General features: G+C 35.7%; 1 protein-coding gene across 2 annotated transcripts; it reads right to left on the bottom strand.

Moving 5' to 3' along the window:
• Positions 1 to 42110: 42110 nt before the first annotated feature.
• On the bottom strand, positions 42111 to 45183 carry LOC136230495 (dihydrolipoyllysine-residue succinyltransferase component of 2-oxoglutarate dehydrogenase complex 2, mitochondrial-like). Of its 2 annotated transcripts, XM_066019574.1 has the most exons (8): positions 44850 to 45183; positions 44616 to 44681; positions 44470 to 44544; positions 43495 to 43555; positions 43225 to 43299; positions 43046 to 43101; positions 42794 to 42976; positions 42111 to 42702 (listed from the first exon to the last, which is right to left on the bottom strand). In XM_066019574.1, exons 2-8 carry the CDS (start codon positions 44649 to 44651, stop codon positions 42337 to 42339), a joined length of 852 nt encoding a protein of 283 aa, XP_065875646.1. In that variant the 5' UTR covers positions 44652 to 44681; positions 44850 to 45183; the 3' UTR covers positions 42111 to 42336. The 2 variants fall into 2 exon arrangements, with proteins under 2 accessions (XP_065875646.1, XP_065875647.1); XM_066019575.1 differs by lacking the exon at positions 43495 to 43555.
• Positions 45184 to 72089: the final 26906 nt, after the last annotated feature.

The following is a 72089-nucleotide window of genomic DNA, read 5'->3' as shown; positions in this document are numbered from 1 at the left end:
ATTTTATTTATATAAGAAAATATATTTTTTAAAACATACGTTAGAACATATATTTTAATTTTTAAAACACGAACTATAAAGTTTAGAACATACGACATATTTTTTAGAACATACGTTATGTTTTTTAGAACATGCGTTATGTTTTTTCGAACATGAGTTATAAATTATATTATAGAACAAATGCAAAAATGATCCAGATATCTACTGATTTTTTTAGAACATTATACTTAATTTTTAGAACACAAACTATAAACTTTAAAACATACGCTATGTTATTTAGAATATGAGTTATAAATTATATTATAGAACAAATGAAAAAATGGTCCATATAATATTTTTTAAGTAAAAATATATTATATATTTTAATAAAATTTCATGTTAATATTTTATTTATATAAAAAAATATATTTTTTTAAACATACGTTAGAACATATATTTTAACTTTTAAAACACGAACTATGAAGTTTAGAACATACGACATATTTTTTAGAACATACGTTATATTTTTTTAGAACATGCGTCATATTTTTTCGAACATTAGTTATAAATTATATTATAGAACAAATGCAAAAATGATCCAGATATCTACTGATTTTTTTAGAACATTATACTTAATTTTTAGAACACAAACTATAAACTTTAGAACATACATTATGTTATTTAGAATATGAGTTATAAATTATATTATAGAACAAATGTAAAAATGGTCCATATATTTACTGATTTTTTTAAAACATTATACTTAATTTTTAGAACACAAATTATAAAGGTTAGAACGTATGTAACAATATTTAGAACATCGTCCTTAACATTTAAAAACATAAATTACAAAAAATATAGACGAATTAAATAAATAAAAAATTGGAGCATGTTTTTGGATTTTTTGTTCTATTAATAATTCATTATTATGCACATTTAATCGATATTAATAAGTGCATGTGTCAAATATTAAACAATAAAAGCTACATGGATAATGATATATTAATCAACGCGCTCCATAATAAACAAGGGAAACAATTAGCTCAGTGGTAATTAGCATGGTGTATATGTGAAGTGGTTAGGGTTTGAACCCCACCAGTAGCATTCTATTTTTTTTTAATTTTTATACTCAAAACGACGTAGTTTTAAGTAGTTCTCACCTAAGGAAGTGTCCTCACCTAAAAAAGGGTTCTCACAAGAGCCCTGCTGTTGGTGGGGTTCGAACCCTGGCCACTTCATATATACTCCATGCTACTTACCGTGAGACAATTGTTTTTCTTATTCATTAAGGAGCGCGCTGATTAATATACAATTATCCATGTAGCTTCTATTGTTTAATATTTGACACATGCACTTATTAAATATCGATTAAATATGCATAATAATAAATTATTAATAGAAAAAAAGAAATGTCAATAATAATGAATTATTAATAGAACAAAAAATCCAAAAACATGCTCTAATTTTTTATTTATTTAATTTCTCTATATTTTTTGTAAATTATGTTTTTAAATGTTAAGGACGATGTTCTAAATAATGTTACATAATTCTAAACTTTATAATTTACGTTCTCCAAATTAAGTATAATGTTTTAAAAAATCAGTAAATATCTCGATCATTTTTGCATTTGTTCTATAATATAATTTATAACTCATGTTCGAAAAAACGTAACGCATGTTCTAAAAAACATAACACATGTTCTAAAGTTTATAGTTTATGTTCCAAAAATTAAGTATAATGTTTTAAAAAAAAGCAGTAGATATCTGGATCGTTTTTTCATTTGTTCTATAATATAATTTATAACTCATGTTCGAAAAAACATAACACATGTTCTAAAAAAACATAACGTATGTTCTAAAAAATATGTCGTACGTTCTAAACTTCATAGTTCGTGTTTGTTCTATAATATAATTTATAACTCATATTCGAAAAAACATAACGCATGTTCTAAAAAACATAACGTATGTTCTAAAGTTTATAGTTTGTGTTCCAAAAATTAAGTATAATGTTCTAAAAAAATTAGTAGATATTTGGATCGTTTTTTCATTTATTCTATAATAATTTATAACTCATGTTCGAAAAAACATAACACATGTTCTAAAAAAACATAATGTATGTTCTAAAAAGTATGTAATATGTTCTAAACTTCATAGTTCGTGTTTGTTCTATAATATAATTTATAACTCATGTTCGAAAAAACGTAACGCATGTTCTAAAAAACATAATGTATGTTCTAAAGTTTATAGTTTGTGTTCCAAAAATTAAGTATAATGTTCTAAAAAAATCAGTAGATATCAGGATCGTTTTTTCATTTGTTCTATAATATAATTTATAACTCATTTCGAAAAAACATAACACATGTTCTAAAAAAACCTAACGTATATTTTCTTATATAACATAAATTACAAAAATATAAAGGAATTAAATAAGAAATTAGAGCATGTTCTTGTATTTTTTCTATTAATAATTCATTATTATGCATATTTTTTTTCTATTAATAATTCATTATTATGCATATTTAATTGATATTAATAAGTGCACGTGGCAAATATTAAACAATAGAAGCTACTAGTACAATAGTATATTAATCAGCGCGCATGATATGATACACAAGAGAAGCAATTGTCTTAGTGGTAAGTAGAGAGTAGTACAATTTAGTTGCCAGGGTTCGAATCTCATTCACAGTATTTAGTGTTTTTAATTGATTTTTACACTCAAAACGACGTAGTTTTGAATGTTCTCACCACAAGGAAGTGTCCTCATCTAGGGGAGGGATCAAGTGGGAACCCTCCCTTAGATGAGGACACTTTGATAGGTGAGAACTAGATGAAACGACGTAGTTTTGGTGCTTTTAATTAAAGATTAAATAAGAAAATGAGGATGGAGGGATTCAAACCTGGGACTAGGGCATAGAAAGAAAGACATGCGCACACCATCTACCACAGGGCCACTTATTTAGTTTGTTCATTGTATAATTCATTTATTTATATTATTAAGTGGCTCTGATACTAAAAAAAATCCAATACTATATTTTTTAAATAAAAATACACTTGCTTTACTTTGTTCATTATACAATTCTTTTATTTATATATTATTAAGTGCTTTTGATGCTAAAAAAAATCTAATACTATAATTTTTAAATAAAAATACGTTTGCTTTAGTTTGTTCGTTATACAATTCTTATTTATATATTATTAAGTGCATCTGATGCTAAAAAAATCCAATACTATATTTTTTAAATAAAAATATATTATATATTTTAATAAAATTTAATATTAATATTTTATTTATATAAGAAAATATATTTTTTTAAACATACGTTAGAACATATATTTTAACTTTTAAAACACGAACTATGAAGTTTAGAACATACGACATATTTTTTAGAACATACGTTATGTTTTTTAGAACATGCGTTATGTTTTTTCGAACATGAGTTATAAATTATATTATAGAACAAATGCAAAAATGATCCAGATATCTACTAATTTTTTTTAGAACATTATACTTAATTTTTAGAACACAAACTATAAACTTTAGAACATACGCTATGTTATTTAGAATATGAGTTATAAATTATATTATAGAACAAATGCAAAAATGGTCCATATAATATTTTTTAAGTAAAAATATATTATATATTTTAATAAAATTTCATGTTAATATTTTATTTATATAAGAAAATATATTTTTTTAAACATACGTTAGAACATATATTTCAACTTTTAAAACATGAACTATGAAGTTTAGAACATACGACATATTTTTTAGAACATACGTTATATTTTTTAGAACATGCGTCATGTTTTTTCGAACATTAGTTATAAATTGTATTATAGAACAAATGCAAAAATGATCCAGATATCTACTGATTTTTTTAGAACATTATACTTAATTTTTAGAACACAAACTATAAACTTTAGAACATACATTATGTTATTTAGAATATGAGTTATAAATTATATTATAGAACAAATATAAAAATGGTCCATATATTTACTGATTTTTTTAAAACATTATACTTAATTTTTAGAACACAAATTATAAAGGTTAGAACGTATGTAACAATATTTAGAACATCGTCCTTAACATTTAAAAACATAAATTACAAAAAATATAGAGGAATTAAATAAATAAAAAATTGGAGCATGTTTTTGGATTTTTTGTTCTATTAATAATTCATTATTATGCACATTTTTTTTTCTATTCATAATTTATTATTATGCATATTTAATCGATATTAATAAGTGCATGTGTCAAATATTAAACAATAGAAGCTACATGGATAATGGTATATTAATCAGCGCGCTCCATAATAAACAAGGGAAACAATTAGCTCAGTGGTAAGTAGCATGGAGTATGTGTGAAGTGGCCAGGATTCAAACCCTTCCAGCAACATTCCGTTTTTTTTAATTTTTCTACTCAAAACGACGCAGTTTTGAGTGGTTCTCACCTAAGGAAGTGTCCTCACCTAAAAAAGGGTTCTCACAAAAGCCCTATCATATATATATATATATATCATATATATATCATATATATATATGGGGTTGTTCTTAATGGTATCAGCAACCATCCAGACCCCTAAATGGATGCAAAATCTCAGCCATTGATTTTGATCTAATGATGTGATCATTTAATGTACTAATATCATAATAAATGACTTACCTTGTAAATTGCATTTTCTCTCTCTTTGTAATTACTCCTTCTTCTTCATTAGCCTTCTTCTTCATTATCATTCATCTTCAATACGAACAGTAAGAGAACACATCGGATTATTCATCGGAGAAATCATCACGGCGACCGGAAAAAAAATCGCGGTGACCGGAAATTCATCATCGTTAATCGACTTTTCTTTCTGATTTCGACTAACAGCTTGGTTTCGATTTTATTAATATTACTCGGTTAAATTCTGAATTGATGTTTGTGTTCCTCTTTACTTCATAATGGATCTATTTGTTAAGTTTTAATTAACTGTGGTTCTGTTGGAGTTTCAACATCCATTATCAGCAAGTGTTAAAGCTTCCATTGAGTTAGTTGTGATTTGTATATATTGATAGATTGTAAAGTGTTATTGATTTTTAATAAGAAATTTAAGAGGATTGAAATCAACCTCCTGAAGATTCATTCAACACGTTGGAATGTTGTTCTGAAATCGAAAAAGATTGTTTCACATTATTATTTTACATAAATCAGAAGACAACGTTTTCTTCTTTGTATTGTTTTACCGATCTATAATGTCTAGAAAGTTTATCAGAAGTCTTTTTTATTTAAGTAGAAGTGCAAAATGGTGAGAAAAAACGCAGTGTTTTGGGACTGGGCTTAAGACAAGCGATGCGTTAAATGTGGATTGGTTTTGCATTTTAGGCTTATAATAGGTTTTTTCAGAGTATGTTGTGATTATAAGAATTTTTAATGCACGATTGAAATGATAAGAAACATCAGAAATAACAATAGTAGTTTATGAAAAAGAACAATATAAAAACAGTACGAACCAATACTAATTGTTAATAGTTTACATTTTGTGCAACATTATTCTTCTCTCGAGGACAATTCCTAGAAGCATGACCAGTCCGACCACAAATGCTACAGTGGTTCGGATCCTTCCACACATTTTTTTCGTTTTACCAGTCAAATGAGACGGATGTGTGCATCCTCATGAATCAGATGTTCTGAGATCACTTAGCCTTGGGCAAGACCAACTTCCAATCTGCTTCATATTATTATGGCCTAATACACAAACAACCCCCTCAACTTGTTCAAATATTGCAACTGCCCCCTCCAACTTTCAAATGTAATAACTTACCCCTTAAACTTGTCCAATTGTAAAACATAACCTATAAATTGTGTATTACCCCAAAAGTTAACAAATGTAAATTCATTAATTTGTCTCTACATTAATTGTATTTCTTAATTTGTGTGAAAAATCTCTACAATTAGAGCATCTCCAAGAGACTTCTAGACTACTAGTATAAATAATGAGAGACACTCTTTAATAGAAAATTAATAATAAACAATTAATTAAAAAAACATAGTAATGAAATCGGGATCAATGCGGCTTTATTGCACTAAGTAGTTCTGAACTTTTGTTGCTATGTTTAGATTTGACAATCCACAAGGCTATGGTGCACCTTTCATTGTCAGAATTAAACTACAATAACAAAGAAAAATACAAATAAATAAATAAAATGTTTTGTTGTACAACTAAAGCAAAAATGTTATACATAACTATTTACCATAACATCAATCCATTTGTTCTCATCACAAGCACTCATCATAAACAATATTACGAAGATTCCGCAGTCGAACGTGTTTGGCTGTCTTGGAACATTTTCCGCACGCATAATTTTGAATGAACCAAAGCTGAAACCAGTCTTTGTCGATTTTATTTGGTCATCCAATACAAAGTCTAGAGCGTGCAACTACATTTAAGTCATGTTTTGGGGCATTAAAATTTTAAAAATCAAATAAAAATAATTTGAAACAACTAACGTAATAAAATATATAACAAAACTTACTATATCGATAATCTTATTTTTATACATGATTGGATCGTCATTTTTAGCATTTGAATCCCAAACTTATGTAGTGTTTGTTTTCCAGAACAGGAATAAAAATCTAAAGTTGTAATGGACGTTAGATTAAATATAATACATATTTGAAAAAATTTCAACTTAACTAAAATTAAATACACACCTCATTGTATTTGTCGAGTTCGCCCATATATTCATCATAGTAGTTGCTTTTTTTCCACATTTGTCCTAAATTTCCAGGATGTGAAGGCATTCGATCTTTCTGCGTTTTTTTCAATTTTTTTAAATGACATGTACTGACTATGACATACGTAAAAAGTGTTACAAAAAAAATATATGTATAAAAACTCACCAATAGTCTAGCAGGAAAATACCAATTAATTTTACCATTGTTTCCTTCATCTGACCTCTCATTGGCAGTCAATAATGTGGAAACCACTGTAACAAACTGTATGGATGGAAAAAAAGGATGAACATGGTATTTTTGTATGGAATTTTCTAGGTATTTTTAGGAGATTTAACTAATTACCTGGGTTTCCAACCCCTCTCTAGGTCCAAGATAACGGAAGTCGGACCGTGTTAGATAAGTTAAACCATTATCAAATAAAACTTCACTAGAGGGAAAAAAAGAAGGCAGTTCAAATCGCATATAAAAAATAGGCCTAATACACAAATAACCCCCTGAACTTGTCCAAATGTTGCAACTGCCCCCCTCAACTTTCAATTGTAACAACCTACCCCTTAAACTTGTCCAATTGTAAAACATAACCCCAAATTGGAATTTTTTTACCTCGTATTTGAAGCAACCGTAAAAAAGTTTTTCCAGATTCCTATCACGCCAAAGATCTGATTATCATACTCTACGAGCGTTGCATATTTTGTATTTCGCGTGATTCTTCAATTGCAGTCCATGTCAGCAATTTGGGGTTGTGTTTTACAATTGGACAAGTTTAAGGAGTAAGTTGTTACAATTGGATAAGTTTGAGGGGTAAATTATTACAATTGAAAGTTGGAGGGGGCAGTTGCAACATTTGAACAAGTTCAGGGGGTTATTTGTGTATTAGGCCTAAAAAATAACTATTTGGAAAAAAATGTAAGCTTAGAAAACAAAAGATACCTTTGATTAGCACCCGAGAAAATGTACTTTAGAACTGCTTTATCAAGAGGTGTAATATGTTTTACCAGTTTAAAATCTTCAAAAAACGAGACTTTAACATTACTTTTTGTAGAAAGCAGTCCTTTTTCATCTTCGAAGACTTGTTTTGTAAAAGTAACTGATGTATGTGATGCTGTTCCACGAAATGCCAGAAATTTAAAAGTAATTTTCCCCTTCTTCTCATGGGACAATTCTTGTTTCTGTTTCTTCAAGCCTTTCACTTCTACTCCAATGCCTCTTCTGTTATGAAGCTCAATCTCCAAGATGTTTAATTGTTTCTTCAACTCGTTCACCTCTTTAATGCTTACTTTGTTTTGAAGCTCGGTCTTCAAGTCCTTTAATTGTTGCTTCAACTCTTCCATATGCTCTTCAACTTTTCTTTTGCTAAGAAGTTCGATCCGTAAGTTTTGTAATTGTACTTGTAATCTCAACTGTTTAACTTCTTCTTCAATATTTGTGTTGCTATTACGAACTTCGTACGCCAATATCAATGCTTTTGTATTCAACTCATTCATAGCTGCTTCATTGTTTCTTATGTTACGAAGGTCGTTTTGCAAGTCATGTACCTATTTCCTCAACAAATTCATTTCTCTTTCAATCATCATACGAAGATGTGAAAACCCATCCATATTGGATTTGACAATATTATATGAATAAAGATGAAACAAAATGGAATGAAGTAGAAGTGGAGTGGTTGTGGTTGTGGTAAATGACTGGTATTTATTTAAGTTGCAAATAGTTAACCGTTTTCATATGCACAATTTCCTAAGTAGAATCTTTTAGAGTGACTGTTGGTTTTCTTTTTTCCCATAGACGCGAAATAAATGTTTTCATATTCGCTGTTTTTATTATAATTTTTTTATGATGGTATCTTGGTTCAACTGTTAAATTGTTTATCCCTTTTACAACTGGATAATATGGTATTCTTTTATAAGTTATAGTTTACAGGACAACATTGAATCAATTGGCATAATTTCTACTAATTAATAATGAAAAAAAGGCTACACTGTGTTAAAACTAACAAAAAAGAAAAAAAGGACTACATCTCCAAAAGATAGGATGAGCTAAACTTATGAGCTTGTTTGAATGAATTATAATGGTTGTTTATGTTGAAACACCTTTCCACAAGATTTTGATTTGACAAAATCATCCATGATTAAGAGACAATTAAATTTAAGTGCTTTATTTTAATTGTACTAATCCGTTTGTTCAATGTTGAGTATAAATATAAATAAAAATATATATATATATATATATAAATAAGACATGAAGAGGTCAGCATAGAAGCCTAAAGTATCAAGCTGAGTGGAATCAAACTTAGCATCGAAAGACAAAGACATAAACGCCCACAACACTGTCTCACGAAGCTAAGCTGACTAAACTTATACTCAGCTTGGAAATTGCAAATGATAAGGTTCTACGAAGTAGAAGCTGAGTGATTCTTCAGGACATCATGAAAAAGACGTTTGCTAAAAGACAATGATTACCGCCCCTCTACACCAATAATTGAATCCTTGGAAATACACAAAAGACACATTCCGAGAAGTATGGGTCAATGGATTATTGGTAAAGGACAACTGACACAAAAAGACAAGCCAGACGCAAGAAGACAAGCCTGACGTCTGAAGAAATGCAGAGGAAGGGAATGGCCGGAACAGTCTGAAGCTGACCAGAATCTGTCCCCTAAAAGAGCCGTTTTAACATTAATGGCTACATCATTTCAAAATGATCCGATTCCAGATTTTCTCCTATAAAAGGACAATCAAAATCCTTGGATCATTGCCGAATTACAAAAAGAAAAATACAAGAGAGAAAAGATACAAAAGCACTTAGTTGCAAAAATAGATCTTACACCCATCTTTCATTCTTTGTGTAAATGCTAGAGTGATTACTTGTAATCTTCTAAAGTGTTCTTTATTTGAAAATGAACAAGTGTTTATCAATTGTAAAATTGAGAGTGCCGTGCTGAGTGTTTGGTTGTAAACATTCAGTGGTAGAGAAATCTAGGTGCTGGGTTGTAGCACTTAGTAGGAGTTGAGTAGACGAATAGAGGAAGATACTCTTGCATATTCAACTGCCTTGTAATTGGTTTGTGCTCTACCTTTAAAGAGCTCAGTATTGGATCCTAAAATCCCGGAGGACTCTGGGGACTGGACGTAGGCGGAGAGGCCGAACCAGGATAAGTGATACTGAGTAATCTCTAAACTCTCTCTCAATATATATATGTGCATGTGTTGTGTGTGAAATTTACTCAGCATATAAAATTGTTTAAAGTTGACTCTGAGTAATTTCAAGTGCTGAGTTAGAAGCTGACCTCTAAGAGTGTCAATATCTAACTTATAAATAAAACAGCTTTAGTCAATATCCGTCCAAAGCTGTCTTATAGCATATCTGGCCAAACTGACCAAAAGCTGAGTTGACAAACTCGCAAAATAACTAAGTCAGCATACAATCAAACGGAAAAAGTTATATTAGTTCCTAACCCCCCCTTTGGAACTAATCACACGGGACGAACAAGTGGTATCAGAGCCTAAGCTCACTACTCAAAGATATAACTATCTTGAGCGGATCCCCATAAATGGCTGAGAACAGCACTCGTTTCCTTCCAGGGAACCAAACAACACAGATACTCCCTGATGGATTATCAATCACTAGACCTCCCCTATTCTTTGGATCTAATTATACATTCTGGAAGAATAGGATGAAAAACTTTATCCAAGCCACAAACATGAGTGCATGGCTTGCAATTGTTCAAGGTCCACATGTGCCATATAAAACCATTAACAATGAGAAAATTGTTAAGAGCGAAGCTGAGTGGACAGAGGATGACCTCAGAAAATTACAAAATAATGCTTCGGCTATAAATATGCTTCACTGTGCTTTAGATGCTGCAGAATACAATAAGATTTCAGGTTGTGAGTCAGCACAAGAGATTTGGAAAAAGCTTGAAGTAACCTATGAAGGCACTAGTAAAGTTAAGGAGTCAAAAGTCAATTAGCATATGAGACTCTACGAGCTGTTCGAGATGAACAAGAACGAAGAAATCTCTGAAATGAACTCAAGATTCACCAACATCATAAATGAGCTCAAAAGACTTGGAAAGAACTTCACTGAAGAGGAACAGGTGAAGAAAATCCTAAGAAGTCTACCTAAGAGCTGGCAAGCAAAGAAAACAGCTGTAGAAGAAGCTCAGGACTTGACTACCTACAAATATGATGAGCTGATCGGATCCATGCTGACCCATGAAATCTCTATGAAAAACTTTGAAGCTAAAGAAAAGTCCGAAGATAAGAAACAGAAATCACTAGTGATGAAAGCTGACTCCACAGAAGCTGAGTCAACTGATGATGAGGAAATGGCTATGTTCACTAGAAAGATGAAGAAACTGTTCAGAAGAAATGACAGAAACAGCAAAAGGCCATACAAGAAAGGTGATAGGTACAAAGCTGAGTCCAGTGACAAATATAAGAAGGACAGCTCCAAGTCCGTCACATGTTTTGAGTGCCACCAAACTGGGCACATCAAGTCAAGCTGCCCAAACCTAAAAAGAGATAAAAAAAAGGGAAACAAGAAGGCAATGGTAGCAACATGGAGTGACAGTGATGAGTCAACATCATCCGAAGTTGATGCAAATGAAATGGCAAACATATGCTTCATGGCCGATGATGCTGATCACTCTCAATCTGAGCAAGCTGGCCTCTCTGATGAAACTGACCAGGAGGAACACAACAATGAGGTAACATCCCTACTTTTGCTTAGAAACGAAATGGTAAATGCCTTGAGTGATTTATACAAACTAACTAAAAGGTGTAACAAAAAAATCAAATCACTCAGCATGCGGTGTGACGAGATTGAAGAGGTCAAGCTGAGTGACCTCAGATATCTCCTCCAAGACAATGCAGATTTACATAACAACATTCAAATAATGCATAAGTTTGTCACGGAGGTCCAATCTGAGTCAAAGAAACTTAGAAAGGATGTTACAACCTTACAGAGCCAAATAAAAGGCTCAAATGGAAATAAACCCCATGCTGAGTACACAAGTACTAGCCAGCACAAGCAGTTCACTCAATGTGAATGTTGTGGAAAAAGGGGGCACACAAAAGAAGTGTGTTGGCATAACAAGCGAGTTGTCCAATGTGACTTCTGCGGAAGAAAAGGACATTCCACAAAGATATGCTGGCATGCTTAGCACAACAATGCTGACCGCACTCAGTATAACCCTCAAAGGGTAAAATTTTGTGACTTTTGTGGTAAGCCAGGCCACACTATAAAAGTATGTCGTCACAAATTAAAGTATAATTTTGCACCTGTTTACACTAACAAGAAAGGACCCAAAAAGAATTGGGTACCTAAAAATGAATAGTTTAAAATGCAGGTTAGCTTGACATGCGTAGAGAAGTCAAAGCTGTGGTATATAGACAACGCATGCTCAAGGCACATGACAGGTGATGAAACACAATTCATCACACTAGAGCTTAAACAAGGTGGAAGTGTAAGCTTTGGAGACAATAAGAAGGGTAAGATAGTCGGCACAGGTACTATCGGAGGTAACCCAACTATTGAGTCAGTCTCCCTAGTTAAAGGTCTCAAATACAATCTGCTAAATGTAGCTCAGCTTTGCAAGAGCGGCAGAATGGTTGTATTCGATGATACTAAGTGTCAAATACTCGAGGGGAACACAAATGAATTGATTTTAACTGCCCCTCGCGTAGATAATGTATACATGCTAAACTTAGAAAAACAGTTTTCCAAAAACATATGCTTAGTGTCTAAAGAGGATAACTCCTGGCTATGGCATAGAAGACTTGGGCATGTCAGCATGGACCTTCTTGCCAAAATAGCTAGAAAGCAATTAGTTGAGGGATTACCCAAATTGAAATTTGAGAAAGATCAATTATGTAAAGCTTGTCAGCAAGGGAAACAAACCAAAAAGTCATTTCAAAGTAAAAATATTGTCTCAACCAAGAGACCATTGGAATTACTACACTTGGATCTTTTCGGACCTATCCAGCCACTCAGCTTGGGAGGTAAGAAATTTTCCTTGGTCATTGTAGATGATTTCTCTCGGTACACTTGGATCATCTTGCTGAGTAGCAAGGATGAAACTTTTGAGATGTTCACTACACTTATTAGAAAGCTTGAAATTGACAAAGACCTAAAAGTAGCTCATATTAGAAGCGACAATGGTGGAGAATTCAAAAACCAACAGTTTGATGAATTCTGTGAAACCAGTGGTATTGACCATAATTTCTCTGCTCCTAGAACACCTCAACAGAATGGGGTTGTTGAAAGGAAGAACAGAACAATTGTCGAAATTGCTAGAACCATGCTGAGTGAAAATAGGCTTCCAAAGTACTTCTGGGGTGAAGCTGTCCACATAGCATGCTATATACTGAATAGGGCTCTAGTAAGACCTATACTTAAGAAAACCCCATATGAACTTTGGAAAGGACGAAAGCCCAACATTGGTTACTTTCGTGCCTTTGGGTGTAAATGTTTCATACTCAATACAAAGGACAATCTTGCAAAATTTGATGCTAAAGCTGACGAAGCGATCTTCTTAGGGTACTCAACAAACATTAAAGCATATAGAGTCTATAATAAACGAACTCAGGTTGTAGAAGAGTCTGTTCATGTTGAGTTCGATGAAGCTGACCATGCAGGAAAGTCAACTCAGCTCACTGAAGATGAACCAAGCTCAGCTTCCGCTGATCAAAATGGAGCCTCTGAATCATCAATACAAGGGCTGACCAAAGGTAAGCAAGAAGTTGAAATAACATTTACTGACCAATCTATTCCTGTAGAGATTGCAGAAACATCTGTTCCAAATGACTCAACATTGCCCAAAGAAATAAAAATCCCTAGAGGACATTCAGAAAAGTCCATTCTTGATGCTGCTGACAACAAGCTAATGACCAGAGATCAGCTTAGGAAATACCTCAACAATGTTGCATTCGTCTCAATACATGAACCAAAGAACTTTGCTGATGCTGAGCACGATGAATATTGGATCAATGCCATGCAAGAAGAGCTTGACCAATTCACCAGAAATGAGGTATGGGATTTAGTGCCTAAACCTAGGAATCAAAAGCCTATATGAACTAAGTGGGTGTTTAGAAACAAACTAGATGAGCATGGAAATGTAATAAGAAACAAAGCTCGACTTGTAGCCCAAGGGTATAGTCAGCAAGAGGGTATTGACTATGGGGAAACATTTGCACCTGTTGCTAGGTTAGAAGCAATACGTATATTGTGTGCCTATGCCAGTTTCATGAACTTCAAGTTATACCAAATGGATGTCAAAAGTGCATTTCTTAATGGTTTCATAAACGAAGAGGTATATGTTAATCAACCTCCTGGGTTTGAAGATCCAAAATTTCCAAACCACGTTTATAAACTTAAAAAGGCCATGTACGGCCTAAAACAAGCTCCAAGAGCTTGGTATGAGAGGTTGACTAACTTCTTGCTAACCAGGAACTATGTCAGGGGAAAAGCTGACACAACCTTGTTCATTAAGAAAAAGGAAAAACATACCCTACTTGCACAAATATATGTAGATGATATAATATTTGGTGCTATTGACGAATCTTTGTGCAAAGAATTTAGCAAACAGATGCAAACTGAGTTCGAGATGTCCATGATGGGGGAACTCAACTTCTTCCTTGGACTCCAAATCAAGCAAGGTAAGAATGGCATCTTCATAAGTCAGTCCAAGTACACCAAGGAAATGTTAAAGAAATTCAGCATGGTAGATTGCAAACCCATATCAACCCCTATGGGTACTGATACTGTCCTATGCAAAGATGAGAAAAGTAAGTCAATAGATAGTAAACTCTATCGAGGTATGATAGGTTCCCTACTTTATCTCACAGCTAGTAGACCTGATATACAGTACTCAGTATGTTATTGTGCGGGATATCAAGCTGACCCCAGAGAATCTCATCTAACGGCTGTAAAAAGAATCTTTAGATATTTGCAGAGCTCAATTGATGCAGGTCTATGGTATCAAACTTCAAATGACTTCACACTCATTGGATATACTGATGCTGACTATGGACGAGCTAAGCTAGAACGTAAAAGCAGTTCGGGAGGATGTCACTTCCTTGGAAGCTGTCTAGTATCTTGGTTCAGCAAGAAGCAATCATCCGTAGCCCTGTCTACAACTGAAGCTGAGTACGTGGCTGCTGGAAGCTGTGTTGCTCAAGTTCTATGGATAAAGCAACAGCTTGAGGATTATGGAGTAAAGACTGAAACAATAGAGATCAAATGTGACAACAAGAGTGCCATTGATCTGTCCAAAAATCCAATCCAACATAGCAGGATGAAGCATGTCAGCATAAGGCATCACTTCATCAGAGATCACGTACTAAATGATGAGATCAAGCTGACCTATGTGCCAACAAATGAACAGCTTGCAGATATCTTCACCAAGCCCTTGGCACGTGAACAATTCAACATACTAAGGGAAGCTATCGGTATGTCTAATCCCCTTCAATAATTCTCTAAGTAAATGTTGTATGATTGGCATGCTGAGTGAAAATTTGAACGATTGTGCAAATGCCATGCTGAGTAAAATAACTCCTACTTACTGAGCTTGAAATATAGAAAAATCAACTCATACTGAGTTGACATACATGTTGAGTGATTATCCTGAGTAGGTACAAATACTGAGCAACTATCATATATTAAGATAGGAAATTCATCTTGATAGAACTAAGTTCTCAGTATCACAAACGGTTCATTTTCTAGGAAAACTGCGCTAAAACCCACTTGCACCATTAAATGCCAACACGTGTAATAAAAAGCACCTAGAAGAGGCAAACAATTATGAGACAACCCATGCGCCGGAAATGTCATAAATGACAGAATCTCTGTCGGTTGAACGCCCTAAGGAAAAATGGCTAGTTCAATTAATAGGACCATTTTAGGTATATATAAATAATGGATGAATTACTCTTCAAATCTCTTCACGCGTAAATCCTTTGGTATTCAGAATCTCTCTCTCTCAAATCTTCCACAAAAATCTCTGAAAACCAACACTCAGAAAATCTCCGGTGAAAATTCTGGAAAATTGATCACCGATGAAAGCCCTAAATCTCCTCCTAAGTCTAACCTAACTCCGAGCAAACGCCGTCAAACGGATCCGGCATGTTCCTCAAAACAGAAGAAACCCAAGGTTAGAACCATGGTCAAGGTTCACTCAAAAGTCCACAACCTGGAAGTCCTAAAATGCCGCTGGTTCTCTCCCAGCTTCGTTACTGCCGAAAAGCCATTCTGTGAATGGATTGAGAAGAACGAGTGGACAGGCCTTTTCTCTCTCCCCGGAACCACCTATCCTCGATTGGTTAGGGAATTCTACTCCGGTCTCCATGTTGATAAAGACGATGCTGACTATTTGGAAACGCACGTTAAAGGTCACAAGATTGTAATCACTCCGTCCTACTTGGTAACCTTACTCAACTTGCCTAACAAAGGAACCGAGTTCAGAACAACAAAAGAAAAGGTATCAACGGAAAAGCTTGACCAGATGAAAGGATTTTGCAAACCCAAAAATTACAAAGGAGAAATACCCAGCACTAGTATGGGGCAAAACCAAAAGATGGCGCACTACATCTTAACAAACTTCATCTTCCCTAAACTCAACTCAGCCTCGTCTGCCTCTAACTTTGAGCAGTGCTTCATATGGCACATGCTAACCTATTGCCCACTAAATATGCCTGTGTTTTTGGTGGGAGCACTTCAACGGGGAGGAAAGAAACTTCGACTAGGTTCTCTCATCACCAAGATCCTTGAAGATCACAAGATTGAGACCATCACTGAGACTAAAAGCTTGGGAATAGAAATATCCGCGGCTCTGCTATTTGGTTTATTGTTCAACCAACCACTAAAGGGAGGTGAAGATGTTGAGGAAGATGAGGAAGAAAACGATGCTGAGCAAGAAATTGAAACTGAGCTAGCAGCAGATGATGCTGAGCCAGAAGTTGGACCAGAGGAAGTTACTGCCGAGTCCCCTAAGGCAAAGAAGAAGAGAAAAACTCTTGCCACTTGTGCAAAAGATATTGAAACTGTGCCCAGGAAGAAGAGGGCTATGACCAGAGGAAAGAATATTGATGCTGGCCTACCTCAGGTTACACCTAAGTCAGCAGAGAAAAGGAAAGGGCAAGCTGAGCCCGAAGAAGAAAATGAAGAGTCCCCAGAACAACCTCTAAAGAAGAAGAGTAGAAATTCCGGGTTAAAAATTGTTGAAGCTGATCCAATTGATTGGGTTGTGACACCCAAATCTCACTGCACTCAGAACATTGGGATTGATCTTGAGAAAACTCCAGTTGAGCAAGCTGATGAAGGAGAAGAACAAAGACAGGTTGATACTCAGCTTAATCATGCTGAGCAGGATAATATTGAGCAAAATTAGGAGGCACATGATGTTGAACAAGAAGAAGAGGAACATCAAAGAGAGGATCTGAATGTTGAAGCTGAGGTTGAGGATGTAGATGTTCAAACTGACCCGTCACCTCCAAAAACTAAGTCCCTCAGAAGACTGAAAAAGAAAGCTGTCAAAACTCCTCTCATTGATCTCTTGGCAGATTCTCCCTCTTTGGAGCAAACTACGGATCCCTCCAATATCCAGTTTGAGTATTTTTCCCACCATGTTGAGTCTCCTCCTAAGGAATCGGAGCAAAATCAAGCCTCTGTTACTCGCACTGAGGAACATGCCAAGACTCCACAAAATCCAAATCCTACCGAGCAAGAGCTCGAAGATCCAGCCACTCAACATGGGGAGAAAGCTATGGATCCACTTGTTCAACCTCCACATCCTGGTACTGCACCTCATCAAGCCCCAATTACTCCAGCTAGTAAGCAGCCAACTCCACCACCATCCAGCTCCACCTCCATTCCTGCGTCTGAGCCAACTTCCACTGAGCAACATGCCTATCTTAGTGCAACTCAGTCTGGCCGTCGCATCATTGAATCGGCTCAATCTCTTCTCCAGGAGTTCACTACTTCTGATGCTGCTAGGTCTGCTCATCCCGAGTCAACAAATATCTCTGCCATCACTCAACTTCTCACAGAAATTAAGGGCCTCAAGGATCTTATCAGTATTGTGACCACCGTCCAATCACAGCAACCTAAGCAAGATCACATTGCCAAGCTGACTGAGCTATTCCTTCTGATGATAAACCACATGAACTCCCTTGAAGGTAAAATCAATAATCTCTCTATCCCTAATCCAGGATATGCAACTTCGGCTGAGTTAGATCAACAATTTGCCAAACTGAGAGCAGAACTACCCAACCTTGGGCCCACGGCCAATCCTGAGTATGCCACATCTGCTGAGTTGCAGGGATGCTTTGCCAAGCTGACTGCCGATCTTACATGTACACGGGAGCTCGTTTCCTCCACTTCTCAATGTACAATTGATCAACTCAGTGAAGCCGTGAGTCTTCTCAGTGTCACCAAAGCTCAGATGGATGTTGACCCCATCAATGATAAACTTTCACAAGGAATTTTGCAGGCCATTCGCTATGACAATGCTCAACGCATCTTCTATGATTCTGCCCTATTGAAGATGTATCATCAATCCTTTGCTCAGATAACCAGCTCCCTTACTTGGCTTAGCAAGTCCCATGAGTGTATTATCAACCTGATCACTGGGTCCATCCCCGTTCCTCGAAATGTTCAAGATGATTGCGTTCCGGTGATAGATGGCTTGAGTGAGAGCACGAAGCGTTTACAACGCTATTCCAATGTTCTATCCTCAGCTACAAGAAATGACACCTTTGTCTATAAACCCGATGCTGGCAAAACGGGGGAGAGAACTCAAGCTGGAACTCAACAAAAGACGGGTGCATCAGGAAGCAAAGTGAAAGGAAAGGGTAAGGCAGTAGAATGAGAAAAGAAAAGGAAAGGCTTAAGAAGAGAGATTAAAAAGAGAGACTTTGTTGTTTTTAGGACTTTATTTTGTGGGCACAGGTATTATGTATATGTTTCGTTCTATCCAATGAACTGTGTTTTTTATTCTGTTCAAATGCCATGCTTGTCAATACACATTAACATAAACAAATTGAACAAACAAATACTCAGTATACACAATAAATCAGACTGAGTATTCAAGCATTTCTGAAAGCTGACCTAGACTCAAAATAAATTAGAACTAAATCTAGTTAGTACACACATCCTTAGTTTATCTCAAATAAATTTTGGTAGGTTTAAGAGGTAAATTAACAGATGCAACCCTTACGGGGGAGAAATTTCAGAAATATGAAAAATAAATCAATCATGGGGAATTTCAAAACTGAGTTCCATAATTATGCATTTTGCCAACATCAAAATGGGGGAGTTTGTTGAAACACCTTTCCACAAGATTTTGATTTGACAAAATCATCCATGATTAAGAGACAATTAAATTTAAGTGCTTTATTTTAATTGTACTAATCCGTTTGTTCAATATTGAGTATAAATATAAATAAAAATATATATATAAAAAATAAGACAGGAAGAGGTCAGCATAGAAGCCTAAAGTATCAAGCTGAGTGGAATCAAACTTAGCATCGAAAGACAAAGACATAAACGCCCACAACACTGTCTCACGAAGCTAAGCTGACTAAACTTATACTCAGCTTGGAAATTGCAAATGACAAGGTTCTACGAAGTAGAAGCTGAGTGATTCTTCAGGACATCATGAAAAAGACGTTTGCTAAAAGACAATGATTACCGCCCCTCTGCACCAATAATTGAATCCTTGGAAATACACAAAAGACACATTCCAAGAAGTATGGGTCAATGGATTATTGGTAAAGGACAACTGACACAAAAAGACAAGCCAGACGCAAGAAGACAAGCCTGATGTCTGAAGAAATGCAGAGGAAGGGAATGGCCGGAACAGTCTGAAGCTGACCAGAATCTGTCCCCTAAAAGAGCCGTTTTAACATTAACGGCTACATCATTTCAAAATGATCCGATTCCAGATTTTCTCCTATAAAAGGACAATCAAAATCCTTGGATCATTGCCGAATTACAAAAAGAAAAATACAAGAGAGAAAAGATACAAAAGCACTTAGTTGCAAAAATAGATCTTACACCCATCTTTCATTCTTTGTGTAAATGCTAGAGTGATTACTTGTAATCTTCTAAAGTGTTCTTTATTTGAAAAGGAACAAGTGTTTATCAATTGTAAAATTGAGAGTGCTGTGCTGAGTGTTTGGTTGTAAACATTCAGTGGTAGAGAAATCTAGGTGCTGGGTTGTAGCACTTAGTAGGAGTTGAGTAGACGAATAGAGGAAGGTACTCTTGCATATTCAACTGCCTTGTAATTGGTTTGTGCTCTACCTTTAAAGAGCTCAGTATTGGATTCTAAAAGCCCGGAGGACTCTGGGGACTGGACGTAGGCGGAGAGGCCGAACCAGGATAAGTGATACTGAGTAATCTCTAAACTCTCTCTTAATATATATATGTGCATGTGTTGTGTGTGAAATTTACTCAGCATATAAAATTGTTTAAAGTTGATTCTGAGTAATTTCAAGTGCTGAGTTAGAAGCTGACCTCTAAGAGTGTCAATATCTAACTTATAAATAAAACAGCTTTAGTCAATATCCGTCCAAAGCTGTCTTATAGCATATCTGGCCAAACTAACCAAAAGCTGAGTTGACAAACTCGCAAAATAACTAAGTCAGCATACAATCAAACGGAAAAAGTTATATTAGTTCCTAACCTCCCCTTTGGAACTAATCACACGGGACCAACAGTTTATAGCCAAAAGATAGGATGAGCTAAACTTACGAGCTTGTACTTCCAATCCTGGTTTAGAAGCTCTTTCTCGAATGTTGGTTGACAAGGACGAGGTTGGAACCAGGACAGTTGCACCCATTCAGTTTTTTGAAAAACTTCAACGAAGAAGAAAATATGTCAGCAATTGAATGATAACATTTTAATTAGTTATAAAGAATTAAACTAGAAAAAACCTCTTCCATCAGCCAATGCTCTAAGTCGAACATGTTTCTGGTGTTCATCTTCAGAATCTACCATTAGGTTGCCGACCATGATTATTGTGAGAGAATGATCTTTTTTTTATCTTAATGCAGGGGAATTGTGAGAGAATGAATGGATCGTCTTAAGGACTACTAGTATTTATAGTTGTAGTCTTCTTCAATTTAATCACACCCTTTCATCTACTCATTGCATTTGGAGTGTTTTAGTCAACTACAATTTAATTATTGCTCGACTGTATTTAATGAACCATACACATCATGAAGTATATTCCACCAACTAACACAAATTTATTTCATTCCAATTTAGCCACTACAAATAAATGACAATACAACTATAAACAATCCTACATCAGCAAAATCCAACAAATTAACCCAAACAAGAAAATAATAGTGTATTTCTTCCATGAGTAGCTTTCCTTCTTCATTGCAACATTAGCTTTGTCATCCACATAACAGACATCACATCTCTTATTCTTCTTGTTCAGTAGCCCCCAAATAACATTTCGATAATGATCACTCAACTCGCCATCAAACCAGTCAAAATATCCACACTCTATCTCATTCCCCTGAAAATAAAATACAAATCTTGTGAGAAGAATTTTTGTATTGCATACCACATAACATGAACTTCAATTTGCATTACCCTCAACAATACTTACCCCATACTTAACACAACCATAAAATCTTCTCCCTGGGTTGGGTCTGCTCCATGAAGCTCTTATTATTGCCTCTCACCGCAGTAACATTTTCTTACGTCCATGTGTCAATCAACAATTTGATTTTGTGCAGAGATAACAACAAAATCCTCGATAACGCAGAATAAGAGGTTTGGGGGAGACTGATGATAATTTAGGGTTCATACAAGATCATAGATACATGGTGTGAGTGATATATATATATATATATATATATATATATATATATATATATATATTGTACATAATATTACCGTTACTGTAATTTGAAAAAAATATAAACAATAAAGGCTGTAAAATAATAAATTTATTGCTCAAGTGTAACAGTTGGGATTAGTAAGAAGTAAAAAAAAAATAGGGAATACAAAACGTTTACTGCACAGTAATGAATTCAAAGGCACCACAATTAATGCCTTGAATCCCAAAAAATACACAAAAAAAAGGTTTACAATTTCCTAAGTACTAATGGTATTGGAAGTGACTCTTGAGTTTCTATTTATCTTTTCAATGAATAAATCGTTTTCTACTTGCATTTTTTAAATTTTTATTCCATTTAAATTAGGGTAAATAATTATAAAGTCCCTATATTTTTACGTAATACACTAGTTAGTCCCTGTCTTTTTAGAAATGATTATATAGTCCATCGGTTTTTGTTTTTATCAACTCGTTAGTCCTTATATTTGAGTGAATGGTCAAATTATACTAAAAAAAATTAAAATACCAAAATTACCCTTTACTATATGTTTTAATAATAAAATATCAATTTTTCCTATTTTATGTTTCTTTTCCTTTATAATAATAATCTCTCCAATATTAGTTAATTGCTTTATTAAATTTCATATGATTATAAATTTTAATTTAGTAGTATAGAATTTAGGGATAAGTACACAAAAAATGCCTGTGGTTTACACGTTTTACAAACTCGAACCTGTGGGTTTTTTTTTTGCAAAAAGAGGTATGTGCTAAACGCCGTTAGCAAACAGAGGCAAAATTGACTAACGGTGTTAAAATTCAAAGAGAAAAGAGTTAATTTGGTCCTTATATTTATTTATTTTATAAATTAACCCCTCTAATTATCTAATTATCACAAATAAACCCCAAAATAAAAAATAAAAATAAAAAATACCATCCTCTCCATCCATTTTTTATTTTTTATTTTCATTCTTCTTTCTCTCTCTTCTTCTTCTTCTTCTTCTTCTTCTTCTTCTTCTTCTTCTTCTTCTTCTTCTTCTTCTTCTTCTTCTTCTTCTTCTTCTTCTTCTCCTGTCTTCTTCCTCCTCTCTTCTCCTTTCTTCTTCTTTTTTTTTTTAAAAAAAATTTAAAATTCCCATTCTTCAACGTCTAGAATTTCCAAACGTTGAAGAACGTCTGGAATGTCTGGAATTTCCAGATTCCAGACGTTCTTCAATGGAAATTTCAAAAAAAAAAGAAGAAGAAAGGAGAAGAGAGGAGGAGGAGGAAGAAGAAGAAGAAGAAGAAGAGAGGAGAGAGAGAAGAGAGAGAGAAAATGAAAATTAAAAATTAAAAAAAGGATGGAGAAGATGGTATTTTTTATTTTTATTTTTGATTTTGGGGTTTATTTATGATAATTAGATAATTAGGGGCGTTAATTTATAAAATAAATAAATATAAGGACCAAATTAACTATTTTCTCTTTGAATTTTAACACCGTTAGTCAAATTTGCCTCTGTTTGCTAACGGCGTTTAGCACAGACCTCTTTTTGCAAAAAAAAACCACAAGTTCGAGTTTGTAAAACGTGTAAACCACAAGCATTTTTTGTGTACTTATCCCTAAAATTTATTCACTAAAAAAATAATGATAAATATATATACTAAACAAACTTCATTAATCTATTTTGATTAAATTTGAAAACTAAAAAATAAGTTATTTTATTTGTATAATTAGGAAGAATTTTGTACTTTCATGTATAAAAATAAACAAAGGGATTAAAGCATTTATTAAGGTAAAACCTAAGGACCTTATAATCGTAGCTCGTAAAAATCCGGACATCGTTTTATTCCAGCTAAGAATCGTAGCTCGCAAAAATCCGGACAGTAAGGATTCATTCTGAATCAATGGGACCTATTTCCATAAAAGTCCTACGTATCTTTGAGGTAATAAATTACAACACAAGACATTGCTTGTGTACGAAGCAACTCAACTTTGATACATGAAGCATTCAGCCGGACATCGTTTTATTCCAGGTAAGAAGCGTAGCTCGCAAAAATCCGGACAGTAAGAATTCTTTCCGAATCAATGTGACCTGTTTCCATAAAAGTCCTACGTATCATTGAGGTAATAAATTAGAACACAAGACCTTAAAAAAAGAAAAAAAAATAATTTGAATTTCCAAATATAAAAACGTTTAATGCATTGTTTTGAATTCAAAATCGAATAATAAAATATAGGGTAAAGTTCAAATAAAACCCCTGTGGTTTCACTAATCTTCAGATAAAGGACTGTGGTTTACTTTTTATTAAAACGAGGATTGAGGTTTTTAACTTTAACAAAATAAGGACTTTTTCGATTGATACTATTAAAATCGCCTTTGACGACTTCAAAAATGACATATTTTAAGAACTACTAATATTCTAAGCAACTTTAATTCTTCAACTTTTTTATTTTGAGATTGTTTAGAGGGATCATTACTAATCTAACCCAATCAAAGACCGCACTTTACATATCTAACCCACCTTGCTTCCATTTTACCAAATTAGACATTTAAACCCATTTTGGACAAAACTACCCTTATTTTAGTTTGAAGGTTCATCTCCTACCTCCCGCTGCTTCCACTTCAACTTCCTCACCTGCATTCAACTTCATTGTGGTTCATCTTCTTCAGTTTTAGTGTGTTTCAACTGCATTTTACGTTTTGAATTCATCACTATATATAATCCGGGCCGTTCTTCTCTGCATTTTCATTTTGATTTTCATCTCCTACCTCGTGGCCCGTTTTCATCTGCTGCGCACGGCGAGGATGGCGAGAAAATGGAAGGCGACGGCGGTGGCAAGCAAAGAGGAAGGACGGGCGAAGCATAAGGTAAGCATGCATCATCTTCTTCCATGTTGTTACCGCCATTAATGAAGATTAAATGCGCTCGAATGCGATCACATGTTAACTGTATGTAAATATGGTCGCATTTGTTACCTAAATGCGTTCAAATGCGACAAGGAATTATACGTGAACTTGGTGTCGCATTTGTTACCTAAATGCGTTCAAATGCGACAAGGAATTATACGTGAACTTGGTGTCGCATTTGTTACCTAAATGCGCTCAAATGCGACGAGCCATTACCTAAATGCAGTAAATAGTCGGCAGCACCGGAATGTAGTGAACGAAGTGTCGCAAAATTTTCCTCAAAATCAGATACCCGATAGGATTTTCCACATTTCCAAAACGCATCATCTATCTTACGAATTCCACGAAATTTGGCCTTCACATTTTGTTGCAGATGACGAGCGCATGCCCCATGTACAACATTAGGAAAAACCAAATTAACTGCATGTATAATGCTCTGATTTCGATCTGATATAATGGCTAGATCTTCAACATCGTGCAGACACTCTTTCAATTTATTCATAAACCAAAGCCATGATTCATTACTTTCTTTCGGGCCAAATCCAAATGCGACAGGAAAGATCATTTTGTTCGCATCAATGGCAACTGCAATGTATAATATGCAGGGATATTTACCTTTTAGAAAAGTTCCATCAACGGCTAAGACAAGTCGAATATGTTGTTTAAAACCTCTCAATGAAGCACCCATACCCATAAAGAAAAATCTAAATTGATCATCATCATCTATCTCGATATGTGTCACGGTTCCCGGATTTGTACTCTTCAACATCTCACAGTAGTCCGGTAACAACATGAACGATTCCTCCGACGAACCACTCTGCGCTTCCAATGCCCAATATCTTGCTCTCCAAGCTTGCATATAAGAGAGATTAACGGAAAAATCTCATTCAAAATCGAACACAATATCCTTTGGTCGATGCACCTAATTTTCCAAATCAAACCTACTTCGGAGTAGTATCCCTGCAACACGTTTCCCCGCTTGCCTATGGTGCAGACATATCTGATCTCTCCCACAAGTGTGCATGTCCATACCATCCATTCTTGAAAGCCTGAACAAATTGGAACCTGGAATGACAATCCCTCTAGCCCTCCATTTACATTTGTCCACATCCTTACATTTCACCTCAAATAAAGACTTGTTTGATTTGTAAACCTTCCATTCAAACGAATTTTCAATTGCATATTTTCCAAGTGAATCTTGCAATTCAACTTTGTTTGAAAATATATCATTGACCCTCAAAGTAGTCCCTCCGTTTGATTGCTTAGGTGCAATCATATTCACGGGCGCATCACATGGCTTGGGACACCATCGAAATGGATCAGTCATCCTTTTCATTCTATCTTCATCACCATCCTCATATGGGATACGTTGGACGCATGCAGATTGCTTAGCTGTTTCATGAACACTTTTAACAGGAATTTCATTCAGAGTGATATCTTCATTCTCCACATTGTCACCATTATCGTAACAATAATCATTATCATAATGCTCATCATAATGATCATGATTATCATTATTCAGATAATCATCATTATTGTAGTTCTGATAATCGATACCATTTCCACCATCGTTGTCATCCTTACCATGTATAGAGCATCCAGTTCGATGGTGGGATCATTACTTACTACTTCCGTTGGTTTGCTTTGACCAACATGTCCATCCTTGTTAACATGTCCATCCTTGTTAGGTCGCAATGTTGAAGCTTCTGTTGTTCGCATGTTTAGAGTAACATACAATGGAATCAAATCGGTCGGATTCATTCGGCAATACTCTATGAATCCCATGACATCTTCATCGTCATCAATATGTGCTATCCCACCACGCAGTTTATTTGGACCATATGTCGCCTGCATGGACATTTGGAGATCATACGAAGTTGAATCAACGCAAAGTGCACCATAAACTTTCTCTTTCAACTTTTGCAAGTCAATCTCTGTTGGCAAAACCAACAACTTCGCTTTACCACCCACGTATGTCATCACAGTTCCTTCTGTGGTCCACAATCCGTTCCAAGATAAAAAAAACGCGTACACCTCTCTTTGGTTGACATACTTCTACATTTAGTAAAATGGACACGTGATCAAAACATAATAAAGCCAATTCATATGTAAATGATGCTCAAATACGACATGATACACCAAAATGCGACTCAAATGTGACAAGCTATACCAAAATACGACCGCCAAATGCGACATGCTACATCAAATGCGACCGCAAATGCGACATGGCTATGAATACGACAAGCTATATGTTAGTCCTTGTCGCATTTGATTCTCTGTGTCGCATTTGAGCACCAGAATGCGACACATCGGGTGACAATGGCGGAATCGAAAAATTTCAAGATTCAAACAGATGCATTCGAATACCAACTGTGTATTTCTAGTAATGTGTATGAAAAATGAAGAAATGATACTTACATGAACTTGAATGGGGTATGGATGTGATTAGATCTTGGGTTGAGTTGATGAATTTTGCTGTGAGAATGTGAAAGTAAATGAAAGGGAAGGAGGAGATGGTTGTTATATAAGAATAAGGGTAGTTTTGTCCAAAATGGGTTTAAATATCTAATTTGGTAAAATGGAAGCAAGGTGGGTTAGATATGTAAATTGGGGTCTTTGATTGGGTTAGATTAGTAATTATCCCTTGTTTAGATGATGTTTGGTAAAGAGAGAGAAAGTTAGTGTTTAGAGAGAGAAAGTTCCAAAAATGATGATTTTCGAAAATCAAAAAATGTAGTTCGATAGAAAATATGACATTGCACAACTTTAATTCTCGAAAATTTTCATTTTCAGGTCGTTAAAGATGGTTTTAAATTCAAGTTTGAAACCTCAAACCTTTTTTTTGACAAAAAGTAAACCAGAGTCCTTTATCTGAAAATTAGTGAAACCACAGGGGTTTTATTTGAACTTTACCCTAAAATATAAAAGTAGATCGTTTCAATAAACGGGAAAAAGTATATATCTAAAAATAAATAGCAATCGCGGATCGAACCTGGTCCAGGTTATAAAGAGCACTTCATACCTTACCAGTGAACTACAAGCATCTTCTGTTGTTCCTCTCAATCGAAAGTGTTAAGTAAGAAACGAAATACTTATAGAGTGCGGATTGCCCCTCCTCAATCCGATTTTTATCTTCCTCATTCCCCCTTTTTCTTGCTTTTTTTCACAACATATGCATTTATTGCACCTAATAAATTACATCCTTTATTCCATTTTCATAAAATTTGATGCATGTTGGGATCTACAATTGTCCTAAAGCTTTTCAAAAGGAATGAAAATAATTTTTCCATCCAAATTACTATTTGTGTGATTTTTTTTTGTTTTTTAAAAAAATGTAAAAAATCTATTTTGTTTTTTTCGAGGATTAAAATAAAAATCTATTTTGTTGATAATTATATCCTTACATCACTACTAAATCATGTTTTAACAAAAGCATACTAGTATTCTATTTTGAGCTGGAAATAAATAGTCAAAATATAAAAACATAGTGAGGTTTTATTTCAAATAATGCTAAGCGTATGAAGCATTCTAATATTTTTCATTTTCTAAGATGTATGTGGCTCATTTGTTATTTGGAAAATTAAGACCTTGAAAGGATATAAATTACACATGCCAAAAATTCTACAGTCGATTGTTCGGTTCCCACTGTTATCGTAGCTCGCAAAAATCCGGACAGTAAGGATTCCTTCTAAATCAATGAGACCTATTTCCATAAAAGTCTTACGTATCTTTGAGGTAATAAATTACAACACAAGAAATTGCTTGTGTACGAAGCAACTCAACTTTGATACATGAAGCATTCAGCCGAACATCGTTTTATTCCAGCTAAGAATCGTAGCTCGCAAAAATCCGGACAGTAAGGATTTCTTCTGAATCAATGTGACCTATTTCCATAAAAGTCCTACGTATCTTTGAGGTAATAAATTACAACACAAGACATTGCTTATGTATGAAGCAACTCAACTTTGATACAGGAAGCATTCAGCCGGACATCATTTTATTCTAGCTAAGAATCGTAGCTCGCAAAAATCTGGACAGTAAGGATTCCTTCTGAATCAATGTGACCTATTTCCATAAAAGTCTTACGTATTGTTGAGGTAATAAATTACAACACAATACATTTCTTGTGTACGAAGCAACTCAACTTTGATACATGAAGCATTCAGCCGGACATCGTTTTATTCCAGGTAAGAAGCGTAGCTCGCAAAAATCCGGACAGTAAGGATTCCTTCCGAATCAATGTGACCTATTTCCATAAAAGTCCTACGTATCTTTGAGGTAATAAATTACAACACAAGAAATTGTTTGTGTACGAAGCAACTCAACTTTGATACATGAAGCATTCAGCCGAACATCGTTTTATTCCAGCTAAGAAGCGTAACTCTCAAAAATCCGGACAGTAAGGATTCCTTCTGAATCAATGTGACCTATTTCCATAAAAGTCCTACGTATCATTGAGGAAATAAATTACAACACAAGACATTCCTTGTGTACGAAGCAACTCAACTTTGATACAGGAAGCATTCAGCCGGACATCGTTTTATTCCAGGTAAGAAGTGTAGCTTGTAAAAATCCGGACAGTAAGGATTCCTTCTGAATCAATGTGGCCTATTTCCATAAAAGTCCTACGTATCATTGAGGTAATAAATTACAACACAAGACATTGCTTTTGTACGAAGCAACTCAACTTTGATACATGAAGCATTCAGCCGAACATCGTTTTATTCCAGGTAAGAATCGTAGCTCACAAAAATCCGGACAGTAAGAATTCCTTCTGAATCAATGTGGCCTATTTCCATAAAAGTCCTATGTATCATTGAGGTAATAAATTAGAACACAAGACATTGCTTGTGTACGAAGCAACTCAACTTTGATACATGAAGCATTCAGCCGAACATCGTTTTATTCCAGGTAAGAATCGTAGCTCGCAAAAATCCGGACAGTAAGAATTCCTTATGAATCAATGTGACCTATTTCCATAAAAGTCCTACGTATCATTGAGGTAATAAATTACAACACAAGACATTGCTTGTGTACGAAGCAACTCAACTTTGATACATGAAGCATTCAGCCGAACATCGTTTTATTCCAGGTAAGAATCGTACCTCGCAAAAATCCGGACAGTAAGAATTCCTTCTGAATCAATGTGACCTATTTCCATAAAAGTCATACGTATCATTGAGGTAATAAATTACAACACAAGACATTGCTTGTGTACGAAGCAACTCAACTTCGATACATGAAGCATTCAGCCGGACATCGTTTTATTCCACGTAAGAAGCGTAGCTCGCAAAAATCCGGACAGTAAGGATTCCTTCTGAATCAATGAGACCTATTTCCATAAAAGTCATACGTATCTTTGAGGTAATAAATTACAACACAAGACCTTAAAAAAAAGAAAAAATAATAATTTGAATTTCCAAATATAAAAACGTTTAATGCACTGTTTTGAATTCCAAATTGAATAATAAAATATAAAAGTATATCGTTTCGATATAACAGGAAAACTTATATATCTAAAAATAAGTAGCAACCGCAGATCGAACCTAGTCTAGGTTATAAAGAGCACTTCATACCTTACCACTGAACTACAAACATCTTCTATTGTTCCTCTCAATCGAAAGTGTTAAGTAAGAAACGAAATACTTCCTTTCCACACATAGAGTGCGGATTGGCCCTCCTCAATCCGATTTTTATCTTACTCATTCCCCCTTTTTCTTGCTTTTTTCCAACACATGCATTTATTGCACCTAATAAATTAGTTCCTTTATTCCATTTTCACAAAATTTGATGCATGTTGGGATCTACAATTGTACTAAAGCTTTTCAAAAGGAATGAAAATAATTTTTCCATCCAAATTACTATTTGTGTGATTTTTTTTTGTTTTTTAAAAAAATGAAAAAAAATCTATTTTGTTTTTTTTTCGAGAATTAAAAAAATTCTATTTTGTTGATAATTATATCCTTACATCACTACTAAATCATGTTTTAACAAAAGCATACTAGTATTCTATTTTTAGCTGGAAATAAATAGTCAAAATATAAAAACATAATGAGGTTTTATTTCAAATAATGCTAAGCGTATGAAGCATTCTAATATTTTTCATTTTATAAGATGTATGTGGTTCATTTGTTATTTGGAAAATTAAGACCTTGAAAGGATATAAATTACACATGCCAAAAATTCTACAGTCGATTGTTCGGTTCCCACTGTTATCGTAGCTCGCAAAAATCCAGACAGTAAGGATTCCTTCTGAATCAATGAGACCTTTTTCCATAAAAGTCCTACGTATCTTTGAGGTAATAAATTACAACACAAGACATTGCTTGTGTACGAAGCAACTCAACAACACAAGACATTGCTTGTGTACGAAGCAACTCAACTTTGATACAGGAAGCATTCAGCCGAACATCGTTTTATTCCAGCTAAGAATCGTAGCTCGCAAAAATCCGGATAGTAAGGATTCCTTCTGAATCAATGTGACCTATTTCCATAAAAGTCCTACATATCTTTGAGGTAATAAATTACAACACAAGACATTGCTTGTGTACGAAGCAACTCAACTTTGATACAGGAAGCATTCAGCCGGACATCGTTTTATTCCAGCTAAGAATCGTAGCTCGCAAAAAACCGGATAGTAAGGATTCCTTCTGAATCAATGTGACCTATTTCCATAAAAGTCTTACGTATCATTGAGGTAATAAATTACAACACAAGACATTGCTTGTGTACGAAGCAACTCAACTTTGATACAGGAAGCATTCAGCCGGACATCGTTTTATTCCAAGTAAGAAGCGTAGCTCGCAAAAATCCAGACAGTAAGGATTCCTTCTGAATCAATGTGACCTATTTCCATAAAAGTCTTATGTATCATGGAGGTAATAAATTACAACACAAGACATTGCTTGTGTATGAAGCAACTTAACTTTGATACATGAAGCATTCAGCCGAACATCGTTTTATTCCAGGTGAGAATCGTAGCTCGCAAAAATCCGGACAGTAAGAATTCCTTCTGAATCAATGTGACCTATTTCCATAAAAGTCCTACGTATTATTGAGGTAATAAATTACAACACAAGACCTTAAAAAAAGAAAAAAATAATAATTAGAATTTCCAAATATAAAAACGTTTAATGCACTGTTTTGAATTCAAAATCGAATAATAAAATATAAAAGTAGATCGTTTCGATATAACGGGAAAAATTATATATCTAAATATTAGTATCAACCACGAATCGAACCTGGTCCAGGTTATAAAGAGCACTTCATACCTTACCACTGAACTACAAGCATCTCATGTTGTTCCTCTCAATTGTTTCCATTACATGAAAATTCATTCAGTCCAAATGCTTAAACTTGATCACAACAAAAAAAATGTTTATTTCTAGCAATAATTTTCAACTTTGAGACAGGCAGCACAATTAAAAAATTGAATCTCAATAAATCACAAAAAAGGCTAACAATGTCCTAATTATTATTGGTATTCGAACATTTCTGAATTGAAGATAAAAAATACTTATTAATCCTCCAATTTTATATGCAACTGTCAATAAAAAAAGGAAAAAAATAAAATAAAACAAACCTTTTTCATGCTTTGGTTTAATAGTTGTTCAATTTTCTAGGTGGTTTATCTATAATGATATTTTGGCTTCCAATGCAGGGATTCATTTGGGATAGAATTTGTAAGGGTTTTTATTTTTCTATAAATAGTATTCATTGTTCAAAATACAGCTGTATTTTTTTCTCCCTAACAATAAAGATGAGAATCATTAACATAACATCTTCAACTGATCAAACTACAATCGAGAAATCCATAGACAGCGATAGTTTTTCTCCATTTCTTTTCAAAGATGAAGAGGTTACGTCACCGGAAACGAAGCTAACGAAGGATAAGAAGGATAATGAAGTAGCGGGAACTTATCTGGGAAAGAGAAAGGTGGACGATTTCATTAAAGATAAATCCGATTGTCCATCAAATAAGCTTTTTTTTTACAACTATGGGGATTTTGAAGCGTATAAGCGATATTCTGGTTCTAAGTATCATGCACCCATTAGAATGGTGGAGGAAATGCTACACAATGATGATGATACGAAGAGCATTGTGAACACAATGCGTGCTCTTTCTCAATCAGTATATCTGATGCAAATTTCAATGGTAAACTACTTTAATGCCCAGAAGACCAAATTGGAAGATCGTGAAAAAAGGCTAGAGGATTGGAATAAGAAGGTGGTTGATGATGATCAGTTGGGCAAGTTAAACAATGATGAAAATATAATTTTGGGTGATGAGGAAGAGTGGGATAAGCTCATGTAGGGATTGCAATCAAGTAAGTGAAGGAATTGATGATGAAGTAACATAACATCCCCTGCTGATAGATTACGCATTTTTCTTTAGATCGTTTGTACTTTTTTTTGGATCGTTTGTACTTTTTAAATCTTAACTTATATTACAATTTCAAGTTTTTGCATTCGAATTCGTTTTCTTATGCATATTGTTCTTATCTTTTAAAATATATATTCAATTGTGTGCCAATGTGTGAAATAAATAAAATACAGGGATTGAATGTCTAAACGCGTCTCTATTTCGTGTTTACACATTCAAGGACTCGAGAACATTCCCCCCTTTCAGAACGTTTGTTTCCCGCTACAAACCCTAAACTCTTCAAAATTTGTGCAAAATTCAGCCTTCGATTCGATCATTCTGTCCTTCTTTCCTTCCTGTTAGTTCTCCCTCATTATTCTCCTTCAACCAATTTATAGTACAACTCATTAATCTTACAAATGGTGAGCAAGAGACCATACGTAACAGTTGAACACGACGCAATAAGAAGATGAAAGTTAAACGCGATGTGAAAGCTGGGTATCTAAAGTTTAATACGGATAAACTTGATAGCATGCCAACTCTAAAAGGTATGTATGTTGATTTGGAGTCTCTAAAGAAGATTAATTTTGATGTTTCTGACTGGATTGATGCATTGCAACTGAGGAAGTTATTGACTGTCAAAGAACCTACTTATGATAAATTGGTTAGGGAGTTTTATAAGAACATAAGACAAAATAGGAATTCTACTGAGTTGCATTCAAGTGTTAGGGATGTGAAAATTAAAGTTGATTGTACATTGCTAGGAACATTGTTTGGTTTGAAAGATGATGCAAATGGTTTTTGTGTAAAAAAACCCGTCTGACAAGGCTATTGAGTGGGATGGGTACGATGATAGCTCTTTCAAAGCAAGTATTTTAGAGAAAGATGCTAAACAGTTTTGTGGGGGAAATTTGAAATCTTCTGCCAAATTTAAGCATATAGTAATTAAAAAAAACTTGTTGCCTAAATATAGTAGCCGGTATAACTGTAGCATTGCTGAGAGGATAGTTATGTGGCATTTGTTCAATAAAGACCCTATGAATTTTGCACAACAAATAATTTACAACATCTTGAATGGGCATAGGGCAGGAAAAAAAGAACGAAAGAAAGATGGCCATCTCCCGCATGGTAATTTGCTAACGGTGATTTTTAAGCACTTCAAAGTTCCTATGCCGGTGAACGACAAAGTGTCCTAGAGCATGCATACTATCAATGCAAGATACTGGCTACGTTTAGCCAACTTGACCGAAAGGAGATGATGGATTTTGTTGAAATTTGTCAATATAGGAACTGATGTAGTGCTTTGTGACTAAAACACATTGTTAAATGATGTAGAAAATGAGGAATATGATGGGAGAGATGAGGATATGGACGATCATTTTGTTGGATCTGATGCCGATGATGGTGTTGGTGACGTTGGAGGATCTGACCATCCATCAGATGATGGTGTTGGTGACGTTGGAGGATCTGACCAGCCATCAGATGATGGTGATAATTATCAACACGATGTGGAAAAGGAATTGCCTTGTGAGAATGACCAAGTAGAGAAAGAGACCCGGTTAGAGCAGGTGGTTGAGGAATGCAGAGTATGTGAGGAGTCGCCTTCATCCACTCATTCAATCAAGAAACTGCTTATAATGGATTTGAATGGACTGCTTTTCGGTTCTACAACCCATCTTCTGCGGCCACACTCCATACCATTTTTAAAATTATGCTTTGAACATTTTGACGTGGCAATTTGGTCGTCAAAAATGAGGTGTGATGATCCGATTGTTCCATGTATTTTATCTTTTTATGCATAGTATCCATTCATTCATCTGATTTTTTGTTTGTTCAACTTTTTTTCAAGGCACAATATTGATAAAGTACTCGGAGCTTTCAAACCAGTCAGAGATATCCACATAAAACTCAAGTTTATTTGGGTTAGACATCATTCATTCTGATTATTATCGTTTATTTTCGGGATCATTTCTTTTCATAACCGTTTCATATAATGTTTTTTACTTTGCAGGATCAGACGAAATGCATAGTAACGAATGTCAACACTAACCCACACTCAAAAAAACCAATAATGTTTAAGGACTTGCGAGCTGTTTGGGAAGAATATCCAGAATATAATGCCTCAAATACGGTGTTAATTGATGATAGTCCCTATAAAGCATTCCTAAATTCTGTAAGTTATCCATCATAGTATAGTTAACTGGCATTGTTGATGATTTAAATTTTTCTTTCTGAATCAATGTGCAGGAATACAATTTCCTATTTCCACAGACATATACGGGAAAGGAACCAGATGACAATTTCCTAGGTGAAGTTTGTGTCAATTAGATTTGTAATAATCTTCAGTATACAACCAAAATGTAATTATTCAACTGATGTAACACGAAAATTTGCAGATACAAACGGACCTTTTGTAAGATACCTGAAGGCACTTGCGATTGCTAATGACGTTGCTGCGTTCATTAAAGAGAATCGCTTTGGAGAAAGTGCAATTTCACGGCATCGCAGAATGTGGAGACAATGCATGGTTGCCTGTGCGCTTGGTAACTTGATTCGTCAAACAAATTGACAATTGTATAGTTACAATATGCATCATTTACGAGTCCTATAGTTAGACACGAGTTAGGCAAGCAAAGGGGTTTTTTCTGTTCCACTCTTATGTATATATACTTGGTTCTATTCATTATTAAGATAACACGTAGTATTGCTCTTAAATCTTATATACTATATTATTATGGTTTTAGCAAAGTTGAAGTAATTTGGATTAGTGACTTTAATTAGAGACCTTATAATAATCCTATTACAAGTCCTACACGGGTAGTCTTGTCTCAGACTAACATCTTCTAATCACCAGCTTATTTTTTTACTTACCCTTTTTTTTCTTTTGCTTTAATTCACTAATACTTCCTTTCAATGATACTGTTATTGACGAGTGTTGATGTTTGCACAATTTTAAAGATATATGTTACACATATCTGTTGATTTTGTCCTCCTATTTTGAAAAACACATTTTAAGGTCCCTAACTTTTGTCAATATAGGAGGACTAAAAAGTGTGTTAGGTAAAAAACTAGGGGACTAATAAATTACTTAGACTATTTTAATTGAATTTATTTAATAATTTTTTGATTAATAAACAAAAAATACAAAAATACAAATCCGATTAAACCCCGATCAATGTCTGATTAAACCCCGATCAGTGTCCGATTAATCCCCGATTAATCAGCGACTAATCCCCGATTAATCAATGACTAATCCCCGATTAATCCTTGAGGGCCCTGTCCGCCTGACTAGCGACTATCGTTTTTTACAACCGTGGCTTGAGGTACATAATTAGAAAAGACGTTTTTTTTAATTTAGAAACATATATGCGATAAGAAAACGTTTCATTTTCCCGTTTAATTTTAATTTATTTATATTAGTGGATAGAGATGCCTCGATTCTTTCAACCCCGATTAGTCTCCGACTAATCCCCGATTAGTTTCGGACTAATCCCCCATTAGTCTACAAGTAATCCCCTTGTAATCCTTGAGGTACCTAAATGGCATAACAAAACATTTTATTTCCCCGTTTAATTTTAAGTTAATCATATTAGGTGGACATAAATGCTTCGATGGTGTAAATCCATTGATTAACCCCTCTAACATGCAGGACTCGCGTTGAAAACCGAACGAAATTATGACTGTACATCAAAAATACCCCTCTCTGTTCTTTCATTGATTCTAGTGGATTTAGAAGATCTTGAGGGAGTCATTACGAATTTTGTTAATGGACCTTTGATATTCGAAAGGTTTCTTGTAACTAGAGTCATCCATTATAAATTTAGAGCACATCACTGAATGTCCTTTACAATCCACAAAATCACTCTCTGTTCGAATACGTTCTCTCTGTTTCAAACGAAGTAGAAGAAGTTTTTCATCCCAAAGCATTCCTGGTAATAATTCCTTATCCATATGTTTTTTAATTTGTGTTTTTACTCTTTGCAATATATTTTATACTGAATCCTCATGAAATGTTATGTTTCAACCCCCAAAATAGATCTCCTGCCATGCCTGCTGTTAGGGTTCCGCTTGACAGATTTTTAACTCAAACACTAGAAACACTTGAGTTACCAAATTTCCTTTCACGTTCCACTGTCAGAAACGGAAATTTCATAACAGCTGTCAATTTCATGTACAAGATAGTAGTAAACACTGATCTTGTATGATATCATACCGTTGTAAGTGATCTTTCAGCATCCGAACCTGAAGCCCTCTTTGATGCTTGTAAGAAAGCAATGGACTTTCTTAAGTTAGAGTACCAATTGATCTTTGAAGACTACAGCCACATTGAACTGGAGAGGTTGGATAGCGTTAATGATTCATTCTTTGCAATGCAAATGTATGAAGAAAGGATAGATTTTGAAGCAATTTTTTTTATCAAAGTTTGTAATTAGGAAAAAAAAAGTTGTCCTTAGTCTGGTCGACCAAATCCACAGTGCTTCAAAGGATTTAATTGAATAGATATGTATTGGGCCGTTTTGCCCTTTTCCTTGTTTTTTCTGTTTACTAATAGGTTGTTTGGTGTATGTGTTTACCATTTTTACCATTAATATAAATCATCTTCTTTTCTTGTTCTCTTTATGTTCACTTTATTCCTTAGATTAATATTTGACCTTTTGGTTTGTTTTATAACCGTTTTTTTAGATGAATACCGTTGTTAGATTCAGTAAATCGGATATATTGAAGGAGGAAGTTCAGCAACTGTCTTTGAGAGAGCCAGTAAACGATCACGCTATCGTGAATACTGAGGATTTTGATTTTCCACATAAGCACATATGTGGAACAACCCTCTTCTTCGATGTATGCCCAACTCAGATTAGAATCACCGGTGAAAGCTGTATTTCACAGAGCGTAGCAATAGAGAAGGCTGATATAGAATGTCTGAAATATCTTCGTTTTCATAAGGGAGTTGAGATTATGGACTACAATTATACTGAATATGAGCATAAGAAGAGTAACTTAGCTCATTTGATAAAAGGATTAGAAGGATCAAGTACGGACCATAGGGCAGTATGCAATGCAAAGAAAACTGAAATCAGAGCATGTTTTCGTAGGGCTTTTACCGAACTTGATCGCATTAGGGAAATATTGTATGAGTAGAAGTACAGTTAAGCAAATTCTCATGTTAGTTTTTAACTTTTAACTTCATTCTCTGGTTTGTGTTTGAACAGTTTCAAATTAATTTATGGCAAATTACTTTATAGTTTTTACTTTGTTCATGTTAGTCTTGCTAACAAATGAAGTCTGGATTACTCTTGCCCAGGATGAATACCTTTCACAGTTTCACATTCATAGTTCACTCTGGCTTACTCTTGCCCAAGATGCATATCCTTCACATGATTTCTTAATGAATTTGAATGATTCGTATTGTTTTTCATAAGATTTCCGCTTAAGTTCATAAGTGTGGCTGAAATTTGTATACCCATTCTAGGACGCGCGTGGAAAATCGATCCAAAAGCGTTCCTGGTAATCATTCCTTATCCAATTGTTTTTTATTTTATGTTTTTACTCTTTGCAAATTATATATTTACTACTGAATCCTCATACAATGTTATGTTTGAACCCCAAAATAAATCTCCAGCCATGTCTACTGTTAGAGTTCCTCTTGACAGATTTTTAACGCAAACCTTGGATACACTTCAATTACCAGATTTCGTTTCAAGAACCTCAATCGAAAACCGAAATTTCATAGTGACTGTCTCTTTCATGTACAAAAGAATAGAAAATGAGCTTGCATGCTATCATACTGTCGTCAGTGAGCCATCAGCATCTGAACCTGAAGTCTGATGGGATGCTTGCAAGAAAGCAATGCACTTTCTTAAGGGCAAACACCAATTGATCTTTGAAGACTATAGCCACAAAGAAATAGAGAAGATTAAATCCTATGGTGATGCTGTTTTTGCAATGCAAGTGTCTGAAGACAGGCGAGATTATGAAGTGGATAAAAAATTAAATAGGGTTGTACTTAAGGGAAACAAAAATTTCCTTGGTCTAGTAGACCGAATCCACATTGCTTTAATGGATTCACTTGAATAGATATGTACTAGGGCGTTTTCCCCTTTTCCTTGTTTCTTCTGACAATATAGTAAGTTGTTGTTTGATGTATGTGTTTACTATATAAATCATATTTTCTTGTTCTCCTTATGTTTACCTTATTTCTTATATTAATATTCGACCTTTTTTTTGTTTTATAACCGATTTCTTAGATGAATACCATTATATTCAAAAATTCGGATATATTGAAGGAGGCAGTTCAACAACTGTCTTTGCAAGAGCCAATACACGAATTCACTCACGAGGATACCGAGGATGAAGATTTCCCACAGAAGTTCATATGTAACACAATTCTCTTCTTAAATGAAGCCCCATTTCAGTTTAAATACACCGGTGAAAGCTGTGTTTCTGAAAGTGGGGCAATGGAAAAGGCTGCACTAGGATGTCTGAACTTCTCAGTTGGGATAAAAAAGTTGAGATTATGGACTACAATTATGCTGAATTAAATGGGAGGAAGAGACACTTATCTAATTTGATAGGAGGATTAGAACAAGCAAGTACGGACCGATGGGCAATATACGATAGAAAGAAAACTGAAATCAAAGAAAGGTACAACCGGGTTTATGCCGAACTTGATCGAATTAGGGAAATAATTTCTGAATAGAAGTATATTTAAGCAAATTCTCATGTTACTTTTTAACTTTTTACTTCATTCTTCGGTTTGTGTATGAACAGCAACCACTAAAATTATAATCTTTTGGTTCTGGATTTGAATATTACTATTGGATTCAATTCAGCTTTATTTCGATCCGAATCTACAATTTTTTTATAATATCATACAGTTTAACTGCATCTTACGATTCGGTTCGCTTGACGAGTCACGATTGCATTACAACATTTATTACATTTCATTGCATTACATTACATCGTATCAAAAGCCTACTATATATAATTTTGTGGATGAATGATTTTGTGGTAAATGCAACAACCAGCTGTCTTCTGCAGAATCTATTGATTGATTACATGAATTGAACGTGTCCTTTGCTATAGTCCAATTAATAGTCATATGAAAACATCTTATTGTTTGGTTACATTAAAACTTGTCCCTGAACGATAAAAATGATTGCCCAGGAGACGTAATTGAGGTTTTGGTCTCAACGGAAAACTGTCCCTCAACGAAAAACCGAATAAATTGCCAATATCATTCTTCCTTGAAAAATTTTCTACAGTCAAATGGAAACGTCTTATTGTTTGGTTGCATTAAAACTTGTCCCTGAACGATGAAAATGATTGCCCAGGAGACGTAATTGAGGTTTTGGTCTCAACGGAAAACTGTCCCTCAACGAAAAACCGAATAAATTGTCAATATCATTCTTCCTTGAAAATTTTTCTATAGTCCAATTAATAGTCAAATGGAAACGTATTCTTCTTTGGTTACATTAAAACTTGTCCCTGGACGATAAAAACGATTGCCCAGAATACATAAATTGAGTTTTTGGAATCAACGGAAAAGTGTCCCTCAACAAAAAATTAAATAAAATTTTCCTTCGCTAATCGGAATTTTTTTCGCGATGGCTGGAATCTGGAAAATTGTTGCCGGAATCTGGAACCTAGCATCAGAATCTAGAAACATTACATCTGATTTTATGTAAAAATGACGAATTGTAAAGGTAAAGGAGAAAAAATTAATTAAAGAGAGAAATATGATCTGCATTTATTAAGGGCTATTTTTTTTTGTTCCATGGGATGGGTTGAAACCATTGAGGACTTTCTTATATATATATATATATATATATATATATATATATATAATTATTACTATACTGATACATAGTTTCTAAAAATAAAACTTGAAAAGTGTATAACAAATAACGCTTGGAAAGTTATTCCTATTTATAACTGGCCTAAATTGGGACCGAATTTTTTTATAACAAAATAGAGATTTTACTGTACCAACATATACCACCACTATTTAACAAACTACGTACGCAGCACAACCATTCAAATTATGGTTACCTTCTAATTTATATAATATATAGATATATTATATATCTATGTATTTTCCTACTAGTTTATAACACACTTTTCTTTTACAGTAAGAAAATTATCATTAACCAATTATTAATTTATTTTCTAGATGATATAAATTTTTGTATATAATTTTTTAGTTTAATTGAGTTATAATTATTATTATTTACTAACTTGTTTTTAACAAGTTTTGTACTCATTTCGATTCCGATCATTAAAGAACCAAACAACTTCAAAAGGAATCATATTCCGATTCCAGATTGAACCAAACAACAACAACAACAAAGCCCTAGTCCTGAAATGATTCGGGATCGGCTAACATGAACCATTATATAAAACCGTGAAATCAAGCCGTGTCAGCGACGACACAAATTCTCTCCCTCCACTCTTATCCACTACCATATTTTCCTCAATCCCCAATAAACTCATATCACTCTCGATCAAGCGCTCTTCGTCTTACATAGCCAAACCACCTTAGTCGGTTTTCCCTTATTTTATTCTCAATAGATGTAACCCCTACTTTTGTCCTAATTATTTCATTACTCACCCGATCCTTTCTCGTATGACCATACATATTAAATAAATAGTCATTCCGATTCTCTGTCACATTCCGTTTCCGATTCCGAATTTAAACCAAACGCAGCCTTAATCTTCATTTTCATACTATATTTTTTTTCTTTAATGAAAAAAATAGTATTTTAATTCTTATATTTTCTTTACAAATTGAATGCACTAAATTCGTGTTATATATGTCTAGTTTTGAAAAGCATCATTTTCATAACCCCACTGAAGTCCAATAACCATGGTTGTATTTTACACTTAGATTTATATTATAGTAAGGTCGTTTGTTTGCCCAAAATACAATACACAATATTTTCTCATAAACAAACTGAGCCTAACTCATCAAATATTTACCACCACTATGTCTAATGCCATTTTATGTTCTTTCCAAGAGAGACCACAAAAAAAGTTATCTATCACTCATTTATTTTAAAATATAGTTCATTTTTCTGAAAAAAAAAAGTCCTATGCAATACGTATCGATTATTAACGAGCATGACTAGTATAATAACTATACACTATTTCAATAACAAGTCCAACAACTAAACCTTACTTCAATCAAAATCAAAATAATAGTAGCTACTTATATTTTTTTTCTTCTCACAGTATAGTTATAATTCTCTAGTTATATTAAACACCAAAAAACTATTATGCTTTTTTTTTTTGAAATCAAAACTATTATACTTAAAATGCATCATTTTCATCTAAACTGAGCGCATTAAACCCATTCACTCAATCCAGTAAACATCTTTTGTTGCAAGAGACAAATTAACACAAGTTCTCGTCAATTTCTGAAACACTTATTATAACATCAGATGACATTTCTTCACTAATATATAGAGAAGCCTTCAAGGATTCCTCAATCAAAAACTTTATTAGGACGCAAGAAAAACATACCCTGCCTCCCGGGATTGGTTATTGTTCTACCGTCGAAATGGGCGAATCAGCGCTCCTACTCCATAAACCAGATGAAAGGCCAGGGCTAAGGCTGTTAACTCAATGGATAGTAGAGTTAACTTTGATGAGTAAAACAAGAGCTGGTAAAAGTTATAATAGGTGAAGGAAGTTGAACCTATTTCAAGTAAAAGATATACCAACAAAATTTCAGCGGTTAAGAAAGCCGCAGCAAATCTATTGAAGATTGAAACCATGGAATTAAGCTGTGGCTTATAAACAGGAAGATGGGGAGATAAAGGGCGAAGGCTATTTGGAGTATTAGGCTTATCAGTACTATAATTGCGAACAGTAAGACCTTTCTTTCCTAAAGATTGCATGCCAAGAATAGAAGACTGCAATGCAAGAGAGGAAGCCAAAATTAATATCTGTTTGTGAATATTTTATGTGCTCATCCAGGTGAAAATTATACAAAGCAATCAATACCTGGTGAGAATTGAAGATTGGTGTACTAAAAAGGCTGCCGTTAAATTTTGTGAATGTTTCTACAGCCATCTTATCAACTGATACAGAACCATCATTTGCTTTCCCAGCTAGAGTGTTAATGACCTTTTCCATCTCAGTAAAGTTTATAGCATTCATATTGTGTATAACTGGAGTAGCAGAGCCCTTTGATAGGGGCAGAAGGTTAGTTTTCAACATTCACTATTCTAAAAAATAGTCCCTAACTAGAATTACCTTGTCTATTTTATTCTGAGCACCAGAATCACTGAATTCAACTCTGTCACCAGGTTCTGCTCATGAAAGGATTAAAAACAATTCAAGACTTACGCAAATTCAACTACCAACCACATATAGAGGAGAATAAAATGCTTCTAAAGTGAAAGAACCAGAAGCAAACTGTTGGAATTACATACTCTTGAGGAATTTTGTAAAGTTGCCATCAGTAATGGATTCACCCATGGATGGGACAACAGTAGCCACTCGACCTCCTGCAACCAAGGAGAGGTGATTAAGAACGGGTTGCAAAAGTTAACTGGACGAGCTACAATTTTTTAAGTACTACCATCTGAAGAAATATTATATTCCTCATACTACATAGTTGGATAAATAACAATAAATCAATCAATCAAGCAAAACATAAATTAAGTTTCTAGTGAATAGAATTGTGGTTTAGATACGATTACCTAAGGAATTAGAGTAAGAAAAGATCTGGAGACCTTCAGATCCATTAGCATTGATTGTAGCCTGTATGCATATAGATAGATTAACCTCTCCAAAAAACCTCAGTAAAGGGCGGCCCGGTCGCACTACGCGTCCCCGCTGAGCGAGGGTCCGGGGAGGGGTCCCACCACAAGGGTGTACTGGGGGCAAGCCTTCCCTTGCCAATTTATTTGGCAAGAGGCCGCTCCTAAGACTCGAACCGTGAACTCTTGGTCACACGACAACAACGTTTACCGTTGCGCCAAGGCTCGCCCTCCAAAAAACCTCAGTACGAATAAAATTTTAATTTGAAATATATTGGACAGTGTAAAGGCTAAGTATGGATCATAAAGCTGAAAATGGATACATATATGGAAAGGGCGCACTGAAGCAAGAGTTTTCAGCAGATAAGTTTCTCTTCCACAATAAATTTATTAAGCATATCAGGCAAAGCATCCTACCTTATGAATTAATTCTGCATCTTCTTTTTTCAGTAAATATTTGATCAAGTACCTGTGACTTTTCTTTTTGGTTGCTTTAAGATTATATAAAGCATCAAATTCATATGTGATAGACATCATTTACTGGTTATGTATTTCAATTTCTATATAGTACATCTGGAAAAAGCATAAGAAAAGAAAATCAATTTTACTACAATAGCTAATTTTCTGGGCTCAATCGTTCTACTAAATACTCCACTGATCTTATTTGTCATAGCTATTGCTATCCATAGATTTTTTTCTGCAAAAAGCTAATGTTGCAACAATAGTAGTGTCCCAAATCAAACTAGATAATTAACCATGCACCAACACATAGAACTAAGCACAACTGGAAAAACAGGAGAAAAAACAAAGACTAACACATTCCAACAAGCGAAAACCCAAGAGGCACTAACAATAATTGTTTTTGTTTGTAAAAGAATTGTTTTCAGCAATAAGCTAAGAAGGGATCATCAGTACCTCTCCTGGAGAAAAACATGTTTGCCTGATCCAAGAAGGATTGATTCTTGCCACAGAATTACCAGTAGCCCTTGACTGCTCAAAATTACAAACGTCATTAGCGGAGACATAACTTAGAGCTAAGTAAGGAAATAAAGATATTTTACCGAAGCAACTGTTCGGCGAACAATTCCCCAAATCATCTCTTCGAGATCTCAATCTGAAGCTCAGATCTGAATTTATATAAGAAAATGTTAAGTAATTCTACACTAAAAACCAATTTAATTAGCTTCTAACAGTACAAAGAATGCAATTAAACTAAGATTATGATCCCTAATATCACTCCCGAATCCCCAATTTATAAATCCCTAATTCATAAACCCCAAATACCATAAACTAACCTTAATGAAACTGAACGAAACCAATAGAAGGAATGAGGGAGCAAAAAAAGAAGGCTCAAACTGTTGATGAAAGAAATCGAAAGAGGAGGATGCAAGGACTTCAACTCAAGCAGTGGTAGGGTTGGGATGCGACAGTCGAAGCCCGACTACTGCTGGAAGGAGGAGACTGCGACGAATGGAAGGATCAGTGGGCGGTGGAAGGAGTCGAGACACAAAGACATGCGATCTTGAGATAGAAAGAGAGGAGAGCGAGGGGGATGAGTTGATTGATGAACAAGGTATCGGGTATGAGATCACGAGAGCATCTCTAGTGCGGTTAGGATCACAACAGGTAGGGTAGTCGGGTAATTTCAATATATATTTTTGCGATAAAAGATAGTATATGTTAGGTGTTTTCTATGCTTACTCTGTACTTTATCTTGGGGTTTGGTATTCTATTGGGATAAAGATAAGGATAAAGATTGAGATATGATAAGGATAAATAATTGGAATAAGGATAAAAATATAATAGTCGAGAATTATTGTTCAATGTTTGGTATGTGGGATAAGGATAAGGATAAAATAATACATTTTACTATTTTAACCTTATTTAAACTACATAACATTAATTTGAAGGATAAGATTGACTTTTCCATCCTATTAAAATCGCAGGAGCTTATCTCACCTCCTTATACCATCCCCTCATGGCTATAGGATTTAAGGGATAAGAGGTTTATCCCTCATCTGTCTCACTCTTTTATCTCCCTAACAAACACGGGATAACTTATATCGTGTTTTTTTTATCCCTATCTCACCTCTTATATCCCTTCTAATAAACACTCCGTATTAGTAAGCATAGTCTAATCCGTATATGTTAATAATTTTAAAGGTAAATTACATATTTACAATTTAACATTTAGGGGGCGTTTGGTTCACACGAGGTAAGGGAAAAGGAATGAAGAAAGGGAAACCAAAGGAAAGGAAATGAATAAGCATTGATTCCTCCTATGTGTTTGGTTATGTTTAGGAAAGGGAATGCAATTTCAAACCTTTGGAATTTTTGAACTTTCAGATTTCTAGAATTTCAAAAAATTCTTGAACTTCAAAAATTATTAAATTCTGGAAATTTTGGAACTTGAATTTAAAAATTTTAGAATTTTAGAATTTTTAAAATTCCAGAATCCGAAAATTCTGGAATTTCAAAAATTTTGAATTTCCAGAATCCGGAAATTCTGAAATTCCAGAATCTAGAATTTCTGGAATTTCAAAAATTCTGGAATTTTAGAAATGCTGAAATTTCAGATATTCTGAAATTCTAGAAATTTTGGAAGTTCAAAATTCTGGAATTTTGAAAATTCTAGAATTTTAGAAATTCTAGAATCCAGAAATTCTAGAATTCCAGAATCCAGAAATTCTGGAATTTCAAAAAAATTTTAAAATTCTAAAATTCCAAAAATTCTGAAATTTTAGAAATTCCAGAAATTTTGGACTTTTTGAAAATTCTGGAATTTCAAAAATTCAGAAATTCTGGAATTTCATAAATTTCAGAGATTTGTGGTTCGATAAAATAAAAAGAACAAAAAAATTAGAAAAGGGAATCCAATTCCCTACAAGATTTGGGGTAATGGGTTAACCTAAAGTGGGGTAATCCTATAATCTAAAATGAGTAAAGGGAATGAATTTTTTTGTTAAACAAACAAGAACAAAGGGAATGAAACCCTCCCATTCCTAAAGACCCCGAACCAAACGCCCCCTTAGTGTAAAACCTTGCTTTGCACATAAAATTCTATTACTTTATGAGTTTATGAGCCATCTTCCATTAAAGTTGATAACTTCCAACTCAGCAGTGATATCATCAACCATGAGTTAAATGGATCATGGTTGGTAATATCAACCAAACAAGATATCTATATATTATATATAATAGTAGAAGGAGAGAGAAATAAGAAAAAATATTTTTACGACTTGTCAACATAGTAAAAAATTAAAATAAAAAAAGATTTAATTAATTAAAAATAACAAATTTATATTTATAATATATTAAACAATTACTAGCCTATTAATCAAAATAATAAAAGACATTAAGATTTACAGGAAGATGAAAAAACATAGCAAAAGAAATTCAAAAGTCAAAAGTAAATTTCTATATAAAGCATGATAGATAGTATTCCACCATTATATTCATTGGCCATGATAGATAGTATTATATTTCTGAAGATAATTATTCGATTCTTTTCATATGTTGTAGTTATTTTGTTCTCAATTGTGTTGTTGTTTTATTTCTATTAAACAATAGTTATTATAGTTTTATCTTTTCAGATCCATTTCTGTCATTACCCATGTTCTATATACCTCTTGCTACCTTATCCATGTTTTATTTTTTATTTCTCTTTTTTTAAATCGATATCTCCAATTGAAAAAATATGATAGAATTAGAAGATGCATTGACAACTAAAATAGGGAAACACTGTGGTGAAGCTCTTAGCCTAGTGGTTGAGAGCTTACCTATGCCTTGGGAGGTCATGGGTTCGAATCACATCCAGGTTTGGTGGTACAATAAATTCTTATATTTCTCAAGGTAATTATTCGATTTTTTTTCATATGTTGTAGTTATTTTTGTTCTCAATTGTGTTGTTTTATTTTTATTAAACAATAGTTGTTATAGTTTCCTCTTTCAGAGATGAAATTCCATTTATGTCATTACCGAGGTTCCATACCTCTCGCGACCTTATCCATGTTTTTTTATTTATCTTTTTTTTTTCAAAATGACTAAAATAAAGATTTTGTATATTTGCATTCCTTTTTAGTAATTGCTAAGTGTTATCGTTTCGATTGTTAACTCTAACTAAAATTTAGATTTTCGGTTTTATATGAACTCAATTGTTAGCTTTAATTGAAGTTAGATTAATTATTCTAATTCAGAACCTGTTGAAATCCATTCATTTTTTTGGTTTGAGTTTATTTAACTGATATGGATTATATTTTTTATTTTTATACATTTTGGTACAAATAGATATAAAGATTCACAAAATAGTTGTTCATTGAAGTTGGAGACATATTGAAGAAAATATTAAAGAGGTATTGAAATATTATACTTACAATGAAGTTTATTTCAATTATAAATTGTGTTATAATATTATTATTATCAAGAAGTTCTTTTTCCCCAGTTCTCTAGATAAAGAGATTGTAAGCGTCTAATACACTTGATAAGATGTTTATTCTTGAAGAATTTGGATTATGCTAGATACGAATTCAAAATTAAGGTAAATAAAAATAAATTTTGATGCTCAAAATCCTAAAAAAATACATTAATTATGAAATATTGAGATAATTGCTTTTGCAACATTGGCTTATATAGTTTTTAACTATTATATTGTGGTTTGTATAAAATTATTAGTATTTCAAGAGTTTTTAACAAATGAAAATAAAACACGATCATATGATAAGTTGTTGGAGAATATTAATTAAAAATATTATTATCTGAATCTCTTCAAATTCTCAAATGTTGAGCATAATGATTCTTATTAATAGAATTAATTTTACATATTAATTATAAAACGTTGTTTTGTACTGAGTGGTTGCAATTGCGATTTAATTCTATTTAACTAAAATTAATTTATAGACTTAATACTTCATTAAGAAAAAATAAAAAAAATTGTCACTCTCCTCTTCATATACTTATATCTTGATATTCTCTCTTATTTTCGAAAAAAAACGAGAGGAAGATAGTTCTCTCTTAATTATCTTTTTGCCCCTTCATTTTTGTTTTCTATTCTTTTATTTGCTTTTCTTGCTTACGAAATTCAAGAATATATAATTATTAGAAAATATTAATGAAGTCAAATAAGTGATATCTGCGAGCGTGACTGATATTCTATACAATGAAAGAATGAAAAACAAATTGATTGAATGTCTTGATGAGATATTATGAGATGAAAATAGGAGAAATCATCACTTTAAACCGATTCAATTGGATATATTGGGTTATTGTAGTATAATGAATAATTGAATTCAAATACTTGGTTATCATAAAATTCCATCAAGCAAAATGATTATCATCAAGATGAATTTGTGACTAATTCTTATGAATTTTATTTTTTTTATATGTAACATATTGAATTGATAAAGTTTCTTCATGTGCACTATTAGAAAAGTATTGATTGTAATAGTTTATAGCATAATATATTGATGTTGCTTCCATTTTAACATAGATTGTAATTCTTTTGTATCGTAAATATAATATTTAATTTTAATTGCAGTTTAATTCAATTTTTGTTTAACATAAATTGTAATTCTTTTGTATCGTAGATATAATATTTAATTTTAATTATAGTTTAATTCAATTGTTGGTTTTTCATTATATTCTAATATATTTCTTAATTAATTTCCTATTTTATTATCATTATTTCACAGAATTCCAGTTATAAAAAAATATGAAAATTATTAAAAAGTAAAAATCATTGAATTTTATAAAAATAAATAAATCATTCACCTTCAATTAAAATTCTATAAAAAAATTAATCAATTATTTTCAAAGTTAATATAATTTATTGTCAATAAAAAAAATATATATTAATTTCAAATATACATAATAATAAAAAATATAGCATGATATAAAATTATTTAAAAGTAAATATATCAATTTATTTATTTAAATTATATAAAAGTTCCATATGTTTTCGACTAGCAACACTTAATATTTAGAAGCAAGTATACCAAATATCAAGAAACACATAATCATGGTTTTAAGAACCGGACCGAACCAGTCGGTTCAATCCGGTTCAACCAAAATCGCTCATAATTTCAAACTGGTAGTGGTTCAGTTTTTTTAATACTTGAAACCGATGAGAAATATTTAAACCAACCATGAACCGATTGACCTAGTACCAGTTAAATGGTTTGGTCCGGTCAAATTTCAAACACCTTTACTTTAACAAAAATGTAAAGTTGATGAAAGTGGGATTCGAACACTAAACTTTTAGATTGTAAGCAATCTTGCTTACCACTCAACCATCAATTCAATTATAATTATTATTAACTATTTAAAAATATATAGTGATGTTATAAGGGGCGGATTGCCCTTTATATAGCCGCCTAGAAATCTGGACAGCCCGTCTCGTCTCGCCGAGACATTTTGTGTCTCGGCGAGACGCAACTCCAAGTTGTAAACTAGCCGTTGCGCGAGACACCCCCCGAAGAAAGCAGTTTTTTTTAAATAAGAAAAAATGAAGGTCATAAATAAATTAATAAATTAACGAAAATAAATTGTACGAAAAATGCAGAGATATAACAAAAAATGTAAACAAAATTATTCTCATATTTAGGGTGCCTCCCAATAGCGCTTAATTTTTAAGTCTGTAGAGCTTAAGACTGTCCTTCCCCCTCAGGGTGTGGTTGATGCTCTGTCCCTCGGGTTTGGCTCACTGTTCGGAGGTAACTGCCCTGTGGAACATTCAGAATTCATCTTGGCCAGCTGGCTGATCTGAGTCTCTAGGCCTTTGCAGAAGGCCTCATTATTAGCTAGCCTACCCTCCATAGTTTCGAGGATCTTTACCATAACATCAATCTTCTCCTCCATACCACTCTTGGGTCTTGGGCCCTGATTTTGGTTCTGGTTCTGCTGAGGTGGTGGAGCTGGAAATCATGGTGGTCCTAAAGCAGCTTGATTGTTGGACCAACTGAAGCCTGGGTAATTCTATCTCCAAGGTGTGTTGTAGGCCCATACTGCTTGATAAAGTTCACCTGCTCAAGGACCATAGGGCACTCTGATAGCATAGTCCGGTAGAGTGGTAATAATACGATGATGAGTGTGTGCTAGGGTTATGGATATGATCTTTTTAAATGCTCTAACTCTACTAGACGCTACTACATAGGGGTAAGTGTACCCCGTCGTATCAAGTAATAATCCGGTTAAGACCGGGTATCGAATCCACGGGATTTATAACTACAAGTATTAAACTACTCGGTTTTACACGTTATCTAAGCGGTGAATACTTTAGTTGGTTGGGTGACAACTATAAACTACTCCTAAACTTCAGGTGAGACAATTTTCATGTATTTCAAGCCCTCTTAGAATGATACGGGTGATGATAAGTTATAACCTATGATAAACGACACGAAATATACACGATTAATAGTTTTACTCTTGCAAAGACGACTATTAATAGACCGAAAAACTTTGTGAGGTTCTAGAGTCGTGATTTCCCCTTAAGGTGACTCTAATTCTTAGGATCAGAAACTAGGGCCCATAAGTTATGTGGCTCATCAATTCCTACGGTTTCCGGTTTGTCAACTCCGGTGAGGCAACACCTATATGATTCCTAATAGATTTCGGAGCTCGTAAATGACCTACACAATAATCAATTATAAGTATCAAAGCAAGCAATAAACATTAACACGTATAGTGAGAACGGAATCGTAAATCATGTATTATAAATATGGAATACGAAAATACGGGATACAACCAAGCCTAGTACATAGAAAGAGTACAAGCTAATTAACAAGTAGAAATGGAAGAAGAATCGGCCCTTAAGACTAGCTAACCGGACTCAAAGTCGTCTGTTAGGACTTGGAGGTGGAACTCTCGATGAGACAATTTTCATGTATTTCAAGCCCTCTTAGAATGATACGGGTGATGATAAGTTATAACCTATGATAAACGACACGAAATATACACGATTAATAGTTTTACTCTTGCAAAGACGACTATTAATAGACCGAACAACTTTGTGAGGTTCTAGAGTCGTGATTTCCCCTTAAGGTGACTCTAATTCTTAGGATCAGAAACTAGGGCCCATAAGTTCTGTGGCTCATCAATTCTTACGGTTTCCGGTTTGTCAACTCCGGTGAGTCAACACCTATGTGATTCCTAATAGATTTCGGAGCTCGTAAATGACCTACACAATAATCAATTATAAGTATCAAAGCAAGCAATAAACATTAACACGTATAGTGAGAACGGAATCGTAAATCATGTATTATAAATATGGAATACGAAAATACGGGATACAACCAAGCCTAGTACATAGAAAGAGTACAAGCTAATTAACAAGTAGAAAGGGAAGAAGAATCGGCCCTTAAGACTAGCTAACCGGACTCAAAGTCGTCTGTTAGGACTTGGAGGTGGAACTCTCGAGCTTGGTGAATGCGGATAGAGCGAAACTTCGGCGGAGTAACGAGAGGATTATACAAGCTCTCAAGGTGTGAGGAACTCTAATACATGGAAAATTGAATGCTGAAATGAGTGCTAATCACTCTTACTTATACATCAAGCTTGAGGGTAGAATCATAAATACACAAGTTGCATTATTTCTGCAGTTTTCCCAGGACACGCCACGCATGGACAGGCAGGCGCCCCGCGTGTTTGCCCATTCCATTGACAATTTCCTGCATAAGGATCAGATTCAGGCTTGATGTCATGAACACGCCCCGCGTGGACAAGCAGGCGCCCTGCATGTTTGCCCATTCCGTTGACAATTTCCTGCATGAGGATCAGATTCAGGCCTGATGTCATGAACACGCCCCGCGTGGATAGGCAGATGCCCCGCGTGTTTGCCCATTCCGTTGATAATTGAATGCGTGTGGATCAGATTCAGAATGGTTGTCATAACCACGCCCCGTGTAGGTTGGAGTACGCCTCGTGTACCTGAGCTTAAGAATTGCTCATGTACGCCCCGCGTACCTGAGCTCCTGAGATTTTAGATTGAAGAATTTCTCTAGTACGCCCCGCGTATAAGTAGAGACGCCCCACGTGTGTCAGTGGATTTTACTCCTTTGCTCGTACCTGCGAAATACAATTCTCGACAGCCGAGTTAGCTTGTCGTTTATTTTTCCAAAATTAACTGAAAACAGAGGAAATTAATCAAAAGAATAAAATTTATTTTTATTTTGTTATTTTATTAAAAACACATTATTTTTGTAATTAAACTCACTTATTTAGCCCAAAATTAAACCGTAAATCAGCTAAAAGATAGGGACAAAATGTCCCTATCAACCTCCTCGGACTTTAAAGTTTTACTTGTCCTCAAGTAAATAAAATCGAAAGACAAGGGATTGAGACAATTGAGAAACAAACTTCCGGTTGGTTTTACCAAGTGCGTGATCTCGAAATGATGGTTTTACAAAAAGTTTTCGACAAGTACTTGTGCAAGCGGATGAGTGACCAAAACTTATTTAAAACCTATATGATCAAACTTAATAGGCAATATTAATGGGGATTGATTATCTTTTGAGAACTCAATTGTACCTCACCAAAGGATTTCACTCTTACGCTCAAACTTTGGTGGGTCTGTGTTTTTGCGCTCTTCTTTGTACTTACTCGAAGTCACTTTGAGTTTGAATTTTCATCCGGGTTGTTCCTCCTATGTTATGGTTTAGGAAATATTAAAAATGAACCCGGAGGGGGGTTGTAATGTGGGTGGCTTTTTAGTGGTTAATTTTTAGAAACTCGAGTCCAAACACCATTTTGACGATCGCATCGCTTTTTCATTTTGGCCTTAGCAAGCTTGTAAAATATAACTTGAAATTGCTCGGGTGGAGCTTGAGAATGCCTTTTTGCTCCTTATTTCAGCTTCATCTATTTTTTTCTTTTTATTTGAGAGCGACACAAAAACAATTTCGAAGATTTATTGTGCTTACTTGTTAAGGCCTTGGTTTGTTTCGAGTAATTCCGATGCGATTGATTTTATTGGTATTTGAACAAGAGGAAAAAGGGTTAAATGTTAAAAGGGTGTTAGCAAAGAAGTCGGTTTAATAGGCTCGAGGTGTCTTCCTAAAGGTTTATGAAAACGAGAAAAATAATTAAGAAAAGGAATTAGCCTAAGTGGGTTCGTTTTATCATCTATTACCCTTCTTACCAAAATAAGTGTACTTAACTCGGTATTAGATGCAAATTCTATGAGTTGAGTGAAGTCAAAGCTCTCGAAATGTTGTGGAAGAAGTAGAGTTCTCGTACGAACTCTTTTAGGCTCAAAGATACCTCACATGAATTTTGGGTTAAATTGTGTACTTTCAAGTTCTCGTAAAATTTTCAAAAATCCCATTTTTATTGCCTTTTTAAATTTCATTATAGAGATAACTTGTAGGTTAGGACTCAATGCTTTTGTTTAGTACGAATCTTGGCTTTGCATAAATTTCATAACTTCCAAATCAAGACTTAAATTTCTTAATTAAACCGATCCTTTATGTTTCGATGTATTTACCTTTGACGACAAATAACAGAACTTTTAATTATTGTCCGTAGAAGGTAGTGTGTTGGGTAATTTATGAGCCAATAAATGAGTTCAATTATTTTTGTTTATTTTATTTTTATTTTTGTTTTTGTTAGTGCAAAACAAACTGTAAGTGCGGGGTTGCACGACCCTCCGCGTGATTAAAATGACGTGTATTCCAAAGACGTCGCAAAAGAAATGAAAAAAAAAACAAAATGAAAAATAAAGAGGGAATTAAAGAGAACCAAGGACCTTATAGGTCGGGTCGTACGCGCGGCGTACCCATGGGGGCGCCCCGCGTAAGAGATGTATTTTGTGTGATTTTTGGGCAGAGACTCGGATACGCATGGCGTAGACAGGGTGACGCTCCGCGTAGACCAAGTGGAAAGCCATTATTCAATGGTGAAGGTGGTGCATGATGTGCGTGAAATAGAGCTCTTTAACGACGAAAAGTGTATTATGATAAGTGCGTTACGACTATGGGTGTGATCTTTATAAATGCTCTATCTCTACTAGACGCCACTACTTAGGGGCAAGTGTACCCCGTCGTATCAAGTAATAATCCGGTTAAGACCGGGTATCGAATCCACGGGATTTATAACTATAAGTATTAAATGACTCGGTTTTATATGTTATCTAAGCGGTGAATACTTTGAGTTGATTCGGGGAACAACTACAAACTACTCCTACCTACGGGTGAGACAAATTTATATAACAAAACTCTATGAAATGATATGGAAGGCGATAAGTTATAAATATGACAAACAATGACTCCCAATATATAAACGGTTAATGATTTACTCTTGCAATGACGACTACGTGTAGTGTGACCGACCCGTGAAGTACTTAGACTACGTGGTTCCTAGTCAAGGCGTGTCTAATGCTTGGGACCAGAAATTAGGGCCCGTAAGTTCCATGGTTTGTCAATTCCTACGGTTTTCGGAGCGTCACTTCCGGTAAGGCAACACCTATATGAATCCCTAAAGATAGCCCGAATGGCGTCGGAAATCGCGTTCTCCTACACAATAATCAATTACGAGTATCAAAACAAGTAACAAACATTAACACATATATAGAAAAATAGATTATGAATCATAAATTATAAATATGGAGAATGTAACTATGAAATACAACCAAGCCTAGTACATAGGAAGAGTACAAGCTAATTAGCAAGTGAAAAGGGAAGAATCCACCCTCGGAACTAGCTAACCGGCCTCAAGGCCGTCTCTTAGGACTTGGAGGTGGAGCTTTCGAGCTTGGTGAGCGGAGATGGAACGGAACTTTGATGGAATGCCGGAATCAACGAACAAGCTCTCAAGGTGAAAGAGTTTTGCTATGTAAAATAAAATCTCAAACAAAAGCTTTAAACTATAGTAAGAATTGTATAACAAAAGCTTGGATATAAAAAAAGGTTGTCTAAATGAGTGCTAGTCACTCTTATTTATACACATCAAGCTAGGGTAGAATTGTAATTTCATAAGATACAAGCATGAAGGAACATGATTTTCTATAGATTTCACATGACACGCCTCGCGTATGGTGGAGTACGCCCTGCGTATTTGCCCAGTCCGTCAGAAATCTCCTGCATGTGGACCAAATCCAGATCTTGTTGTCTCAACCACGCCCCGTGTAGACTGGGGTGCGCCTCGCGTGGTTGAGTTTCTGAGATTTTATTGCTTGAATTGGGTCCTTTACGCCACGCGTAGCTGAAGCACGCCTCGTGTAAATAAGTCTCTGAGCTTTTTGGACTGAAGAATTTCCTTACACGCCCCACGTGTAAGGTGGGACGCCCCGCGTAGGAGCAGTTGACTTTGGGAGACCATGCAGTCTGACTTTTAGGATTAGGCTTATCATCTCTGACACATGTCACACGCCTCGCATGGAGGTTGATACGCCCCGCGTATTGGTGACTAGATCCCACGTGGTGCCTGTGGATTGAACAATTGTTTCTAACCAAGTGTTCCACGCCCCGCGTGAAGGGTGATACGCCCCGCGTATGTCGGTGGATTTTCACTCCTTGCTCGTACCTGAAATACAATTCTCGAGAGCCGAGTTAGCTTGACGTTTTATTTTCTAAATTAATCAAAAAATAAGGAAAATTAACCGAAAGTACGGAATTTATTTTTATTTCGTTATTTTATTAAAACACTCTATTTTTGCTATTAAACTTATTTATTTCTCCTAAAATTAAACTGTAAATCACGCTAAAAGATAGGGACGAAATGCCCCTATCAAACCTCCTCGGACTTTAAAGTTTTACTTGTCCTCAAGTAAAAGAAATCGAAAGACAAGGGATTGAGATTATTAAGAAACAAACCGTCGGCTGGTTTTACCAAGTGCGTGATTCCGAAGCTAAAGTTTTATGCAAAGTTTCCGGTAAGTACCTACGCAAACAAATGAGTGACCAAAACTTGTTTGAAACCTCCATGATCAAATTTAATAGGCAATATTAACGGGGGTCGATTATCTTTTGAGAACCCGATAGTACCTCACCAAGGGATTTCACTCTTACGCTCAAATTTTGGTAGGTCGGTGTTTTTGCACTTACTCGAAGTCACCTTGAGTTTGTATTTTCATCCGGGTTTTTCCTCCTATGTTATGGTCTAGGCAATATTAAAAATGAACCTGGAGGGGGGTTGTAATGTGGGTGGCTTTTTAGTGGTTAATTTTTGGAAACTCGAGTTTAAACACCATTTTGATGATCGCACCGTGTTTTTATTTTGGCCTTAGTAAGTTCGTAAAGTATAACTCGAAACTGCTCGGGTGGAGCTTTGAGAATGCCTTTTGCTCTTTATTGTGTTTTTCTTTTTCTTTTTGTTTTGAGAGCGGCACAAAAACGATTTCGAAAGCTTATGGTGCTTACTTATCAAGGCCTTGGCTTATTTCGGGTGCGATTTGATTTTGTTGGTGTTTAACCAAGAGGAAAAAGGGTTAAATGTTAAAAAGGTATTAACAAAAAAATTCGGTTAATAGGCTCGAGGGGGTTTCCTAGAGTTTAATGAAAACGAGAAAAATAAGTTAAGAAAAGAATTAGTCTAAGTGGGTTCGTTTTATCATCTATTGCCATTTTAACCAAAATAAGTGTACTTAACCCGGTATTAGGTACAAACTCTATGAGTCGAGTGAAGTCAAAGCTCTCGAAAAATTGTGAAAGAAATAGAGTTCTCGTACGAACTCTTTTAAGCTCAAAAATATCTCACAAAATTTCGGGTTAAATTGTGTACGTTCAAGTTCTCGTCAAATTTTCAACTATCCCGTTTTTATTGCCTTTTTAAATTTCATTATAGAGATAACCTTTGGGTTAGGACTCAATGCTTTTGTTTGGTACGAACCTAGGCTTTGCATAAATTCTAGAACTTCAAAATCAAGACTAAAATTTCTTACTTAAACCGATCCTTTGTGTTAACGTCTTTTTATTTAAGAACAAATAACGAAACTTTTAATTAATTTCTGAGGGGGTAGTGTGTTGGAAAAAATTTTAGAATCAATAAATTAGTTTAATTATTTTGTTGTTTATTTGATTTTTTTTATTTTTGTTTTTGTTAGTGCAAAACAAACGGTGAGTGCGGGGTTGCACCCTCCGCGTTATTAAAATGACGTCTATTCCAAGGACGTCGCAAAAGAAAAGAAAAACAAAAACAAAAATAAAGATGGAATTTAAAAAGGACCCTTGAAGGTCAGGTCCTACGCGTGGCGTGCTGATAGGGGTATTTTACCCCTATCTTTTAGCGTGATTTACGGGTTGATTTTGGATAAAATAAATAAGTTTAATTACGAAAATAAAGTGTTTCGATAAAATAAAGAAATAAAAATAAATCTCGTACTTTCAGTTAATTTTCCATGCTTTTGATTAGTTTAGGAAATAAAAACGTCAAGCTAACTCGGCTCGCAAGATTTGTATTTCAGGTACGAACAAGGAGCAAAAATCTACTCATTTACGCGGGGCGTATAATCCTTTACGCGGGGCGTGAAACATGTGTCAGCAATAATTGCCTTATCCGCGGGAGCCATGTGGAATTGACTCAACACACGCGGGGCGTATGCCACTCTACGCGGGGCGTATGACACATGTCGGCAATAATTGGCCTAATCCTGAAAGTCAGACTGCACTGTCTCCCTGAGTCAACTCTTAGTACGCGGGGCGTATAACCATACACGCGAGGCGTACCAGGCATTTCCTCAATGATAAAAACTCAGAGACTCTTTTATGCGGGGCGTACTTCAGCTACGCACGGCGTAAAAGCACCAATTCAAGCAATAAAACTTCAGAGACTCAAACACGCGGGGCGTACAATCCTTTACGCAGGGCGTGCTTGAGACAACAAGACAACGAATTGGTCCACATGCAGGAGATTTCTGATGGAATGGGCATTTACGCGGGGCGTAGACCACTTCACGCGGGGCGTATCATGGGATTTCTGCACCAAATAATGTTGCTCCATACTTGTGCTTTTTGAAATTACAAACTTGCCCTTGCTTGATGTCTATAAATAGGAAGCTCTTGAACTTCATTTGATACCAAGAAATAATTACACACTAGAGAGCAAAATATACTTGTTTTGTTACTTGTTGTAGTATAGATTCAGTTTTTGTAGCTAAACTCTCCACCTCGAGAGCTTGTTCGGTTGTTTCGGCATTCCATCGAAGTTCCGGTCCACCATTCGTCACCAAGCTCGAGAGTTCCACCTCCACGACCTAGGAGACGGCTTTGAGTCCGGTTAGCTAGTTTCAAGGGCGGATTCTCCCCTTTTACGTGCTAATTAGCTTGTACTCTTCCTATGTACTAGGCTTGGTTGTATTCCATTTATATACATTTCATATTTATAATTTCATGATTTATAATCTCTATTTCCCTCTACGTGTTAGTGTTTGCTACTTGTTTTGATATTGATAATTGATTATTGTGTAGGAGAACGCGATTTCTGACGCCATTCGGGCTATCTTTAGGGAGTTATATAGGTGTTGCCCTACCGGAAGTGACAAACCGGAAACCGTAGGAATTGACAAACCACGAAACTTACGGGCCCTAGTTTCTAATTCCCCCGCATTAGACACGCCTTGACTAGGAATTACGTAGTCTAAGTGCTTCACGGGTCGGTCCTACTATACTTAGTCATCTTTGCAAGAGTAAATTATTATCCGTAAACATTTAGAGTCATTATTTATCGTGGTTATAACTTATCGATATTCATCCCACTTCATAGGGTTTTAGCTACACAAATCTGAGTCGCCAATAGTTAGGATAGTGTGTAGTTGTATCTTGCTTCACCCTAAAGTAATCGCCGCTTAAATAACATACGAAACCGAGTCGTCTAATACTTGTAATTATAAATCCCGTGGATTCGATACCCGGTCTTAAACGGATTATTACTTGATACGACGGGGTACACTTGCCCCTAAGTAGTCGCAGCGTCTAGTAAAGTTAAGAGCAATTTATAAAGACCACATCCATAGATATAGAGTCCGCACTCATAATATATACATTTCGTCGTAAGAAAATCTACCACTAGGCGTCGCGCTATCAAGTTTTTGGCGCCGTTGCCAGGGATTTATAATCTCCTACAATATTAGACAAAAACGTTTCATTGTTAGTTTAAGCATTCTTTTTGTATAAATTGTTTACATATACTTTGACTAACATTATTCTTTCTTGTTGATAACCTTTTATACTTCTTTTTACTTTATGCACACCCGATCGAAAAGTGATTCTCTCATTCCTATTGATGTTGAAATTGAACGTACTCTTTGTAGGATTCGAAAAGAGAAGATGGCAAACCCCAACACCGAGGTCAACCAACCCAATGGAAACCCAAGGCCGCAAGTGAACAACATCCGCGGGGGCAATGATACGCGTTCGATGATGGAGATCCTTGCTCCGCATCGTCCCCAAAATCGTAATGGCATTGTCGCCTCCACGATCCCGGCCAATACATACGAGATCAAGACCGGAATGATCCAATTGATACAACAATGTGGTCAATTCGGAGGGGAACTCCATGAGAACCCCAACGAACATTTGGATAAATTTCTTATGTGTGCCGATACCTCTCGGCAAAATGGTGTTCCCGTTGAGGCTGTGAGACTGAAATTGTTTCCTTTTGCATTGACAGGACAGACGTTGGAATGGCTACACTTGTTGGGGTTTAGTGTCCTATAGACAATTGTTGCAGGATACAAACTTAATGTAAATAAATTGTTCTTTATATCATTTGTTTTAATGAGATGTATGTTTTATAACTATATAAAGGCAATCCCTTTTAAGCACTAAATAAAGTCTAATAAAAGGAAATCCGTAAGTTTGTTTAAAGTGATTATAAAGTGTTCATACAAGCATGAAGTGAGACAAAACTTTATAATAAACTAATAAACTTAAAACCACCCCAAGTCAAGTGATATGTTTAGGATTGATATATCGCTGTTGAGACTTGTATGTAACAATGTCTTCTGTCCGACAGAAAGCTGATCTCACAAGCTTCATATATAAAGATATCTGGACAGTTACATAGATCTGGTGAAACGTCGTTCATTAGGATTGGGGATCCGATTTGAGATAACAGGATGGGTAGATTCATTCTTGTCACCTATTCATCTCATTGGTATTAATAGGTATAACTAATCCTCAGACTCAAAGGAATGTTAATTGGTCATCCTGAATTACTGAATGTGAGACTTTGATCCTGCTGTCCCACGATCCTTAACAGAGATGACTCTGGGGTGTGAACAGCAAAGGTTGGGTGTCACAGGAGGTAATATCAGGGTAGTTATACATTGGGTTGAGCATTTATCACTCCCGATTAATGGGAGATACATCCAAGGATCGTTTGTGGAAGACTCGACTCTAAATCCTTGCAAGGTGATAGCTTAAGAGTAAGAAATACAGATTTCACTTAACATATCTATTTGAGTTGACTCGGCCTATACAAGTAAAACGAACGTCTCGCTATATGTGACTTGACATCACCCATAGTCATAAGATTCAGTTCAAGGATGTAGTTGATAAAGGATCGAATTATACCGTAACTAATACGGAAAGGTTAACGACAGAATCAACCTGTCTTCTTAACGGACTCTGGGGGAATGATTACAGACTTGCCAATAACATACTCAGTACATCATTCCGTTATGCAAGGATTAAATATAATTCTTGAAGAAATTAATTTAATAGTTGCATACGGCCAGAAGTAGTAAGAACCTAATGGATCACACATAAGACTTGGAACCAAAAGAGAGATGGATGTCATTAATAGATGGAAGCCCAATTGAGCCCAGTAAGGCCCATTTAAATAGAGGGGGCCAAAATTTATATATAATAAATAAGGAATTATTTTAATTCCATTAATCCTAATTTGATTAGGTTTGTGAATTAAATTAATTAAGAGATAATTAAGTTAGGAGTTTTAATTAGATTAATATACTCCTATTATTATCCAATTAGGTTATTTATTATTATCCTAGATATATTAGATATATAATGAGATAATAATTGGGAATTCTATTCCGAATTGAATTCCTATTAAGTAACCTATTCCTATCTAACCAGGGTTTAGATACAAGCGATTATATATACCCCTCTATACATGAATTTCGACTAAGCTCTAACCCTCCCCTCTATGTGATTTTCGAAACCTACATCTAGAGAGAGAAAGAGAATTTGACTCCCCTAGTTCGTGGACGAGAATTAATACGGCTTTCATCGTTTGATTAATTTCATTCATCTTCTTTTCTCTTTGATCTTGTGTTGGTTAATTAGAGGCAATCTATTTTGGTTGCATCTCATACGGTTGATTCTAACTTAACCTCACCGTGTTATACTTCGTGCTTGGGAACTTGGAGAAGAATTGTGGGCGCTTCTTTAACAACGGTAGATTGTTCTTCAAAAGGTATTTCGTCTTATCCCTCTATAGATGAAATAACGATTAACGGATCCTATGGTTAAAAGGAAGTAGGCTAACATTTTTATATTTCCGCTGCTATACCTTAGCCTAATTTCCGACAGTGGTATCAGAGCCATCGTTAAATCCGTTATTTCATATATGAAAATTTAGAAGTTTTTCAATAGGATTGAATAAATATTTATGGTTAGGATTAATTAACAAATAGTTTTGATTAATTAATCCTAAGGATAAATAAGTTTTAATTAATTGTTAATTAAAATTGATTATGCGTATGTTCCTAATTATTTCAGTTGATAATCATTATAACAAAATCTATTAGTTTTATAGTTAGGTTAATAAAATCAGTTTTATTAATTCTAAAGATAAAACGGAAACATATTGTAGTTTTTCCGTGTTTCTGAAAGTCGTTTTTAAAACCGTTTTAAAATCTGATATATATATATATATATATTTATAAATAAAAAAATATAACGCGACAGCAGCCCGAGTCGCGCCTCGCGGCGCGACTGGCCTCTGTCGCGCGCGGCTGCTGCCTCGCGGTAGCAGCTGCGTGCGGGGCTGCGGCGCCGCTGCCGCAAGGCAGCGGCGTCCCGCGCGCCCTAAGTGCCGCTGCCAATCGGCAGCGGCCCACTCTCGGGCCCGGCCCGATGCCCACTTGATTTTAAATGGTTTAAAATCGTTTTATATTTAAATATATATATATTTCAGAAATTGATAGTTTTCTGTTTTGATTATCGAATGAAAATTTGTTTAAAAGTTTGTTTTACCAATTTGTAAATCAAAATGTTAAATGAATTAAATTCTAAATAATTGGAACATGCATAATTAAAGTTTTGTATAGTTATATTAACCTAAAAGTTAATATAAAAGGATACGAAACTATTAGAAGTAAAATTGGATGAAAGTTAATTTGATAAGTTAATGTGATTAACATAAATATTACATAAGATAGTTATGTAATCAACCAATTAAATTTATTTAATTAAGTCTATGCATGTTTGGAGTTATGGACATATTTGGACCCTCTCTTTAGTCTTTTGGTATTTTTGAAATAGGGCCTGCTGTAGACACCGAGTCGGAGGACCTGTGATGAAAACCTGTAAACAAGACGGTCGAAGCGGTTGATTCCGGACGTTTTAAAACAAAAATATATAATAAGAAAAGAAAAGTTAATGTGAGTCGCGGTCGTCAAGTAGACGGCTCGCGAGTGCTCAGCGACGTGGTGCGAGCGCCTAGTGGCAGCCGACGCTGTCCGACGACAATTGGACGCACGCCCGGCAGCGTGGGGCGCACGCTCGACGTCCATTGGGCGCGCACGCCCGGCAGCACGGAGTGCGCGCTCGACGACCGTGAGACGCGCGCGCCCGACAGCGCGTGGCGCACGCCCGATGGCCGCTGGGCGAACGCGCCCGGCAGCAGCTGGGCGAGCGCCCAGCGACGTTGGGCGGACGCCCAACGATCGTTGGGCGAAGGCCCAACGTCAGTTGGGCGCGCGCCCAACCGAAGTTGGGCGTACGCCCAACGATAGTTGGGCGTTCGCCCAACCATGTTGGGCGTTCACCCAACTAATGTTGGGCGTCCGCCCAACGAAAGTTGGGCGTTCGCCCAACCGACTTTGGGCGACGCCCAATTTTCTTCGGGCGTCGCCCAAAGTTTCCGGGGATCCGTTGCCTATATAAGGCACGGATCCCCATGCATTTGAGGGAGAGGGATTTTTGGAGACTTTCTCACTCTAGACATTTTTAGAGAGAGAAAGTGATTTTTTTTTAGAAAAATATTTTTTTTTTCTCAAAAAGTCCGAATTTCCCAAAAGTTAAATTTTTACTAAAAAAGACGAAAAACACAAAAAACCCGGAAAATCACGATTTGTGGAATCAACCGACTTCGACCGTCAATACCAAACTTGAGGTATTATCCGAGGACTAGACTCGTTTTATTTTATTTAATTTATTTCCTTTATTTATTTATTTTTCATGTTATAGTTTTATTTATTTAGTTGTTTATTTATTTGTCACGTTTTATTTAATTTCTAGTATTTATTTATTTTTATCCCGTGTTAAATAAAAATTCGGTTTTGTTTTAAAATAAAAAACCTCGTTTTGATATCCCAATACGAACCGTGATCCGATTAAAAGGTAGTTCGGGTATTAAAAACGTTGTAATTATAAGTTTTAAAAAGATATTTCCAAATAACGTTTTAAAATAAAAACGTCGTTTTAGGAAATTCCGTTATAGACTATGATCCATTTTTTGTAGTTCGGAGATCCAAAACGATCGAATTAGACTTAATTTAAAGCTTTTGAACGAATCTGAAAAGTTTTGGACTGCTGCTGTAATTTTTCCTTTTCTGTCACTAATAGCAGATTGGCGACGGATTTTCCGTCGGTAATCTGCTGGAAAACGAAAATTCATCTTTTTAGCCCATTTTCTCAACCTTTTGGCATTTGATTCTTATATATATAAGTATGTAATTATGTAATATGATTATAAAAATTATTTTTGGGGTCATATAACTATTAATTATCTATTATGTAGTTATTTATTCCATATTTGAAATTTAATTTGTTTTGATTCATTATTTGTATATATGTATATATATTTTTGGGTTATCAAAATGTGGGGTTTAGCTATTATTTGGGGAGGGTGTTTTCTATATACTTATTATATCAATTTTTTGCATTTATGGTCTTCCATTACTTTTACATAGTTTTAGTTAGGATGAAAATGTATTATATTTTGTATTCTTTTTCATTTTCTTTATTATATCATATAGTATTTCTCACTTATTTTTATATATAAATATATCCTTATTTTTAGATAAAATCATATATATATATATATATGTATTTCTATTTTATTTTTGGTATACATGTATATATTCCAAATGAGTTTTACTTGGTGAATTTTGGTTTAATTGGTTCATTGGTGTAATTATGTGTGAATAAAGAGTTGATTGAGTGAAAAAGGGAAAATAAAATCACAAAAAGAGACTTTATTTTGTTTATTTAAACTCAAGTTTTCTAGATATTCTTAAAGTGTAAATAACGTTTTTTTGACCTTTTTAAACTATTTCCAAAATATCACGTGTTGAAACCTTAATCCGTTCCAACGACGGATTAGGCGAACCTTGTAATTAAAATCGTTTTTATTGTAAATAATAAAGTTTTGAATCGTTTTCTTAAATGATTTGTACAAAATAAATTGACTTGTATGCCTAACCACGTTTTTTGGTTAAAATTCTTTATTCCACGTCTTCAAACGCTCGAGTCGTTCCAACGGCGATTCGAGTAGATGCCATGTAAATCAACGGGGTTTTGAAACATACCTAAATCGTTCCAACGACGATTAAGGTACGAACCATGTAAATAAACTCGTTTTCGGAGAGTGAGTTTAGTGTAGGGTTAACAGGTGAATCGAAGCATAAGACACGCTGTAAAATAAATTAATTCTGCCTTCTCCCCCTCTCTCTTTTATATATATTTGGCATCAATGTAAATGGGTGATTCTTTACCAAAGTGGCTTTCAATAATATATGCTCAAAACGGTTTTCAAAACGAGAAAGAAAAGGTTTTCAAATGAATTTTAAACTTAAAGAAATATGCGATTAGTCCGTTACCGCCTAACACGCTGAGTAGGAGGCCGGTGGTTCATAACCGGGCGATGTCGGGGTGCCTAGTAGCCTTTCTCCGGAAAGGAGCTAGCCTTCTCGGCTCGTACCTAAGTTTCTCGAACCCTCACCGGTCTCCCGTAAGGGATCGGTGTTCATTTTCCCATTCGCGGGTGGCAACTCTTCCATACTCCGAGCTCCGGTCCTGCCGAGCAGCTTGATTCCACGATTGGTTGCTTTCGGCGCCAATCACCGCTTACGTCGCCATGAGGTGTCCACCCCCCGGTCCGCCCAGGAGATTAGGCCGCGACACCTCGTCTAACAAGTGGCGACTCTGCTGGGGAAGCGAGAAATTTGATTCCGGAAGGCGTGTATTAAGCCCTTAACGGGGACGGATCGTATTATTTCTTTTCGTATACATTCATAAACATTATTGCAAACCTTTTGGGTAATTTCCGCGAAACCTCTAGCGAGAGTCCATTCGTCGCTCGAAAGAGGCTAGTGTAAGTTCCCCCTTACAGTAAGGCGCCAAAGGGTCCCCATCCATTCGTTAGGGGCGAATTTGTGCGGTCCTGTGAGGTCCCGCGATCAGCCGTGTCAGCATATAGTAGCCTTAGAAGTTGCCATAGGATTACCCGTTACCATTTTTGATGTGATAAATGAATCCGTTCGTGTTTTCAAATTGCCATGATACGTGTCTAATCCTAAAATATGTAAAGAAAATGAAACGATACGTTAATATATACTCTTAAACCGATATACAAACTACCCTAAAACATCGAAACGATTCGAACTAAAGACGACTTAGTCATCTCGTATGAATGAACTTGTGCGACCCGCTTGGTCCCTTTCCGTGTCCCGAATAAGGCACCTGTTCAGGAAATGCGTTATGACGTAAGCACGTATTAGTATGAATCGGTTTGGTATTAAGGATAGTTATATCTCGATTTAAAAGACTATATTAACGGTAGCCGTTATTCACATTCTTTAAATAGGTTGGGATAAAACGAGATTATGACAGAACGAAAACGAAGAACATTTCTGTTTTGAACGACCCCGTTGTAACGTAAAGAGTTTCGCAAACATGGCCCGTCCCTTCCGAATAAAAGACGAGCTCTTACGGTATGCCTTGTGTTGCTCTTGAGAGAAATGGACGTGTCCGCAAAGGTGACTAAGAAAATAAAAGAAAAGCAAAAATAAATTAACGACCAAAGTCATTCTATATCTACGATATATATCCATCCCGAGGGTAGTTAAAGAAAATGAACCAATGCCGTTAAATACGTGCCTCAAACTGATATATACGCCGTTTAAAATCATGAAGCCGAATTAAGCTAAACCGCATAATTGCGTCATATGGACGAGACTGTGGGTTTGACTAATGGCTCGATCATTTCGACCGTTACCAAAACTACAAGAAGTATGGCCCGATTTACGTGTTTTGCTTGACTCGTGCCTAACTAAAAAAGAACGGTAATGTCCCTGCTTCGAATAAGCATGCGATTCAACGAAACATTGACTTTCTATAACCACGCTAGAGTGATATATCCCGTAGATTGGAAGGAATAAAGAGTTGTTGTTAGCCGAAAGATTACCGTGCGCTCAAATAAGACTCGCCTTTTTTTTTCGTAGCCAAAACGAGCAAACAGATTCTTAGCGCTAAAAACAAACACATTACGCGGTGAGTCCGTTCCCTAAAATGAAAAGTGCTTTCATCACTGAATGAACACGTGGTTACGTGTCTCGATAGATCCAAAAGATCCCGTCGTAATCCAAAAATCGAGACACGAACCCACACGAATAAAAGGGAACGAGTCATTATCAATAACGAACGATTGAACCAGAAGAATAACTCGTACCGCGTCTAAATCCGAGATACGCTCAAAAGGGAGTCAAAACCCGAACTAATGCGTCTCGCAAAATGACAAAAGACGGGTTATTCTGATAGGACAATCCATTTGGTCGATATCTTAATCACTGAACGTTGATACGTCAAAACGAACTGTATTGTCTGATGGATGATTTACTTTTCCGCAATAATCGACGGCATCACGCGTCCTCTGGACCGCAATGTGAGCCCCAAACCAAAATCCTAGGAAAGAGACTTGGACCATCGAATGTATGGAGGAATAAGGGTGGAAGAGAGATGTTGTGATACATGTAAATTAGACTAACATTTGTTCTTCTTATCTTATATATCCGTAAATAAATAAACGCACACACCACAAATCATGCATATAAAATCATGCATACATACTAATGGATACCGTTCGCGCAGACTTCATCATTAAGCGGTTGTGGTTTCGCGAGAGTAACTGACTAGTCAGGCAGTTTGATCAGTTACAGATTGACAGTTCCGAATCGGCAATTGTGGCTTCTGATTCGTCTTCATCCGGGTATACTCATTCTTCCGTCAGCATGTCTGCGATCGACGAAAAAGTGGCCGGATTGGAAAACTCTGTGAACAACATTAATAAGAAGTTGGCTGCGATAGTGGCCCAGATAGCTAAGTTGGCCATGAAAGATGACAAGAGTGGTAGTAAGCACGCTGAGAATGATGTGAACGATGGACCTCGCTTTGGGAATGAGGATGACTATCAGGATTATATCCGAAAGCAGCTCGAGAAAGAGAAAGCTAAGGAAGATGAGTGGAAGCAACACATCACTCAGGAGGTGCAGGATCTACGTGGAGGAAGTTCCGGGAGTCAGGACTTTTATAACTTGAAGAATTGTTTATCGGCAACTGCTTTGCCTTTGAAATTCCGGCTCCCGGACATGAAAAAGTTCGATGGAACTGGAGATCCTACTGCTCACATGAATCAGTATGTTGCCGTGATGAAGCACACGATCCTGACTGAGGATCAAGTCCTGGGGCTGTTTAACACTTATCTAGAGGGGGCTGCCCTCACATGGTTTCATGCATTGCCGATGGTGATGAAGAGGGATTGGAAAGAGTTAGCGAAGTCATTCATCGCTCAGTATAGCTTCAACACCATGCTTGAGGTCACCTTGAAGGAGCTGGAAAGCACTAAGCAACAAGCTAATGAGTCTTTTTCCGATTTTGTGAGGAGGTGGAGAGCCAAGGCGGCAGTTATGAAGCAGAAGCCGTTTGAGCAGGATCAAATCCGAATGGTAGTGGGCAACACATTATCATATATTAAGAATGAGCTGCGGTATATGCCTTTTACCGATTTCAATCAGATGTATAGCTGCGCCTTGACAGTTGAGGGGGACGGAGAGCCGAAGAAAGCTTATACCAAGTGGACAAAGTCTGGATATAGTGCCGGAGGGCCAAGTGCGAGTGCAGAATCTGCAGCAGTGAAAGTGCTTGATCTTAATGCTATCGAAAAGAGGCAGTTCGCCAAATTTGATCAGACCTACGCAAAAGTTTTCGAACGATTGCAGAAAAAGGGGTTGTTGAAAGCTCTTACTCCTTATAACAAAGCTCCGCCCACTCAGCAGATACAAGCTAGGGGATACTGCGAGTTCCACAGTAATTATGGGCACACTATTGAGAACTACGAGAGACTGAAACACGAGATCCAAGATTTAATTAAGGAGAAGAAGATAGCGGATCCTTCATCAGCGAACCCTTCCACTAGGCATAATCCATTGCCCAATCATAGGGTGAGCATGATCGGAGTCGGTCTGAAAGAAAGTGTAGTGATGGAATCCTTCGAGGAAAACGAAGAGGAGTTACTGGACTCTGATGAAAAAGGCAATATAGGAAATGGTCTATATGTGTCCTTCCTTGGCGAGGAACAGGAGGGTGAACCGATGGATGAAGGGTTGGACGGTGGAGCACCGTATGATGAAGATAGTGCTGAAGAGACCGGGGAAGGGTCGTCTCAGACTATTGTGCTAGAATTGGGTCTGTTTAGTGGTGGAGAGAATCCCGATGTGCACTTGCGTGAATATATGCGCGATATGTTTGTTGAATCCTTCGGGGTGGACTAGATTGCTCAGTGGTTCCACCATTCGCTGATAGGCGAGCCTTTGGGGTGGTTCCACTCATTACCCGACTCTTGCAAGCATGATTGGGATCGATTGTCAGATTTATTTCTAGAAAAGTACCAAAGAGCTGAGGACAGGACTGCAGAGCGCTTCGTGATGCAGATCGGACCTATCAAGCGTCCGCTACCGAGGGTCAGTAAGTATAATGGCAACAAAGATCACATGGAACACCTTCACTTCTACTTGTCGGCCATGGGGCCTTTGGGTTTTAAGGAAGAAGAGATCACCAGTTTGTTCTGTAATTCATTGATGGGTGAGCCGTTGATGTGGTATATGTCACTTCCAATGCATGTCAAGACCGATTGGGCGGCAATGACAAAGAGGTTTATCAAAGAGTACACAGTATGGATGCTAGCGGAGCAAACCCCGGACTCACCCTCTTATGAAACACCCAAGGCAGTGTTGGCAATGCCTAGGTATGGTGGATACCGTGATCCTATTGAGCATGCGAGGATATTCCGCAACCATATGTATGACGCCAGGTTCCCTCAATGTGAATTACATGAACATTTCCCGGAAACCCTCATGGGAGAAGCCTTGTTGTGGCACCAAGGCCTATCAGAGGAGGAAATGGGTCATTGGATACCGCTTAGGGATGCTTTTGTGGCGAGATATGAGATGTATGTTCCATGGACGGGATCCTTGGAGGATCTGGATAGGATCAGGCAATTCCCCGAGGAACCATTCGTGGATTATGTTAGGAGGTGGAGGCACCGCTATGAGCAGTGTCATGAAACGATGAGTGATAAGGTGCAGCTCATGTGCATACAGAGGGGCGCAATTCCGTTGGCGGCAAGGAGGATGAGTAAAGTATCCCTCAGGGATTATGATGATTTGATAGGCTAGGCTTTGTATGGATCAGCGGATCCCTTTTATTTGAATTCAAACGTTCCTCACGTAATGGATCTGATGATTGTGGATATTTGGGAAAGTTCCTCGGATGAGGAGGATACTGATCGGAGAATTCCTATCAATATTTGGGATGAATCTGATGATGAGCCGGAAATCGCCGTCATGACAAGATCAGGTTGAGTGGCCGAGGGAAAGGCACCTATGGTTGAGACTGAGATAGGGGAAGGATCGGCTCCCAAGCCAGATGATCAAGTCCTCGAGCAGTTGAAGAAAACACAAGCTAAGTCTACGGTGTGGGAAGTCCTATGCCATTCCAAATACCACCGTGAAAATCTGATGAAAGAGCTGCAGAATTTGGTTATTTCTACCGATACTGAGCCGACAGCTTTAGTAGGGGCAATTATAGCCCGGAAGAAGAGGGGAAGGCTCACAACAAGCCTTTGTACATCCGAGTTGAAATTAACGGGAAGAAGACTAGCTGTGTGATGGTCGATGATGGGTCAGCCATTAATGTTTGCCCGCTGAAACTCTTGTCTAAGTTGGGAGTAGAAAGAGGGGACCTGACGGCCTCGGAAACTGTGATCAGGGCTTATAATGATAGCCGTAGGCACATCGAAGGAGTTTTTAAGGCTAAGCTGAAAGTAGGGCCGCATGAAGAGGAGACGGAATTCACTGTGCTGGATATACCGGTGACGTTTGCCGTGTTGTTGGGACGTCCATGGTTCCACAAGTTGGGAGGTGTGCCCTCCACGCTCCATCAAATGATCAAATTCCCCTTCGGGGAGGAGATAGTGACGATCAGAGCGGAAAAATTGAGCTCGGTGGCGGCATTGGGAATTGAGCCTCAGCTTTTCTCCGGATTCCAAGTTTCTGGGATCTACGAATCTAGCATGACCACCGATGTGGTGAAGATGATGAAGGGGGGTTTCATCCCCGGTATGGGCTTGGGAGCACACCATCAAGGATTGCCAGAATTTCCGGAGTTCAAGAGTCAGAAATCCCGGAGGGGTTTGGGATATGAGCTGGGAGGTCCGTCCAACGCAAGTAGTGAAGGAAAGGTGGGCCTAAGGAAGTATTTTGTGAATGAGGGGCACGGAAAGGTTTATTCGGGGGCTCCTGAGTCATGGACTAGCACCGAGGGAAAGATTCTGCCAGGTTTTGAGATCTTCAATGATGTTACTGACTGGGGCAAAGGAAAGGCGAGCTACTTCATCGAGGAGATCATGATGTTAGATTTGAATGCCGAGGAGCAGGTCATCACTATTGAGGCCACTGTGGGAGCGGTGGAGGAACCCGGTACCTCCAAAGCCTATGAGAAACCCAAGAACCCCGATGATGAAAATTGTATTACTGCTCTATTTGAATCCGATGATGTACTCGCCAACACTATCAATGAAATGAATTCTGATTTTGCTTACTTGCTTGATGTTGATCGTGATCATTCCATGCATTCTCATTCATATAACATGCCTACATTTGAAATCAATACAATAGAAATGTCAACTTTCAATCTTGGTACGGATGAAAATCCTAAACTTATACAAATTGCTCAAGAATTAACTATCGAAGAGAGGAAAGAATTTGAGAGAATAATTAAAAATACGAAATAGTGTTTGCTTGGACATACGAAGACATGCCAGGAATTGATCAATCAATCGTAACTCACCATATTCCAACATACCCC

The sequence above is a fragment of the Euphorbia lathyris genome, chromosome 5 (assembly GCF_963576675.1).
Source record: "Euphorbia lathyris chromosome 5, ddEupLath1.1, whole genome shotgun sequence".
Classification (NCBI taxonomy): Eukaryota; Viridiplantae; Streptophyta; class Magnoliopsida; order Malpighiales; family Euphorbiaceae; genus Euphorbia; species Euphorbia lathyris.
This window is presented reverse-complemented; position numbering and strand designations above follow the sequence as displayed.

Bases quoted from the DNA above. Each gene is read 5' to 3' on its own strand.
- LOC136230495 (XM_066019574.1), bottom strand. From the start codon at position 44,651: ATGATTTGGGGAATTGTTCGCCGAACAGTTGCTTCG. The intron at 44,545-44,615 runs GTAAAATATCTT...AATTTTGAGCAG, and splicing joins TTCGCCGAACAGTTGCTTCG to TCAAGGGCTACTGGTAATTC. The intron at 43,300-43,494 runs GTAATCGTATCT...CCTTGGTTGCAG, and splicing joins TTCTTACTCTAATTCCTTAG to GAGGTCGAGTGGCTACTGTT.